General features: G+C 40.0%; 1 protein-coding gene across 1 annotated transcript; it reads right to left on the bottom strand.

The window, feature by feature from the left end:
- Positions 1-25,205: 25,205 nt before the first annotated feature.
- On the bottom strand, positions 25,206-38,011 carry SPIC (Spi-C transcription factor). Its single transcript, XM_049881591.1, has 6 exons — positions 37,955-38,011; positions 36,498-36,523; positions 35,801-35,894; positions 34,027-34,139; positions 30,654-30,762; positions 25,206-26,244 (listed from the first exon to the last, which is right to left on the bottom strand). Exons 2-6 carry the CDS (start codon positions 36,498-36,500, stop codon positions 25,817-25,819), a joined length of 747 nt encoding a protein of 248 aa, XP_049737548.1. The 5' UTR covers positions 36,501-36,523; positions 37,955-38,011; the 3' UTR covers positions 25,206-25,816.
- Between the last annotated feature and the right edge of the window lie 34,078 nt (positions 38,012-72,089).

Below are 72,089 nucleotides of genomic sequence, written 5' to 3'. Positions count from 1 at the left end.
CGCTAAATAAGAACCGGCTCTGACTTACCGACAAATTTAACTTACAGACAGACTTAGGAACTGATCTTGTTCATAACCCAGGGACTGCCTGTATACGTATTTTTAAATATATATGAGGAAAAATCAGTATACCAAATGTAAGTAGTCATTTCATTAATCTACACCATAGAAGTTTATATTTTCAAGTGCTTAAAAATTTATTTCTTTAATTTCTCACTGAGAAGATAAGGGATTGGGCTATATTTGGGGTCACTTTTAATTGGGGCGAACGTGGTTTTTCTATGAGGAAGATATATCATTTAACCCTCAGAACAGCCTTGCAAGAGAGACAGTAATACAGGCATTCTAAAATTAGGAGGTCCCTGGGTGATGCAAGCGGTTTGTGATCGTTGCTAACCTAAGTGTTGGCAGCATGAACGTACCCAGTGATGCTGCAGAAGAAAGGCCTGGAGATTTGCTTCTGAAAAGGTAATAGCCTGGAAAACCCTATCGAGAAATTCTACTCTGTCATACGGGGTCTCTATAAGTAACAATCAACTTGAGGGCAATGTTTTTTGTTTTTTTAAAACAACCAATAAATTATGTCTCAGGGGATTTAAGTCACATGTCCAAGAGTGAAAATTCAAACTTGGGTTTTTCCTCATCAGAATGCCTAGTGTACATTCTCAGAGGAAACCTAGCACTCTTCAACCATGCACGTTTTTAAAATATGCAACACCTCCATGTTTTTTATGTCAGTAACATTTTCTATGCCATAAGCCTCATTGAAACATTCTTTCATCTCTTGTGACTTCCTTTCCCCTACAAATTACTTCCTATGTAATCACATTAACCTCATCAAAACCCTAAGCCAACTTAAAAAGAAAATTTACTTAAATGTTCCCTCTATTATTCCAATCAAAACGAGTCTTTGTACTCTACTGAAGTCAAATGAGCTGAATAAGTTATTCAGTATGGAGGTAATAAGATAGCAAAAATATTTTTTTATGAGTTTGATTGACATATCCCCTCTGCCACTCAGGGGACATGGTAGGACATTCTTGCTCTACAAAAATGTTTTTACACCATCATGCAATCATGTAGTCCCTATGTATAAATGCTTCTAAAAATATCCATAATAAATGTTGGGTTGTTTTTGCCTCTGGAAAAAAAAAATTATAAAGGAAAACCTAAAAGAAATACTAATTTCCTATGACCAAATACACAGCACTGATGGTTTTCCATGTATACTAACACGCCTTACACGTTTTAAACTACAGCAATAGAATACCTTCTTTCAAATGGTCTAAGAAACACTTAGGTCTCTTGTGTTGATTGCCTAATCTCCTTGTGTTAGATTAGGTTGATCTCATAGGGATTTTAATGCAAGTGCCACAGGGAATTAATAAATCATGCTATTGTCTTTAGAGGAAATGCAAAGTCAGTTAATACTTAGCTTACAGAAAAAAAAGGTAGATAAACAAAAGAATCAATGTGAAATATACACACAATTTATGCCTCCGAATACTTTCCAAAAGACTATAAAGCAGCTGACAACAAATATAATAAAAGGATATTTGATTAAAAAAAAAAAAAAAAACAGAAACCAATAGGCAAAAGAGGGGTAATTGCATTAGAAACTATGAGTGTGAGTGTTTAAATAAATGAAAAATGTATTTTTGTAATAATGGTAGTGGTAAATAATGAGATTGATTATTACTGAATATCTGTTGTGTGAAATTATGAGTTTCCTAGCAATCAGAGCAATAAGGAAGGAATTAGATGCAGGGAGCTGCTTCTCAAACTTTCTCCCTAAAGTGCCACTAATGTTCAAGTAGAATGATTCCTGGGGTAAATAGACTAAAATAATCCACCAAAAGTAACAAATTATTTTATGATTTAACCTAATAATAATTCATGAAAGTATTGCATTCTACTCATTAATATGTTGAAATTTTTTTGATGGAAAAAAATTATTTTTATTGACCTTAATCTGTGGGCAAAGTGTTCTCCAGAATGATGTACCATGCTAATCCTGTGGTTTAATACCATGTTTCCACAACGTGATGCATTTCCTCTTTAATTATGCCACTAAATTTAATTATACCATGAAAGTCTTAACCATGGATTCAATTTCTGATAGATTATAGGAATATACAGATTTTCTATTTGTGTGCTTGTATGTCAGTTTGGTGAATTGTGTTTTTCAAGAAATTAGTCCATTTCATTTCATTTTCAAATTTATTGGCTTAAAATTACTCATAACATCCTTACCATGTTTTCAACTTCTGTAGGATCTGTAGTGACACCCCTTTTTTACTTCTGAAATTGATAATTTTTACCTGATCTCTTTTTTTCTTGATCAGTCTTACTAGAAATTTGTCAGTTTCATTGGTATTTCCAATCAAGTCTTTTTTTTAATAATTTTTATTGTGCATTAAGTGAAAGTTTACAAATCAAGTCAGTCTGTCACATGTAAGCTTATATACACCTTACTACATACTCCCATTTACTCTCCCCCTAACGAGTCAGCCAGCTCCCTTCTTCCAGTCTCTCCTTTCGTGACCGTTTTGCCAGTTTCTAACCCTCTCTACCCTCCCGTCTCCCCTCCAGACAGGAGATGCCAGTACAGTCTCAAGTATCCACCTGATACAAGTAGCTCACTCTTCATCAGCATCTCTCTCCAGCCCATTGTCTAGTCCCTTCCATGTCTGATAAGTAGTCTTCGGGAATGGTTCCTGTCCTGGGCCAACAGAAGATTTGGGGACCATGACCGACAGGATTCTTCTAGTCTCAGTCAGACTATTAAGTCTGGTCTTTTGATGGGAATTTGGGGTCTGCATCCCACTGTTCTCCTGCTCCCTCAGGAGTTCTTTGCTGTGTTCCCTGTCAGGGCAGTCATCAGTTGTGGCCGGGCACCATCTAGTTCTTCTGGTCCCAGGATGATGTAAGTCTCTAGTTCATGTGGCCCTTTCTGTCTCGGGCTCATAGTTATCGTGTGACCTTGGTGTTCTTCATTCTCCTTTAATCCAGATGGGTTGAGATCAAGTGATGCATCTTAGATGGCCGCTTGTTAGCATTAAAGACCCCAGACGCCACACTTCTAAGTGGGATGCAGAATGTTATCATAATAGAGTTTATTATGCCAATTGACTTAGAAGTCCCCTTAAACCATAGTCCCCAAACCCCCGCCCTTGCTCCGCTGACCTTCGAAGCATTCAGTTTATCCCAGAAACTTCTTTGCTTTTGGTCCAGTCCAGTTGAGCTGACCTTCCCTGTATTGAGTATTGTCCTTCCCTTCACCTAAAGTAGTTCTTATCTACTAACTAATCAGTAAATAACCCTCTCCCACCCTCCCTCCTTCTCCCCTCTAAATCTAGTAGCCACAAAAGAATGCGTGGCTATTTCGCAAGAACTTATAATAGTGGTCTTATACAGTATTTGTCCTTTTGCATCTGACTAATTTCACTCAGCATAATGCCTTCCAGGCTCCTCCATGTTACGAAATGTTTCACAGATTCGTCACTGTTCTTTATCGATGCGTAGTATTCCATTGTGTGAATCTACCATAATTTATTTAACCATTCGTCTATTGATGGACACCTTGGTTGCTTCCAACTTTTTGCTATTGTAAACAGTGCTGCAATAAACATGGGTGTGCATGTATCTGTTCTTGTAAAGGCTCTTATTTCTCTAGGGTATATTCCAAGGAGTGAGATTTCTGGGTTGTATGGTAGTTCTATTTCTAACTGTTTAAGAAAACGCCAGACAGATTTCCACAGCGGTTGTACCATTTTACATTCCCACCAGCAGTGTATAAGAGTTCCAATCTCTCCACAGCCTCTCCAACATTTATTATTTTGTGTTTTTTGGATTAATGCCAGCCTTGTTGGAGTGAGATGGAATCTCATCCTAGTTTTAATTTGCATTTCTCTAATGGCTAATGATCCAGAGCATTTTCTCATGTGTCTGTTAGCTGCCTGAATATCTTCTTTAGTGAAGTCCGTGTTCATATCCTCTGCCCACTTTTTGATTGGGTTGTTTGTCTTTTTGTGGTTGAGTTTTGACAGAATCATATAGATTTTAGAGATCAGGCGCTGGTCAGAGACATCACAGCTGAAAATTTTTTCCCAATCTGTAGGTGGTCTTTTTACTCTTTTGGTGAAGTCTTTAGATGAGCATAGGTGTTTGATTTTTAGGAGCTCCCAGTTATCGGGTTTCTCTTCGTCATTTTTAGTAATGTTTTGTATTCTGTTTATGCCTTGTATTAGGGCTCCTAACATTGTCCCTATTTTTTCTTCCACGGTCTTTATCGTTTTAGTCTTTATGTTTAGGTCTTTGATCCACTTGGAGTTAGTTTTTGTGCATGGTGTGAGGTATGGGTCCTGTTTCATTTTTTTGCAAATGGATATCCAGGTATGCCAGCACCATTTGTTAAAAAGACTATCTTTTCCCCAATTAACTGACACTGGGCCTTTGTCAAATATCAGCTGCTCATATGTGGATGGATTTAGGTCTCAGTTCTCAATTCTATTCCGTTGGTCTATGTGCCTGTTGTTGTACCAATACCAGGATGTTTTGACTACTGTGGCTGTATAATGTGTTCTAAAATCAGGTAGAGTGAGGCCTCCCACTTTCTTCTTCTTTTTCAATAATGCTTTACTTCTCCGGGGCTTCTTTCCCTTCCATATGAAGTTGGAGATTTGTTTCTCCATCACTTTAAAAAATCTCGTTGGAATTTGGATAGGAAGTGCATTGTACATGTAGATCGCTTTTGGTAGAATAGACATTTTTACTACGTTAAGTCTTCCTATCCATGAGCAAGGTATGTTTTCCACTTAAGTAGGTCCCTTTTAGTTTCTTGCACTAGTACTTTGTAGTTTTCTTTGTATAGGTCTTTTACATCTTTGTTAAGATTTATTCCTAAGTATTTTATCTTCTTGGGGGCTACTGTGAATGGTATTGATTTGGTGATTTCCTCTTCGATGTTCTTTTGTTGATGTAGAGGAATCCAAGTGATTTTTGTATGTTTATCTTGTAACCTGAGACTCTGCCGAACTCTTCTCTTAGTTTCAGTAATTTTCTGGAGAATTCCTTAGGGTTTTCTGTGTATAAGATCATGTCGTCTGCAAATAAAGATAATTTTAATTCTTCCTTGCGGATCCGGATGCCCTTTATTTCTTTGTCTAGCCTAATTGCTCTGGCTAGGACCTCTAGCACAATGTTGAATAAGAGCGGTGATAAAGGGCATCCTTGTCTGGTTCCCGTTCTCAAGGGAAATGCTTTCAGGCTCTCTCCATTTAGAATGATGTTGGCTGTGTATAAAAGATGCCCTTTAATATGTTGAGGAATTTTCCTTCAATTCCTATTTTGCTGAGAGTTTTTATCATGAATCGGTGTTGGACTTTGTCGAATGCCTTTTCTGCATCAATTAATAAGATCATGTGGTTTTCGTTTTTTGTTTTATTTATATGGTGGATCACATTAATGATTTTTCTAATATTAAACCAACCTTGCATACCTGGTATAAATCCCACTTGGTCGTGGTGGATTATTTTTTTGATATATTGTTGAATTCTATTGGCTAGAATTTTATTGAGGATTTTTGCGTCTATGTTCATGAGGGATATAGGTCTGTAATTTTCTTTTTTTGTGGTGTCTTTATCTGGTTTTGGTATCAGGGATATGGTGGCTTCATAGAATGAGTTAGGTAGTATTCCATCATTTTCTATGCTTTGAAATACCTTTAGTAGTAGTGGTGCTAACTCTTCTCTGAAAGTTTGGTAGAACTCTGCAGTGAAGCCATCCAGGCCAGGGCTTTTTTTTGTTGGGAGTTTTTTGATTACCTTATCAGTCTCTTTTTTTTGTTGTTATGGGTCTATTTAGTTGTTAGTTTAGGTAGGTCGTGTTTTTCTCGGAATTCATCCATTTCTTCTAGTTTTGCAAATTTGTTAGAGTACAATTTTTCGTAATAATCTGATATTATTTAAAACAAACTTTAACAGAATGGAAAAATGAGATAGACACCTCCACAATTATAGTAGTTGGTTTAATTTCAGTTGGTTCTGTTCTGATATGGCCCATCTCATGTCTTATTTGGGTTATTTGTTTCCTTTCCTGTATTTCTTTAGTCAGTCTGGTCAATGGTTTATCAATTCTGTTAATTTTTTCAAAGAACCGGCTTTTGACTTTGTTAATTCTTCCAATTGTTTTTCTGTTCTCTATTTCATTTAGTTCAGCTCTAATTTTTATTTGTTTTCTTCTGGTGCCTGATGGATTCTTTTGTTGCTCGCTTTCTATTTGTTCAAGTTGTAGGGACAGTTCTCCTATTTTGGCTCTTTCTTCTTTTTGTATGTGTGCATTTATCGATAGAAATTGACCTCTGAGCACTGCTTTTGCTGTGTCCCAGAGGTTTTGATAGGAAGTGTTTTCATTCTCGTTGCATTCTATGAATTTCTTTATTCCCTCCTTGATGTCTTCTATAACCCAGTCTTTTTTGAGCAGGGTATTGTTCAGTTTCCAAGTATTTGATTTCTTTTCCGTGATTTTTCTGTTATTGATTTCCACTTTTATGGCCTTCTGGTCTGAGAAGATGCTTTGTAATATTTCGATGTTTTGGATTCTGCAAAGGTTTGTTTTATGTCCTAAAATGTGGTCTATTCTAGAGAATGTTCCATGTGCACTAGAAAAAAAAGTATACTTTGCAGCTGTTGGGTGGAGTGTTCTGTATAGGTCTGTGAGGTCAAGTTGGTTGATTGTAGCAGTTAGGTCTTCCGTGTCTCTATTGAGCTTCTTACTGGAACTCCTGTCTTCCGAAAGTGGTGTGTTGAAGTCTCCTACTATAATTGTGGAGGTGTCTATCTCACTTTTCAGTTCCGATAAAGTTTGTTTTATGTATCTTGCAGCCCTGTCATTGGATGCATAAATATTTAATATGGTTATGTCTTCCTGATCAATTGTCCCTTTAATCATTATGTAGTGTCCTTCTTTATCCTTTGTGGTGGATTTAACTTTGAAGTCTATTTTGTCAGAAATTAATATTGCTACTCCTGCTCTTTTTTGGTTGTGGTTTACTTGATATATTTTTTTCCATCCTTTGAGTTTTAGTTTCTTTGTGTCTCTAAGTCTAAGGTGTGTCTCTACGTCTAAGGTGTGTCTCTTGTAGGCAGCATATAGACGGATCATGTTTCTTTACCAGTCTGAGACTCTCTGTCTCTTTATTGGTGCATTTAGTCCATTTACATTCAGTGTAATTACAGATAAGAATTGTGTTTAGTGCTGTCATTTTGATGCCTTTTTGTGTGTGTTGTTGACAATTTCATTTTTCCACTTACTTTTTTTGTGCTGAGACGTTTTTCTTTGTAAATTGTCTGTTCCACATTTTCATAGTAGTCAAATTTATGTTTGCTGAGTTGCTATGTTTTTCTTGGTTTTTATTTTGAGTTATGGAATTGTTAGACCTCTTTGTGGTTACCTTAATATTTACCCCTATTTTTCTAAGTAAAAACCTAACTTGTATCGTCCTATATCGCCTTGTTTTCCTCTCCATATGGCAGTTCTATGCCTCCTGTATGTAGTCCCTCTTTTTGATTATTGTGATCTTTTACATAATGACTTCAATGATTCCCTGTTTTGAGCATTTTTTTCTTTTTAAAATAAATCTTAATTTGTTTTTGTGATTTCCTTATTTGAGTTGATATCAGGATGTTCTGTTCTGTGACCTCGTGTTGTGTTGTTATCTGATGTTATTGATTTTCTGACCAAACAATTTCCTTTAGTATTTCTTGTAGCTTTGGTTTGGTTTTTGCAAATTCTCTACGCTTGTGTTTATCTGTAAATGTTTTAATTTCGCCTTCATATTTGAGAGAGAGTTTTGCTGGATAAATGATCCTTGGCTGGCAGTTTTTCTCCTTTAGTGCTCTATATATGTCATCCCATTGCCTTCTTGACTGCATGGTTTCTGCTGAGTAGTCTGAACTTATTCTTATTGATTCTCCCTTGTAGGAGGCCTTTCTTTTAACCCTGGCTGCTTTTAAAATTTTCTCTTTATCTTTGGTTTTGGCAAGTTTGATGATACTATGTCTTGGTGATTTTCTTTTTGGATCATCAATCTTATATGGGGTTCGATGAGCATCTTGGATAGATATCCTTTCATCTTTCATGATGTCAGGGAAGTTTTCTGCCAACAGATCTTCAACTATTCTCTCTGTATTTTCTGTTATCCCTCTCTGTTCTGGAACACCAATCACACGCAAGTTATTCTTCTTGATAGAGCTCCACATAATTCTTAGGGTTTCTTTATTTTTTTAAATTCTTTTATCTGATTTTTCTTCAACTATATTGGTGTCAATTGCCTTATCCTCCATCTCCCCCACTCTGCATTCCAGTTCCTCGATTCTGCTCCTCTGACTTCCTACTGAGTTGTCTAATTCTGTAATTTTACTGTTAATCTTTTGGATTTCTGAATGCTGTCTCTCTATGGATTCTCGTAGCTTATTAATTTTTCCACTATGTTCTTGAATAATCTTTTTGATTTCTTCAACTGCTTGATCAGTGTGTTCCTTGGCTTTTTCTGTAGATTGCCTTATTTCATTTCTGAGGTCATCCCTGATGTCTTGAAGCATTCTGTAAATTAGTTTTTTATATCCTGCATCTGGCAATTCCAGGATTGTATCTTCATTTGGGAAAGATTTTGATTCTTTAATTTGGGGAGTTGTAGAAGGAATCATGGTCTGCTTCTTCATGTGGTTGATATCGACTTCTGTCTCCAAGCCATCTATAAGATATTGTAATGGTTTATTTTATATTTGCTCACTGAGACTTATCTTGTTTTGTTTTCTTTCGATGTATGTAGATGGGCTACTAGATTGCGCTGTCTTGATTGTTGTAGCCTTTGAATCACTTATGTCCTCTTACCAGCTGGTTTGGGCTGTTACCAGAAATATAAGCCTAAGAGTCCATTCACTATTCTTGAGTAGAATCTGATTTTGGGTCACCAAGTGTGTGGGGTAGACTGTCACCTATTCACTTAGAGGAGTAGTGGTGATAGTTGTGTGCACCAGATTCTAGTAGCAGCAGGGGGTCACATTCCAGAGGGGGCAGGATGCTGACAGGCTTCCCCCAAGTGCCAGTGAGGTAGGAGTGTCTCTATTCCTAAAGCACTTTGGTGGGTGGGCTCTGCAGCTGTAACTTAGGCACCCAATGCATGTACCTCTACAGATTGGTAGATGTCACTATCCTCAGACTCCTATGGCAGGAGGCTAGGTGGTCTGGGTGGAGCTTCAGCCCTCAGTTCCCCGTTGTGGGTCAGTGAGGGCTCTGTTTAATAGGTAGAGATATCAGACCTGGGAAACTTGTATTTCCAGTAATTCGCTAAAACAATTACAGTCAGATCACTATCAGAATTGCCTTTGCCTTATAATAGCCACCTTGTTCCCTGTAGGGATGAAAGCCCAAGACTGTGGATCTCATATGCTTGGCTGGAGCTAGTTCTGTATTTTTAGTCCACTTTTGGGAAGTCAGGGAAAGATTCTTGGTCCCTGGGTTTTTTGTAGCTGCTTCTCTCAAGCCAGGAGAATGGATTAGGAAAAGACAAAACAAACAATCAAAGAAAAAAAAAAACCGCAGAGCACTTCACTCTCTGACCCAGGAAATTCCAATGTTAATGAAGCGGCCTGGGAAGGGAGGGGAGGGATCAGATAGATAGGAGAGAGTAGCACCCCGGAATATAGACAAAGTTACTTATCTTGCTTGGGATGACTGTTTCATCTGAGATTCCTGAGGGGTGCGTCGACTGTGTGCGCTGGCTGGGTAGAGATTGCCCCCGAGGGTCAGGCCCTCATCCTGTGTTTGCACTGTTTCAGAAGCCGTGGTTAGTTCCTCCACTCCCAGTCCAAAGCCCAGCACCAAGGTTCCCTGACTGGGACGCAGCACTCCCGGCTCCAAAACCAGTCACTGCCTCCTGGTGACTTCTCCTCCTGTCAGCCGCATTGCTGCACTGCCTGCGTGCACTGGCTGAGCTTCCCCCAGGTCACTTCTGGGGGCTAGGGCTGCATCCCGTGTTTGGGCCATCTCAGTAGGCCGTGCTCAGCTCCCCTGCACCCAGTCCAAAGCCCGGTGCCAAAGTTTTCTCACTGGGATGCTGGCTCCAGGCTCCAAAAACAGTCGCTGCCTCCCCGTGGTTGTTCGTTCTCTCATTAGCCCCGTCAGTGTGCAGCCTGCCTGTGCTGGCTGAGTCTCTGTGGAGGTTACCCCAGGGGGCTAGGGTTTAGGGCTGTGTCCTGTGCCTGCCCCGCCTCAGCAAGCTGCAATTGGCCCCACCACTTGGCACCAGGGAACCGCCAGGGCTCAAGGCTGTGGGGTGGGTTGCAGGCTCCAGAAGTGATCGCTGGTTCAGGGCGCAGCTTTTCGCTCACCTGTCACTCAGGTCAACTCTTTAGATTTTTGTTTGATGGTCAGGGTTCGTAGATTTTCATGTATGTGACCGATTCACTTGTTTTTCCGAGTCTTTGTTGCAAGAGGGATCCAAGGTAGCATCTGCCTAGTCAGCCATCTTGGCCCCCTCCTCAGAATCAAGTTTTTGATTGGTTAAATTTTTGTTTTAATTTTGTTTTATATTTCTTTGATTTTAACTTAATTATTTCCTTTTTTTGGCTTTCTTTGGGTTTAATTTACTGTTGTTTTCCAACTTCTTGAGGTAGACAAATAGATTATTGATTTTCAGCGTTTCTTCTTTTAGTCTAAATGTGCTTTTGACGTATAAATTTTCCTCTAAGCACAGCTTTAATTATATACCTCAAATTTTGCTATTCATATTTTCATTCAGTTAAAACCTTTCCCTGTAATTTTTTTCTTTGACATATGTGTTATGGATGAGTGTATTTCTAAATATCCATTCATGTGTGTATTTTTAAGTTATGTCTTTGCCATTAATTTTTGGCTTAATTCAGCTGTGGTCAGAAAACATATTTTATGTGATTTTAATACTTGGAAATTGTTGTCTCCTGCCAATAAACTCTCTGAGTTTTAGTTTATCATAAAACATCCTTATTTCATCTTTAAAGAAATATTTTCCCTGGGCATAGAATGCTTCATTGGCAGTTATTTTTGTCACTTTAAAGTTGTCATTGCATTTTCTTCTAGTTTCTGTTTCTGTTGAAAAGTCTGTCCAACAGAATGTTGAACTCTTTTCTCTGAATTTTCTTTTTTTCCAAGATCTTACTTACTTAAGTCCTAGATGTCTTGACCTATAAACTCTAATATTTTCCTCCTAAGACCCATGAGATTCCCAGCTTCTTTGAGTCATCATTTTCTGTTTAGATTCCTGATTTCATATCAGTTACAGACAAATTCCTGGAAAGAGATAGCAGTGCTGGGCTCACTGCAATGCATTCCCCAGAATCTACCAGAGGTCCTGGTAAATACTTCAGGCTGTTAGTTGGGAAGTCTTAAAGGGCTATACCTTGGGAGATAGTGTAGTAAAACCTGCAAAAGCGGGAAGTTGTTTAAGGCAGAAACCTGTCAGAGAAGGAAAACTCAAATATTTTCCACGAAAATGAGCAACAGAAAAGCGATAAGACTGCGTCCTGTTAAAGGCGGAAAACTTGCAAGACCCAGAAAAACTAGGCAGTCCCACTGAGTTCTGGCTGTCACAGGTTTCACTGTATAACAAGGAGATAGACCATACCTTACCAAGACTGAAACCCAGTCCTAAATTAGCTCAGTTCCTGACTTGGATTAAGGTAATCTCCTCCTAATCTAGATAAATCCTTTCTGGAGGAAATAATATCATCCAGAGTCTCTATGATTTTTCATATGAAATGTCTGGCATTAAATAAGAAATTACCAGATATACCAAGAAACAGGACCAAGAGAAAAAATAGACAATAGAAACAGACCTACAAATGATCTAGTTTAAAATAACTGAATTTTATCATGGATTTTACATAGATAATTAGATAACGAACATTGTAAAGTTCTTGGAGAAGGTTGAGAGATTATTTGCAGATGTGGTATAAAAACATAAAATGAAGGGGGGAAGGAGGGAGGGAGAAGGGTAGGGAGGGAGAAGGGCTTTCACTAATTGGATAGTAGATAAGAATTATTTTAGGTGAAGGGAAAGACAACACAATACAGGCAAGGTCAGCACAACTAGACTAAATTAAGTGCAAAGAAGGTTCCTGAATAAACTGAATGCTTCAAAGGCCAGTGTAGCAGAGGTGAGGGTTTGGGGACCATGGTTTCAGGGGACATCTAAGTCAATTGGCATAATAAAACCTATTATGAAAATATTCTGCATCCCACTTTGGAGAGTGGCTTCTGGGGTCTTAAACGCTAACAAGTGGCCATCTAAGATGCATCAATGAGTCTCAACCCACCTGGAGCAAAGGAGAATGAAGAACACCAAAGACACAAGGTAATTATGAGCCCAAGAGACAGAAAGGACCACATAAAGCAGAGACTACATCAGCCTGAGACCAGAAGAACTAGACGGTGCTTGGCTTCAACCGATGACTGCCCTGACACGGAACACAACAGTGAACCCCTGAGGGAGCAGGAGAGCAGTGGGATGCAGACCCCAAATTCTCGTAAAAAGGCCAGACTTAATGGTCTGACTGAGACTAGAAGGACCCTGGAGGTCATGGTCCCCAGACCTTCTGTTAGCCCAAGACAGGAACCATTCTTGAAGCCAACTCTTCAGACAGGGATTTGACTGGACTATGAGATTTTTATGAGATAGAAAACGATACTGGTGAAGAGTGAGATTTTTGGATCAAGTAGACACATGAGACTATGTTGGCATCTCCTATCTGGAGGGGAGATGAGAGGGCAGAAGGGGTCAGAAGCTCGCTGAATGGACACATTAGCCGGGAGAACAATTAGGAGTACCTTAACAAGGTTTTGTATAAGAGACTGACTTGATTTGTAAACTTTCACTTAAAGCACAATAAAAATTAGAAAAAAAAATAAAATACAGTGAAAATCTCCCTCACTAAACTCTCATTTCAGCTGCCAAAAGTACCTTTATTAAGTTTCTTAAGTATAATTGCAGAAATTTCTATACATTTGATGATGTATGTAAATGTTCATGTAATGTGATTCGCTCATATTTTTACTCAAATTCTTTTTTTGCTCATTAATATATCTTGGAAATCATTTCATACCAACATTGTTTTTAACTGCTAGATAGCATTCCATTGCATAGATACACTATAAATTTTTTATTGATTTCTCATTGATAGATATATTTTATAGCAATTAAAGTTTCATGCTCCAAAGTCAAACTGTTTTTATTAGTTGCCATTGAGTTGATTTCAGCCCATGGCGACCTCATGTGTTATAGAACTGCTGTGGCGGTGCAGTGGTCAAGCGCTCGGCAGTGGTTAACCAGAAGATCGGTGGTTCAAACCACCAGCCACTCTGTAGGAGAAAGATGTAGCTGTCTGCTTCCATAAAGATTACAGCCTAGGAAACCCTATGGGGCAGTTCTATTCTGTCCTATAGGGTTGTTATGAGTTGGAGTCAACTCAGTGGCAATGGGTTTGGGTTTTGGGGTTTTTTAAATCTTAATGGAAGCATATCACTAAGGCTTTTCTTTTGCAGCACTGCTGGGTGAGTTCAAACCGCTAACCTTTAGGTTAGCAGTTGAGTGTAAACCATTTTAAGTCAAACTACCTGGGTTTAAATTCTAGATTTGCTGCTATTTAGTTATGTAACATGTCCACATATTTTAAACTCTCTCAGCCTCAACTTTCTCTTCTTTAAAATGTGTATTATTATGCCTATCTCAAAAGATTGTTGTGAGATGAAATAAGAAAACTGCTTAGCACAGTGCCTGCCACGTAGTAAGAATTCAATAAATATTTGCCATTATCCACTCTATTTTTTGGTCTTACCAACAATTGTGTCAATGAACAATCATTTACATTTATTTTTTAATACCTTTTTTTAATTGTGCTTTAGGTGAAGGTTTACAGAGCAAATTAGTTCCTCACTAAGCAATTGACACACATATTGTTTTGTGACACTGGTTGCCAACCCTCCCATGACATGTCAACACTCTCCTCTTCTCCACCTTAGGTTCCCCATTACCAGCTTTCCTGTCCCCTCCTGCCTTATAGTCCTTGCCCCTGGACTGGTGTGCCCCTTTACTCTCCTTTTTTTTAATGAACCTATCTAATCTTTGGCTGAAGGGTGAACCTCAGGAGTGACTTCAGTACTGAGTTAAAAGGGTGTCCGGGGGCCATACTCTCAGGATTTCTCCAGTCTCTGTCAGGCCAGTAAGTCTGGTCTTTTTTGTGAGTTAGAATTTTGTTCTACATCTTTTCTCCAGCTCTGTCCAGGACCATGTATTGTGATCCCTGTCAGAGCAGTTGGTGGTGGTAGCCGGGCACCATCTAGTTGTGCTGGGCTCAACCTGGTGGAAGCTGTGGCAGTTGTGGTTCATTAGTCCTTAGAACTAATCTTTCCCTTGTGTCTTTGTTTTTCTTTATTCTCCCTTGCTTCACATGGTGTGGGACCAGTAATCTTAGATGGCTGCCTACAAGCTTTTTTGGTGTGTGTGTACTTTAGATGAGGGATTACAGTGCAAATTAGTTTCTCCTTAATAATATCTTTATTTTTTAATGTGTATAACCATAGGACGTAGTGGTTAAGTGCTATGGCTGCTAACCAAAGGGTTGGCAGTTCGAAACCACCAGGTGCTCCTTGGAAACTCTATGGGGCAGTTCTACTCTGTCCTATAGAGTCACTATGAGTCGGAATTGACTCGACAGCAGTGAGTTTCAGAGTTTAGTAAGCCATAGGATAAATTCTTGGTTGAGAATTTTCTAAATCAAAAGACGTAAAGAGCTTTCAAAGCAAACAGGACATATTAGTGAAGAAACAAAAATCACCAGACATTTGAAAAAGGCCATAAACACAAAAGAGAGGGAAAAGAAAATTGGAAAAAAATAAAGATGATAGGAGGCTTGTAAAGAAAGGATATATACTGATAATGGAAGAAAACTTAAAGATTTATATCCACATGATTGACAGTATATTTTATATATATATAATATGTAGGTATATGTATATAAAATATTAATTTTTTAAATCATTTATTGCTCTATATATCTATACAATATATTTTCAATCATGTGGATTTAAAACTTTGATTAATATTGCCATGTTTTCCTCTAAAGGTTGCATTAATGTACACTCCCACCAACAGTGATAAGGAATAAGTGGCTCTTTTAATAGCACTGAATAAACATTGCAAAGGCTTTTCTGAAAATGATAATGTTCTGAAGATCTAGCATTGACCCAGTTAGAGAACTTATAGGAATACATACCTCATAGCCCTTATGTATTGGCTCTTTGGGTGGTGCAAACGGCTAAGCACTTGGCTACTAGCCTAAAGGCTGACGGCTCAAACCTACCCAGAGGCACCTCAGAAGCCAGGCCTGGCAATCTACTTCCGAAAGGTCACAGACTTGAAAACTCCATGGAGCAATTCTACTCTGCACATATGAGGTCACCATGTGTCAGAATCAACTCGAGAGCTAACAACAACAGCCCCGTATCAGCAGGCAATGTGGCGTAGTAGAAAGAATTAGATGGACCTGAGTTTTAATTGATTCCAGAACACTCATTAGCTAGATGACTTTAGAAAAGATACTTAAATTCTTCCAGCTTTAGTTTCTCCATCTACAAAATGGGGTTACCCACCCTGACTGTGTGGAGTCTGCCTGAGAGAGAGAAAGAGAGTTAGCAAACATACTAAACCAGTTAGGGTCAAATCAACTTGTCTGATGGTAACCCAATGTGTGTCAGAGTAGAACTGTGCTACACAGGGTTTTCAATGGCTGATAATGTGGAAGTAGATTGCCAGGTCTCTCTTCTGAGGCACTTCTGCATAGACTTGAACCTCCAATATTTTGGTTAGTAGATGAGCACTTCAAACATTTACACCACCCAGGGACTCATTAGAACTCCAGTAAGCTCTAACTGCCTTGTTCCTAATTGATACAACTGAGTGTTATAAATAAACTTAACTTTTGTGGTTGGAGAAGCTGATGCTGGGAGAATTTACGTGTCTTTTCAATTAATGGCTTGAGTTGCCCTACGTACACCCCGCCCCCTTCCCAAGGAGATTTTGAGGCAAGAATGTGAATATAAGTAGTTTATTTGGGAGGCCATCCCAGGAAGCACAATTAGGACAGTAGGAAAGTAAGACAGGAAGGAAAGAAAACAGATTGAAGGCAAGTTATCTGGCAGGTTACTGGGACTCAGTCCTGCTGGGGAACTCTGGGAGAGAGTATAGAGCATGCCTCAGCTATCCTAATTTAGGAATGAAGAAACAGAGAAATGTATCTACCAACTCCATCTGACACTGACTGAGAGCTGCTCCGAGGGGCATCTCAATCCCCAGCACTTCCAACACACCCCTCAAATACTCAGAGTGAGTTTTGACAACTAGAAAATGCCCTTGGGCAAAAAGTTAGCATAAGGTACATTTTGTAATTGGAACTGGAGTTAAATTTCGTCAATTATCTTATTGTAAGCTCCTCAAACTTAATTCCAGTGAAATTAAACCATGAAACTGGAAAATTACAATAGCTTCCTGAAAGGAAGAAAACAGATATGAATAAAGTTTTCATACTGTGGAAATTAGAAACTGTAGACTTTAATTTCTTAGATTAGCTACAGTTATAGAAATAGAAATTAAAGTTTGACTTGATATTTGAATAACTCAAACACTGTGTCGAAATTGCCTTCTCAGAAAGATAAGGATAAGTTGTTTCGGGACTATTTAAATTCCTGTGACCACAGAAGTACTAGGAACAAAGAGCATTTTTGGAGATTAGCCAGGTGAGGGGCAAAAGGTTTTTTTAAAATGAAGCTATACATGCTCTGATCCTTGTTATCATGGTTAAAAATAATAATGAAATTTGTCATTCTTTTGGCTGCCCAGTATCTGAACCTCTGTATGTTTGGGGGAATTCTCGACCTTAAGAGTCTTGGTATGAAGCAGACACAGTCTCCCATTATAAGAGTTGAAAATTTCAAATAATCACTTTTCTAGCTTTCTTTGTAGCCTAACACAAGCACGTGAGCTAAACTTAGACAATCAGAAGCTGCCTTCCCAAAATTTGAATGGTGAGCTAGCAATGTGCAGAAGCCATGATAGTAAAGACTCCTGTTTGAATATAGTGGCAGTTGCAGCAAAATAGTTTCTGGGGGAAGCAGTGATGTTGTACTAGCTCTGTTCAGTAACAGGTGAGGGGACAAACTGAGGCCTCGAGTGACTGGTAACAACAGTGATGTCCACACTCAGTCAGATCTTTGGTGTCATCTGGGGCTTTGTGTCTGGCTGCGCATTCTCCAGCATTCTCAGGAATCCTGTAAGACATCTAATACCTTTTAGCAAGTTCCTTTTCTAATTAAATTAGTCACAGCTGATTTCAATTATCTACAATCAAGAAAGTTTGCTGCTTCAAAATTTGGTACCAGGAAGTGGGGTGCTGCAGAAGCAAAAGCTAAAAATATGGAATTGGCAATCCCAGATCACTAAACTCATGTTAGTAAGCTTCTATAGTGCTGTGCAATGCTAAGAAAATACATCTTTATAATGTCCATCTTAGATATGACCACTGGAAAAAACCAACAGAAAAATTATCACAGAAGGTAGAACCAAGAACCATGAAGACATGATAAAGGACATTCCTCAAAGAGAGCGAAAATAGGGCCTTTCTGATTGGCTAACCAAACAACTTACTCCTCTTCCTAGCTGGATCCTCACCATTCTTGTGCAATAACATGGTATGTGTAATGGGATAAGTGAGTAGGGTTTGTTTTCTGCTCTTGCCTTTTCTAAATCAGATGTTATATTGTAGTCCATTGCTGAACCATGAAGAGTAAATACAGTCATGAATTAGAGGAGAATATTGAAAACACTCAGCAATCCTGGCTTAGTAACCTACATCTTGGATGTAGTAATGCCTTGGTGAGACTTAGGGTTGCCTCCTTGTTATGGATTGAATTGTGTCCTCCAAAAAGATATGCTGAAGTTCTAAACCCTGGACCTATGAATGTGACCTTATTTGGAAATGGAGTTTCTCTTTTATCAGTTAAATTAAACAAGGTCATGCCAGAGTAGCATTGGCCTAGTCCTAATCTCTTATGAGTGGTATCTCATAAGAGGGGAAGACACATGTGAAGATACATCTTCAAGTCAAGGAACACCAAGAAACTCCTGGGGCTGCCAGAAGCTGAAAGAGATAAGGAAGAATTTTCTTCTACAGCTGACAGAGAGAGCGCATAGCAATGCCAATGCCCTGAATTCAGATTTCTAGCCTCCAGAACTGTGAGAAAACAAATTTCTGTTCTTCAAAGCCACTCACTTTGTGGTATTTTGTAATGGAAACTAAGACACTCCTTTAAGGGAGTGTGTGAATAATTTCCAGAAAGGCATGAACATTTTTTTTAAGTGTCTATACAGATATTTGGCTGCAAAAAAACGTCTTTAAAGTGTTCAAAAGCAAAGATTTCACCTTGACGGCTAAGGTGCACCTGACCATGGTATTTTCAGTCACCTTGTATATATGCAAAAGCTGGACAATGAATAAGGAAGACCAAAGAAGAATTGAAAAAAAGAAGAAGATCCTGAACTAGAAGGATTGACGAACTGGCTGTAACAATGGATTTAAACATAACAAGGATTGTGAGAATGGCCCAGGACCAAGCAGTGTTTCGTTCCACTGTACATAAGGTTGGTATCAGTCAGAACCAACTCAACAGCACCTAACAACAACATGTGGTGGAAGATCACATTTACAAGTTTTGGAGTCAAAGTGATATCTCTTGGAACACTATGTTTCTTATCATTAACTGTTAATAAAAATAGGAAGATCAGTTAGGATATCTTGGACTTCAAGTGCCAGAGAGCCCTGACTCAAAGTGGTTAAAATGATTGGAAAATTCATTATCTCACTGATCACAAAGTTCGAAGAAGCAGTGGGCTACAATCATGATACATCATTGTTCTGGCTTCATTTTTTGGTAAGTCTTTTGTTTCCCCTTCTTGCCTTTGGCCTTATCCTCAGACAGGGAGTAAATGCCTGTAGAAGTTCCAGGCTATCTCTCAACACAGCAATGTCCAGGGACAGAAAGGGTATCTCTTCTAGTGTCTATTCTGTAGGCATGAGGAAGCCACCCAGAGTCCCCAGAACATCTCTTATCATGTCTCATTGACCAGAACTGGACCCTACGCACAACCCTAATCACTGAAAAGGGGAATGAGCAGCTGTCATTGGCTCAGACTTAATAGGATTTAACCACTGAGGGGATTACGTTCACTATTCCTTGAGTCACAGGCTAGAGAACAGGCACTTAAATAAAAGTGAAGTGTTACCTTAAAGGAGAAAAAGGGTAATGGATGTAGCAAAAATGTTTGCTACAGTCCACCCCTTTGACTGCCCAATATCTCTCTACCCCATTGCCACCAAGTTTTGGAGTCAGGGCTCTCTGGTACTTGAAGTCCAACAACAGCATTGCCATCGAGTCGATTGTGACTCATAGTGACCCTAGAGGACAAATTAGAACTGCCCAAAAGGGTTTCCAAGAAGTGGCTGGTGGGTTCAAACTGCTGACCTTTTGGTTAGCACCAAGCTCTTAACCACTGTGACACCAAGGTTCCAAATAGCTCTTATTGCTGTTGTTTTCAGATGCCGTCGAGTCACTTCCGACTCATAGTGACCCTATGCACAAAAGAACACTGCCTGGTCCTGTCCTGTCCTCAAAATTGTTGCTATGCTTGAGCCCATTGTTACAGCCACTGTGTCAATCCATCTCATTGACGGCCTTCCTCTTTTTTGCTGACCCTGTACCAAGCATGATTCCTTCTCCAGGGACTGATCCCTCCTGATAACATGTCCAAAGTATGCGAGACATAGTTTTGCCACCCTTGCTTCTAAGGAGCATTCTGGTTATACTTCTTCCAAGACAGATTGTTCATTCTTTTAGCAGTCCATGGTATATTTAATATTCTTTCTCAACACCACAATTCAAAGGCATCAATTCTTCTTTGGTCTTCCTTATTCATTGTCCAGCTTTTGCATGCATATGAGGTGATTGAAAATACCATGGTCAGGTGCACCTTAGTCCTCAAAGTGACATCTTTCCTTTTTTAACACTTTAGAGAGGTCTTTTGCAGCAGATCTGCCCAATGCAATGCGTGTTTGATTTCTTGAGTGCTGCTTCCATGGGCATTGATTTTGGATCCTCCACCACACAACTTGCTATAATTAAATTGCTTATGTAAGACATTGGTCCAACTGGACCAATAAACAACATCATGATAAACGGAGAAAATACTGAAGTTTTCAAGGATTTCGTTTTACTTGGAGGAGAATAGGTATTTATGGTGTTTGATAATGAAATGACACTATCCATGTGAGCATGTGAACATTCAGGGGCTATTTTATATTTATTAAATGCAGAGATTAAAGGAGAGATTTCAGCTTTATTACAAAATTGGAACAGTCCTTCAAAAATCAGGAGCCAAAAAACAAAGAAAAAGTATAAGCTTCTGGTACATAAAGCAACACGGATAAACTTCATAGATATTCTATGGAGGGAAATAAAACCAGACACAAAAGAGTTCATACCACGATGATTCCATTTATATGATGTTCAAGAACAGGCAAAATGATAGTAATGATAGAAGTCAAAATAACAGCTATCCCTGGGAATGAATATAAACTGAGAGGAGGCATTAGGGAACATTATGCATTGCTGGAATGCTCTATAAAGGAGCCCTCGTGGCACAGCAGTTAAGCACTTGGCTGCTAACCAAAAGGTTGGCAGTTGGAAACCACCAGCGGCTCCACAGAAGAAAGATGTGGCAGTCTTCTTCTGCAAAGATTTATAGCCTTGAAAACCCTATGGGGAAGCTCTCTTTGTCCTATAGGGTTGCAGTGGGTGGTGGTGGAGGTGATAGGTGGAATGCTCTGTATCTTGATCCAGATGGTGGTTATATGGCTGTACACATCATACCACACAGTTAAGATTAGTGCACTAGACACACCTTACTGTATATGTGTATGGTACAACTAAAAAAAAAAAAACCCAGAAGCTGAATCTAAACAATGCTGTTGTCCACCACGTGCCAACCAACAGAAATTTTAGAACAATTTCAAACTAGATATATCTCTGAACACCTAAGATTATGGACTTGAATATTGGAAAATCAGAGGAAATTGAATCCTTTTGGTTAACAGCCGTAGCACTTAACCACTACACCACCAGGGTTTCCATATTATTGGCACATAACAGTGTCCAATAATTGTGAGCCACTGTAATCAGTAAGCAAATGGCTGGAAAATGAACTCACCTGTCTGCCTTCTTCCTCATGGGCCAGCTTCATCCCTCTTATAGCTCATCTGTGTTGGTTCTGGCAGAAGAAGATGACAGGACCCAGAATAGAGAGGGGAATGGTGAGAGAAGGCAACAGAGAAGACTAGAAGAACCAAGCTGACCTTACCAGAAAGGAAGGACATGGCACCCAACCACAAGAAAAGCAAATCCTCTGAGTGGAGCAGTAAGATGCAGGTGAGCATGTAAGTATAGGAATTCTGGAAACAACAATCATTGAAAGGGTCCTCTTCTCTTTTATCTGTTTTATATGCCAAAAATATGGTGACTTTATAGGCATGCCACATTTATTGCAACGCTAAACTTCAAATTTGTGTTGATTTTTTGCTTTGGGAAATACCACCATTTTATGTGGAGTCACTTTAAAAAAAAAAAGGCGGGGGCTGTAAAGGAAGGGAGCCAAGTTCTATCATTTCAAGTGAAGGGTGCTGATGGAAATGCCTGCTAATTTCAGGACAAGCCACCAGAGGTCACATTTAAAAGGGAAGCCAGGAAGCATCTGAAAAGTAACGGGAGTTGTTCGTTTCCAAAAACTGATCCTGGGTCCTTTAAAAGAGGCTTTCATTTGCTCTCATAAGATTTTCAGGTTAGCACTTTTTTTGTTTATCAATTATGTCACATAAGCTATTGTTGTTGTTAGGTGCCATTTGTTCTCACTCATAGTGACCCTATGTACGACAGAACGAAACACTGCCCAGTCGTGTGCCATCTTCACGAATTGTTTGAGCCTGTTGTTGCAGCCATTATGTCTATCCATCTCATGAGGGTCTTCGTCTTTTCTCTGACCCCCTACTTTACCAAGCATGATGTCTTCTGCAGGGACTGGCAACATGCCTAAAGTATATGAGATGAAGTCTAGACATCCTCACTTCTAATGAGCATTCTTGCTGTACTTCTTCCAGACAGATTTGTATTAAGACAATATAATAACATAATAAAAAAGGAGAACGGGAAAAAAATCCCTCATAATCTCAACATCCCAACCCGTTACTTATTTTGCTGTGAAATAATTTACTCAACTATCAACAAATTTCTCATCAGTAAACTGTTAAGTTCTTGTTAAATATTAATGGAATTTATAAATATATATTGATAGAATTGAAGCTTTATGGCATAAGAAGCCATGTCTGTTTAACTTAATACTGGATACCCAGAGCGTGATATATTCCATTCAACACCCCGTAACCCATTGCCATTGAGTTGATTCCGACTCATAGCGACCCTATAAGACAGAACAGAGCTACCCCATGGAGTTTCCAAGGCTGTAAATCTTTATGGAGGCAGACTGCCATGTCTTTCTCCCACAGAGCAGCTGGCGGGTTTGAACCACTGACCTTTCAGTTAGCAGCAGAGCGCTTAACCACTGTGCCCCCAGGGCTCCTTTTCCACCCAACACAGGGGCAGTGGAAGGAAGAAAGGATGTATTTAAGCTGCTTTTCAGTTTTTTGTCTATTATAGTTAATTTTGCCTTCCACTTGATGCATTGACTTTCCCTGAATTTGGTAAAGAAATATGCCTTTGAGCAGAGATGCCCCACAGAATATTTCCTACATAGAATGGCTGGGATGAGGAAAAGAAAAATGTTCTAAGCACTTAGGCCGTATGAAGAAGGAGTCCCTGAGTGGTAAAAAAAACAGTTACTGTGCTTGGCTGCTAACCGAAAGGTTGGAGGTTCAAGTTCACCCAGAGGCACCTCGAAAGAAAGACCAGGTGATCTACTTCCAAAAAATCAGCCATTGAAAACGCTATGGAGCACAGTTCTACTCTGACACACATGGGGTCACTATGAGTCAGAATCAACTTGAGGGCAACTGGCTTATGAAGGGGAAGGCCCGAAGAGAGAAAAAAAAAAAAAAGGATGAACCAACCCGAAGGACCCAGAGAAGGATCCAGGGTCCAGAGAAGTATCCTGTGATTTAGAGGACACGCTGGCAGGAAGTACCTAGAAGGAAAGGTTTAATTCTTAATGCCCGGACCAAGAGACCAAAGTTGCCCTTGGGACACAAGTAACTGGATGAAATTTGCTTCTCAGAAATTCCATGGCTGTATTAGGGTTTAATAGAACTCTTCAGCTAGATGAAAGTGACAAGATGGAGGGTGAGATACTGTATACCAGGGACAAGGGGCCATGAAGAAAGGCTGGTATCAGGGAAGAGTGACCCCATTTGAAATGAAATATTTCTCATGGTGTATGGAGAGGGTTTTAGTCTCTGAACAGCTGGTAAGAGTACTTCTTTACAAAGGACCTCCTTGTGGAAAATGGGCTTTGGTCAGCTCACTTCGGGTAGAAGGCAAAGCCCAAGTTTCTGCCTGAGAAGAAGCAACTCTGTAACAGTAGAAAGAGAGCTGGAGCTGAGTGAAGGCTCTTGGGTAATTGTCAAGTGGACCCTCCCCTGACTCAAGCTGGCGCTGGGTATAGGAGGAACTATGGGGAAAACTAAAATGCGGATGAAATTTTAAGTTTACGGCTGAATGATCTGTGTGGTAAACTCTCTTCACAATTTTCGTCTGAAATATTTGATAAAACTTATCTTACTCATTAATGCTTTATAAAGAATATTTTCTTTGTGCGGATGGGCATGAATGCTGACTCCTGCTTTGTGGTTAGGGTGGATTGAAAACCGGACTACACTTGGAGATGGCTATTATCAAGTTACTCTCTATTTAGTCAGCGTCTACTACTATTTTTTTTAAAGGGTCTTTGGCAAAAGGCATCAGGACACAAATGAAAAAAACGCAGACTCAAGACGCTGCTGGCCCCAGACAGCTAAGGTGGCTCAACCTTCATCTTGGCTCCCCTGCTCCCAGGAAATAAGGTTTCCTTCCCAGAGTCCCTGGTGGAATGTGGAGAGTAAGCCATTAGCTTTCAAGCCAGACCACCTAATTCCTGGTTCCTCTTTGGGTTTTTAATTGCTAGACTTGTCTTTTTCAAAGAGCCCTGGTGGCACAATTGTTACACGCTCAGCTGCTAACCAAATTTTGGCTACTCAAACCCGCAGTTCGAAATCAATTCAATGGCACATAACAACAATAGTGTTTTCCAAGGAGTCCCTGGATGGTGCAAATGGTTAATGGACTTGGCTGCTAACTGAAAGGTTAGAGGTTTGAGTCCACCCACAGGATCCTTGGAAGAAATATTTGAAGATCTAGTTTCAAAAAATCAGCCATTGAAAACTATGCGGAGCGCAGTTCTACTGACACACTATAGAGTTGTCTTGAGTCAGAGTCAACTTGATGGCAACCGGGGTGGGGGGAGCCTTTATCAAAGTCTCCTCCCCACCTCTTAACTATTTCACTTTAACACATGAGGTCACCATGAGTTGGAATCGGCATCAGGTTTGGTTTTTGGTTTCAACTGTTCCAGCCAGAGTAGGTAAAGGGAAGAAGAAACCTTGTTCCAAGACTGAGCCAGAAAGAAAACGAGGCAACAGCACCTCCTTGTGGTAAATAGCAAGAAATGTTAGCGCTGGAGCTGCTCAAGGGAAGAGTGAACTGCAAAGATGATTTCACAGAGATGTCAGGTTTTGAGTTTTATCACGAAGCATTTTCCTTAGACTATCACTTCTTTGGAAACCCTGGTGGCGTAGTGGTTAAGAGTTGGACTGCTTACCAAAAGGTCGGCAGTTTGAATCCCCCAGGTGCTCCTTGGAAACCCTCTGGAGCAGTTCTGTGTCCTACAGTGTCACTGAGTGGGAATCGACTCGTCGGCAACGCGTTTTTCCGTTATCACTTCTTTAGCCCCCTACAGACTTTGAGTGGAAGTGCAGAGAAAATAGGGTTCAGGATATCCAAAGAAGTTTGTATTTATTTATTTTAATGTGCTCATTACTTGTTTTAATTGCCTTAATTATATTATATTTTTAATAGTAAAAAAATATATAGCAAAACATTTGCCAATTCAGCATTTTTTACATCTGCAATTAAGTGACACTGATGATGTTCATGAGCAGGCATCACAACTATCTTCCCTGGAAGTTGTTAAAGCCATGAACATAGGCTGGCATGAAAACTGTATCATGAATGATGCAAATGTGTACATAATACGCAATCATTTTTTGTTTTGTTATTAAAGCTATCAGATAGAGAAATTTTTAACCTGAGTGAATGACAGAAAAATGTTAAAATCAATCTATAAATCAAATCATCTCTATTGGCATTGTTAATCTAAAAGAAAGTAGTTGCATAGAGAATAGTCATAGCAAGGACGGATAGTCTATACTTCCAAATGGGAGGTGCTCATTTTAAAGTTGTTCACTGGCAGAATTTTCCACCAATGTTTGTATAGATTGTACGCTATTTTAGAAAAGATAGCAACAAGTTAACTGATTTTTTTTTTTTTCTTTTCGGTGTTTGCTTTAAGAGAAAAATCCTGAAGCTAGTGGAGGTTTCTGATGCCAGGAAGCCATTAAATGTGAAGGTGTATTTAGCAATCTGGGTGATTTAGCTCATGGTAATTGGCATACATAGGATTATAACTTGCATTCCAGTTATTGAGACTGAGATATTCTTGATCAGGCTGGATGTACTGTGAGTAGAAGATCTCTTTCCCCAAGAAATACGATGGAGAAAGTCTTTGGAGAATGGCCTCACTGAACTGGTAAGTTAGCTTTCTCCGGATTTTGGTGATTTCTCCAGTTCTTCCATAATTCCTCAGCGCTCTGGCCATTTTCTGGTAAGTCATGGTCTTCCGGTTGCCTTTTCTTTTTCCCCAAAGTTCTGCAAGTCTTTCTTTGTTTTTTGATACAAACTGAAAGATGCCTTTGGTTTTATCTACCCACTGAATACAAGATGCCATCTCGGGGTTACAAAGAGATTCATGAAGGTATTCAAACAGTCGGAGTTTCTTCCTGCCTAAAATGGAGGAAAGCAATGTCAAACTCCATCTTGGTTGAACAGAGCACATCCTCAGGGTTGTTGAGTAACTACAGAATTAAAAGCTGCATTGGGACTAGCTTTCCCTCCTACTCACCCTCTTAGGAATGCATTTATGGCATCATTTTCCGGGACTTAAATGTCAAGAGTCTACTTGGCCAAATGAAGTTTCGACTGGACCTTTACTTGTTGGGGAAGATGTCAAAAATTTTATATTGTCCTTAATTGGAAAGGAGTCCCTGGGTGGTGCAAACAGTTAATGCTTTTAGCTACTAACCAACAGTTTGGAAAGGTTGAAGGTTTGAGTCCACCCAGAGACACCTTGGAAGAAAGGCCTGGTGATCTTATTCAAATGAGCCAAGTCAAATGAGGTAAAGAATGTGAATGCATTTTGTAGATGCAAAACAGCATGCAAATATAAGGTAATTAGTGGAATTAATAATGACTTAGGCAAAAAAAAAAAAAAAAAAAGGCTAACTCTTTGACTGCATCATAATTACTTGAAAAACAAAGAATAGAAAAAATTGGAGTAGAAAATGCCAAAAAGATTTTCATGCCATTTTCACATGACTTTTATGAGCATTGAAAATTGGCATTGTGGTATTTTTCATTGCCATGAAATGAAATGGTATTATCAGAGTTTTTATCTCTTTAGGAGCACCGTACAGCCCTTTAGATTTCAAAATAACTAGACAGGAAACACAGGATTTCATTGTGGTGTGTTTTGTTTGGTTTGTTGATTGGATTTCTTTAGCCTAAAAGACAGCCCATTTTGTGACTTCCGAACTGGCCTGTAAACATGATGCCCCATCAGATCTGTCAGTAGCTAAAAAATCCACAGCCAAACTCCACCTTCCCATTGAGAAAGTAGGATAGTGGATTCTCAAATGACTGCTTTAAACAGTCTCTGGGGAGCAATACGCTTGCATCAGTCATCCTTCATCCCAAACCCTCAAAGGATTTTTGCCTTTTATTATCTTGAGTTTATGACTTGAGAAATGTGAGGGACTTACCAAAATATACAAGAACTAAAGTCACAGCCTTAAACAAAACCCTTCTGCCTCACATCCGGTGGGCAAGTCAATCTTAAGGGATCGCCATCTTTTCAAATTTGTTTTTAATTTGTAAAAAGCACTTAAATTTTTGTGTTTTTTAAAAATAAAAATATTACAAGCTCATGGTAAGGCATTCAAATGGAGACAGAAGGTAAAAGTCCCAGTCTATCCTACATATTTCTGGGAAAATATTTCTTATTTTTTACATACACAAACATACATGTTTATCCTTTAAATATTACAAAAATGGAATCATGTGCTTTTTAAGTAAATAACATGTTAGATAAATAAAAGCAATATACAGATTAGACATGCTGTTAGTTGCCATCGAGTCGATTCCAACTCAATGGCATCACACGTGTTACAAAGTAGAAATGCTCCATAGGGTTTCCTTGGCCATAATCTTAACAGAAGCAGATCACCAGGCCTTTCCACCCGTGGTACCACTGGGTGGGTTAGAACTGCCAGCCTTTAAGTTAGCAGTTGAGCACAAACTGTGCTACCTAGGGACCTTGAGATTAGATATAGCTAGAATACTGAACTGTTGACACAGTTACTTCTGGGGACTTGCATGGGAAGAAGAAAGGTACACTTTGATTTATTCTCTACATACTGTTATTGCCTGACTTACACCCCCCCAAAATATGTGTTATAAATCCTAACCTCTAATGAACAAATCTGTCTTGGAAGAAGTACAACCAGAATGCTCCTTAGAAGCAAGGGTGGTGAGACTTTGTGTCATATACTTTGGACTGATCAGTCCCCGGAGAAAGACATCATGCTTGGTAAAGTAGAGGGTCAAAGATAAAGGGGAAGACCCTCAATGAGATGGATTAACACAGTGGCTGCAACAATGGGCTCATGAGGGTGGCACAGGGCCCGGCAATGTTTCATCTTGCTGTAAGTAGGGTCGCTATGAGTCAGAGCCAACTTGACAGTACCTAACAACAAGAACATGCCCATGGTATACTGAAAACACGATGGACTGCCAGAAGAACGAACAAGTCTGTCTTGGAAGAAGTACAGCCAGAGTACTCCCTGGAAGCAAGGATGGTGAGACTTCATGTCACATACTTTGGATATGTTATCAAGAGGGACTAACCCCTGAAGGACATTATACTTGTTAAAGGTAGAAGGTGATCAAAAAAGAGGAAGACCCTGTAAAAGCCTGTGAGGAGCCATCAGAGATAATCCATAGTTCACCCCTTCAGGAGCAAGGGAGAATGAAGAAAACTAAAGATACAAGGGAAAGATTAGTCCAAAGGACTAATGGACCACAACTACCATGGCCTCCACCGGACTGAGTCCAGCACAACTAGATGGTGCCCAACTACCATCACTGACTGCTCTGACAGGGATCACAACAGAGGGTCCCAGACAGAGCTGGAGAAAAATGTAGAACAAAATTCTAACTCACAAAAAAAATCAGACTTACTGGCCTGACAGAGACTTCAGAAACCCTGAGAGTATGGCCTCCAGTAATAAGTCACTCCTGAGGTTCACCCTTCAGCCAAAGATTAGACATGCCCATAAAACTAAATGAGACTAAAGGGGCACACCAGCCCAGGGGCAAGGACTACAAGACAGAATGGGACAAGAAAGCTGGTAATAGGGAACCCAAGATCGAGGAGGGAGAATGTTGACATGTTGTGGGGTTGTTAACCAATATCATAAAACAATATATGTACTATTTAATGAGAAGCTAATTTGTTCCGTAAACCTTTATCTAAAGTACAATAAAATAAAGAAAGAAAAAGAGGAAGACCCTCGACAAGATGGATTGACATAACTGCTGCATCAATGGGCTCAAACATGGCAATGATTGTGAGGATGGTGCAGAACCAGGCAGCGTTTCCTTCTGTTTTACACAGGGTCACTATGAGTCGGAACCGACTCGATGGCACCTAACAACAACAACGTTTTTCTGCCAATAATGAATGCCCAGAATATTTTGAAATTTTGTCCTGTTTCAAATGCATTCCTATTTCAGGTGGAAAGCTAAGATCTAAAAACATAAAATGCTGGTTGCTGTGTTCCCTCATGGCATAGGGCCACACACAAAACATCAGTGGGAAAGATACAGACTTCACACCCTGGAGTTTGTTTGAAGAAAAACAGATGATAAACTAAACAGCTAGACAGAAGGGGAAAGTGTTATTCCCCATACGTTACTACCATAGTTCAGTATTCAATAGCAAAGTACAGGGATATATTTATTTAATCTCTGTGATTTTATACATTTTTTTCCTGGCTGGGTTAGATTATTGCATATTCAGAATTTTATGATTCTAGAATACAGTGTACTGTTTTATATAGGAATAAAAAGTTATCCTTAAAAATGTTCATGTAAAATCATTTTAAATATTTTACAATACAAAGTATCACTTTGAAAATTGCATTGTAAACTTGAGATCTGTCTTGGGTACATCTTATATACCCTTATACACCAGCAAATACGGTGAGTTCGTTTTGTACTATCCCAACATTGCAAGGAACATCCTAATACACACATGTATATACACACATATACATACATAAATACACTCACACCCTAATGGCATTTTGAGAAATTATCTAGAGTGCCAGGCTATGAACTTAACGTTTTACATGTGTTTTCTCATTTTCTTTACAGCTATCTTACAATGTAGGTGGCAATTATATCTGTTATTTGAATGAGAAAACTGTGGTAGAGGGGTTAATTGATTTGCCCACCTTGCACAGTTAATCCAGAGCCCACTGGCTTATACAGTCTCTAAGAATCCAAAGGAATGAACTTTTAAAATAGTGATAGATAATGCCCAATTGACATTTGTACCAGTTTACACTCCCTCCAACAGTGCATAGCTGTGTACAGCCCACGTCTTCACCAATAGAGGGTATAACTGAGCTTTAACACTTTTGCCAGTATGATAAATGAGACCATTGTCTTAAATTTAGAATGTCATGGTTTCAAATTTATGAAATATTAAATTATGAAACTATTTTTGCAAAAAAAAACAAAACAAAAACAGGATTTCTATCCTTAGGCCCCCATAATCAGAAAAGCATTGTAAAATGGAAAAGCTCCCCTCTAAACCTAAAATATAGACACAGTATTCTTGAATACAGATTTATTTGAACTAAACGATAATTTGCAGCTTCCTAAAATCTCCGGGAAGCAGCAGGAAGGTTCACTGAGGGTGAATGGCTTACAGTGGTATAAAGTGGCTCAGTCAGCCAGAGTTAAATTATTCTCAAATGTGACAACATTCTCTAATACGATCCCAAACTCAGATAAGAAATCGCTGTAAAGCTGGTACTTCTGCCTATCCAAGGCGTGAGGGATCCACATACCTTTTCCTCCCTTTTGCTGGAGAACAGCAGGTTGTACTAGCTGGCTTTCAGCGATATTCTGCAGAGATTGATGAATATTTCCTTCAAAATAGTAGTCCGCAGCACTGTTCTGTATAAATAAGGCAGCAGAATGTTAAGTGGGACTTTCTCTGTGGTCCCCAATCGGCTGAAAGCAAAAAGAGTGCTAAGCATACTGATATTATAAAAGGTGCTACCCCCAACTGCAGCCAGATAGCTCCCCAGGGCAAAACAGGCTGCAAAGATCAACCCGCTTCCTCTCCCCTCTCCCAAGTCTATACAATGAGAGGAACGAGGGTCCCAGGGCCCTCCCACAGAATCAGAGGTGTTCTGTGTCCTCTCCCTGTGAGAAGAGAGGGGCTTGCTTCACATTTACCCCCTAAAAAAGCTCAGTAAGAGAGAAGACTCCAAAAGAATCATTACTAGAGATTGAGATGCCAAGCAAGAAGGAAAGCCAGGCTTACCCATCTGGGCAGGAGGATATAAGAGGAGAAAGATGACTGCTAAGGGAGGGCAGAGCTGATAGAAAGGACAGAAGGACACTGCCTGTGTTCCATGTGGCAAGGATATGTAGGTCCCTGTGGGTTGATTGGAGCCCTGGTGGCACAGTGGTTAAGAGCTTGGCTGCTAACCAAAAGGCTGGCAGTTTGAATTCACCAGTGGCTTCCAGGAAACCCTACTTTGTGTTATAGGGTCACTATGAGTTGCAATTGACTCAAAGGCAGCAGATTTGGTTGGTTGCCTTTTTTTTTTTTTTTTGGTGAATTGATTGGAACCCTGTTGCGCAGTGGTTAAGAGTTTGGCTGTTAACCGAAAGGTGGGCAGTTCAAATCCACCAGCCGCTCCTTGAAAACCCTGTGGGGCAGTTCTATTCTGTCTTATAGGGTTGCTATGAGTTGGAATCGACTTGATGGCAATGGGTTTTTTTTTTTTTTTATTGGTGGGTTGGTTGGAAGCCCTGGTGGCACAGTGGTTAAAGCACTCAGTTCAAACTCATCAGCAGCTCTGTGGGAAAAAAGACCTGGTGATCTGCTCCCGTAAAGATTACACAATAGGAAGCCCTATGAGGCAGTTCTGCTCTATCCTGTAGGGTTGCTATGAGTCGGAATAGACTCATAGCAATGGGTTTGGTTTTTTGGTGGGTTGATTAGACACTGTGGAGGATGCTGGGCTTGAACCATCTTACCACAAGCCCTCATCAGAGGGCTGCCCAGCAGGCAAAGAGTCTTCAACCACAAGAGTCTCTGCAGTGCGTGCTGGGGGGTAGGAGTTAAAGTGCAGGTAGGGCTGCCAGATTTAGCAAATAAAAATATTGGGCGTCCTAGGTTTTACCTGGCAATCCTAAGTGAATGTGGAAGAGGCTAAACTGGAACCAAAACTGTCCCTTCAGAGAAATGTCTTGTGGAGAGGTCCTGAGAGAGCGCTATTTACATGTCTATCTCACACCAGAAACCTGTTGCTTTCAAGACAATTCTCACTCATGGTGGCGACCCCATGTTGCACAGTAGAACTGCTCCATAGGGGTTTTTTTGGCTGTAATCTTTACAGGGGCCCAGGGTGGCACAAATGGTTTGCACTCAACTACTAACTGAAAGGTTGGCAATTCAAACCCACCCACCAGTGCTGTAGAAGTTCTGGTGATCTGCTTTCGTAATGATTACAGCCAAGAAAACCCTACAGAACTCAGTTCTCTGTAACACATGGGGTTGCCATGAGTCAGAATCAATTTGGAGGAAATGAGTTTGTTTTTTTGTTTTTTTAATCTTTACAGAGGCATATTGCTAGGCCTATCTTCCATGGCACCACTGGGTGGGTTCCAGCCACCAACCTTTAGATTAGTAGCCAAGTGCAAACCATTTGTGCCACCCAGGGACTTGCCTATCTCACAGAGGGCCATTAAAGACTGTCAAGGTACTCAGGGAACCTGATTCAAACAGAAGCTCCTTCAAAGAGGGGGTTAGGGGTAGGGCTAGGGCTAGAATTAGGGTAAGTGTTAGGTTTAGGGCTAGGCCTAGGGTTTGGGTAGGGTTAGGGTTAGGTCTAGCATTAGATTTAGGGGTAGAATTACAGCTAGAGGAAAGACTAGTTTTAGGGTTAGCATTTGGGTTAGGGCTAGGACTAGAGCTAGAGTTAGGGCTAAGGCTAGGGCTAGTCTATGGTTAGGGTTAGAGTTCAGGTGTTCAGGTTAGGTTAAGGGTGGAATAATTAGGGCTGTGACTAGAGCTAGGTTTAGGGCTAGGCTTAGGTTTAGGACTAGAGTTAAGACATGAGACATTTACCCTTTTCCCCTCACCCTTCATTCCTCCCCAGAGGAGCCAGATCCAGAATAGGGATATGTAGGATGAAGGGAAGAAGAGGGACCTACTTTAGGTCCCTTTTAACAGGTCAAGCCTGTGCCAGAGATGGCAAAGAGACTAGATTGAAGTTGGGTTTGAGACTGAAGTTTTAAACTGGAAAATTTAATAACCGAACATGAATAGCAAGTTATAGAATCTGCCCAAGATGTCATTAAGGGACAGAAAAGGGACATTTGACCTAGTATGGTTGAAGGTGACCACAGCATGATTGAAGAAAAATAAAATCATTTTATATTATACTCCACCACATTAATACTGCTTGACTAACTGGATAGATTAAGAAATGATGTGCAAGAAAAATAATGGAGAGATGGTGGGGACATTTCCCTTTGCAGAGGGCTTCTAAAATATAAATGAATTGACCCAATACATGTAGTGGAATAAGTCGAAACTGACCGGACTACACCTAACAACACCAATACATATAGCTAGCTCTGAGCTTGGGAAGGGATCAAAGGTAAAGTCAATGTGGGTTTGCTTGGATCTTTGCCCCATGGCTTTTAGGGGAGCCCTAACTTTTTATAGCTTTCTAGATGGACCGGACCCAGAAGTGCCTCAGAAGAAAGGTCTGGCAATCTACTTCCAAAAATTCAGCCATTGAAAACCCTATGAAGCAGTTCTACTCTGTCATATAAGGGGTCGCCATGAGTCAGAATCGATTCCTCTGCAACTGTTTGCTTGTTTGTTTCTGGGTGGACGAAGGAAAAGCAGTAACCTGGGAACCCAAATCCTGCTGCCTCTTTCTGGAGGTAATTGAAACCAGTCTGAGGCTGGATGGAGCCCAGTGCTGAAGGACAGTTTCCATCTTGACACCATGACTGACAATCATCTACCTTGACTATTGAGTTTACATTACCGTTGATGGCTGTTACTAAGCATTTTCAGCCAGTGCTGCCCTTAAGTGAGGTTTCAGCTATGGCACCCCACATGCAAGGCTGGTGCCAATGCGACATTCACTGTTTGTTACTCAGGGGTGGTCTCCTGGCAAATATACTCACGATTACGGTTCTCCAGTTATAGACAGGTTCCTCTGTAGGCAACATTCCGTAGCAATTGGGGTTTCCTCTGACATGAGGGCAATGGTTGATGAAAGCCAGGTAATTTTTGTAATCTAATTTAAAAACAGAGAAAGAAACTGAAATAGCCAAAGTGTATAGCATTTAGTTTATGTTGTTTTTGTTTACATAATTGTTCCCTCTTCCTCCTCCTCCTATGTTCCCTTACCACTTTGTACCTCTCTCATGGTGTATATCGCATTATGCTGCTGTTGGAATGCGTTGCCCTTATGTGCTCCTTGCAGATTGAGACCCCAAGATTTCTTTTATTGTGGTATCCCTGAAGCTAAAACAACCAAAAACCTTTTGCCGTCCAGTCAATTCCAACCCGTGGCAACCCCATGTGTGACAGAGTGGAACTGCTCCATAGAGTAGATCTCCAGGATTTTCTTCTGCAGCACTGCCGGGTAAGTTCTAACTGCCAATGTTTAGGTTAGGAGACAATCACAAACCATTTGCACCACACCCAGGGACCTATTCCTGCAATACCCTGTTTAAACTCAATAGGCAATATATTTGCATCTTGTCTAAGCTATATTCCTGTAGTCTATAAGATAATAGGTCTCTTGTTCACCAGATAGAATGTATCTATTGGTAAGATAAATTAGAACAATTGAGAAGCCTTTTCTGAAAAGTTGAAATAACATGTCTATAAATGGAGTCCTGGTGGTGCAGTGGTTAAGAGCTTGGCTGCTAACCAAAAGGTCGGCAGTTTGTAAAAACTTGTGAATGACCACCTAAGATACTCCACTGTTCTCACCCCATCTGGAGCAAGGGAGAAAGAAGAAAACCAAGACACATGGGAAAGATTAGTCCAAAGGACTATTGGACCACAACTACCACAGCCTCAACCAGACTGAGTCCAGCACAACTAAGATGGTGCCCGGCTACCACCACTGACTGCTCTGACAAGGATCACCATGGACAGTCCTGGATAGAGATGGAGAAAAATGTAAAAACAAAATTCTAACTCACACACACAAAAAAAGACCAGACTTACTGACCTGACAGAGACTGGAGAAACCCGGGGAGTATGGCCCCTGGACACCCTTTTAGCTCAGTAATGAAGTCACCCTGAGGTTCATCCTTCGGCCAAAGATTAGACAGGCCCATAAAACAAAACAAGACTAAAGGGGCACACCAGCCCAGGGGCAAGGACTAGAAGGGAGGAGGGAACAGGAAAGATGGCAATAGGAAACCCAAAGTTGAGAAGGGGAAAGTGTTGACGTGTCATGGGATTGGTAACCAATGTCACAAAACAGCATGTGTACTAATTGTTCAATGAGAAGCTAGTTTGTTCTGTAAACTTTCATCTAAAGTACAATAGTAATAATAATAAAATTGTCATTAAGGATCATCAGTTTGAATCCAACAGCCTCTCTGTCCTCTAGGGTTGCTATGAGTCGGAAGTGACGCGACGGCAGTGGGGTTTTTCCATTAAATGAATACATGCCAACCAGATAGTTATAACAGCAGTTGATTGTAAATCTTTGTATTTCTGTGTGGAATGTCATTCACTACACTCTGCATTTTTACATAGAGACTTTACTCTTAATTAGGCTGAGTAACCATGGATAATTTTTGCCTTGGTTAGAAATAATCCTGGATACCTTAGATAAAAATGGACTTCTCTGTTCCGGTGGCTATTCTTACATGCGTATGTGACCAACAAGCCATTTGACGTAGCAATGGAGAGGGAGGAATGGCTTATTTTTACCTGGGGAGTACTGAAGGTCGCCAGCTGAGTGTTGCCTCAATACTTCAAAGGCATCTTCAAATGCTTGACCCAGTTTGTCTTGTTCAATACAAGTCTGTTAGAAGGATGGCAGAACTCTGGAGTTATTAAATTATCAACTAATTTTCATAATATAAAATAGTATTTGGTCCATATGAGGATTTCTCAATTTTGTCGTTATTGACAAGTTGGGTCAGATTAGTCTTTCTTGTGCGACTGTCCTGTGCATTGTAGGGTGTTTAGCAGCATCCCTGGCCTCTACCCACTAGATGCCAGTAGCAGCTCCACAGTCATGACAATCAAAATGTCTCAGGCATCATCAAATGTCCCCTGGGGGCAAAATCGGCTCCAGTTGAGAACCACTCTCTGTAATTAAGTATTCAGAAAACAGTATTGATTCTATAATATAATAATATTTAACAGCCTTATAAGAGTTTTAGCAAGGGATTGTAGAAGAGGGGAGCTGGACTTGGAAATAGGGGTCAAGGAAATATCTTCCATTGAACAGAACATGTGAATTGTTACTTAAAAATGAAATGTGCTCTTAAATTTCAAAAGTATGTCTCTAAGACCTATAATTGAACTGTTTCCCAACCCATTTCATGCCCTTATTAGGATGACCCAGCTATTTTAACTTTAAAATGGAGGAAGAGTGAAGAGATTTTAAATGCCAGCTTACCATGCTTCATTAACAAATTGATGATTCTGAAAAAAAAAAGTGTAATATTTAAAAAGGAATTAAATACGATCTTTAATTTGCCACTGAATTAAAAGATCTTGCTTAAAAATATTTTCTGAAAATATGTCAACCAAAAACACTATAGGGATTTTCTTTGATGAGTATAAATTTTCTACAAAATTTCCTACAAATATTTCTTTTTGCTTTTCTCCTGTTTAAAAAAAAAAAAATTCAATGTTAAAGTAGCTAAAATAAAGTTAAGAGCTTTAATTTACATTAAATTTGATTGCCAAAATTGCTTACTTATAAGAGAATATGGAGATAGCTCAGAGTATATATCAAAACATTAAGTATTTCAAAATTCTTGAAGCATCATAATTCTTTCTACATTAGCATAACCCAGAGCCAAACCCATTGCTGTGGAGTTGAATTCCGACTCATAGCAACCCTATAGGACAGTGTAGTACCATCCCATAGAGTTTTCAAGGCTATAAATCTTCTCCTTTGGAGTGGCTGGTGGGTTCCAACCACCAAACTTTTGGTTATTAGGCGAGCACTTAACCACTGCTCCATCCCCAGGGCTCCTTGTTGTACTTTAGCATAGCTCTCCATTTATTATTTTTCAGTTTTTGGTTTTTTTTTTTAATAATTTTAGATGTCGTGGAGTTCTCTGAGGGGCTCTACTATTGCTTATCATTTCAAATATCATATCCAGCAACTCCTTTTACAAAAGTTCTTCACATTTATCCTCCAAACGGAAACCCTGGTGGCGTAGTGGTTAAGTGCTACGGCTGCTAACCAAAGGGTCGGCAGTTTGAATCCTCCAGGCCCTCCTTGGAAACTCTATGGGGCAGTTCTACTCCGTCCTATAGGGTCGCTATGAGTCGGAATCGACTCGACGGCACTGGGTCTGGGGATCCTCCAAATACAGTGAGTTTACTCTTTAACATTTAACACTGCACAATATAATGATGTAATAGAAACAAATGTGAACATTATAAATATTCATATCAATATAATAAATATGTCAAACATAAAAATTCTACCCTGCTCAGTTAAAAAGAGTAATATGAGAAGAAAATCTATAAAATTACTGCTTAGGTTATGGTCCCTAAAGAAGTGTCATCAGAAGTAAATAGTTTTAAAAGGCCATGTCAGTGTTTTTCAATTAATTGTGCCTCCATCCATGTGCATGAAGCAAATGTGTACTTTGAACAAAGTACTTAAAATGAAGCTGCTGGCCTTGACTAAAATACCCCAAGCTCACTACAACTACACCAAATCTTAAAAGTGGTAAACCCAGAGGGAAGAAAAAGCTTGAAAACATTATTGATGACTTCAATAATTTAATATTTCCTGTAACAGAACAAGCAATCAATGAGAAACACTTATTAAGCCAAAGGAGAAAATTAACAATTATTACAATGTGTTTTGAAAAACAGAAGCTGAACACTTACCAGGAAGAACGCTTCAACCCTTTAGGAAGATGCTTCATTAATATCAGACTTGTTAAAGACGGGATTGTTCAAGAACTCACTGGCAGAATGGCATTAAGTAGCTGTTTTTAAGGAAGTGCTACAAGAGGGGATTTTTTTTAAAAGATACAGTGCCTTCAAAATTTCTATTTCACGATACAGCCAGCAAATATGAGGAGCTATTATTTTGAAAGGGCACATAGTTTCTTGCATTCTATGGGTCAAAAGCAACGTAACAAGCCCTGTAAAACCCCTGCCCAGCATAGGTCGCAGCTCATCTAGCCTGTACACCCTCACTGGAAATCTCTGACCTATACAGCTCTTAAGGAGCCCTGGTGGCACAGTTGTTAAGTGCTTGGCTGCTACTGAGAGTTCAGTGGTTCAAGCCCACAAGCATGCTCCATGAGAGGATAGACCCAGCGATCTGCTCCTGTAAAGATTACAGCCTAGGAAGCCCTATAAGGCTGTTCTACTCTGTTACGTAGGGTCGCTATGAGTCGGAACTGACTCTGTAGCACACGAAACATACAACTCTCAGGGTCCTGGGTGGTGTAATCGGTTTGCTCTCCGCTACAAACCGAAAATTGGCAGTTTGAACGCACCCAGTGGTGCCACAGAAGAAAGGCCTGGCACTCTGCTTCTATAAAAACTAAACAAACCAGATCCTATCAAGTCAATTTTGACTCCTGGCATCCCCATGTGTTACAGAGTAGAACTGCTCCGTAAGGTTTTCTTGGCTGTAATCCTTATGGAAGCAGATCGCCAGGCCTTTCTTCCATGGTGCTGCTGGGTGGGTTTGAACCGCCAGCCTTTAGGTTAGCAGTGGAGTACAAACCATTTGCACCACCCAACCAAGAAAAGCCTGTGCAGCAGTTCTGTTCTGTAACACACAGGGTCACCATGAGTCAGAATCTTTTTTGCCTGGACTATTAACAGCCCTCATTCTGACCTCCCCAAATCTGTTCTTTCCTCCTAAAGCACTTTACTCAATGTAGTTCACTGATCATCTTACTTAAGTGATCTCAAGGCTTAGAGCCCTTGCCCTGGCATTCGAGGCTCTTTGTTCATGTCAGAGAAAGGAAGTGGGTCCATGCTACTGTCTTCCCTCTATACTGGATTCAGCAAAGGCTCTAAAATGGTTTAAAAAAAAAAAAAAAAAAACCTTTGTCATGGAGTGGATTCCAACTCATGGTGGCCCCATGTGTTACAGAGTAGAACTGCTCCATAGGATTTTCTTGGCTGTAATCTTTATGGTAACAGATTGCCAGGCCTTGCTTCTGCAGTGCTGCTGGGTGGGTTTGAACCGCCAACCATTAGGTTAGCAGTGGAGTGCAAACCGTTTGCACCACCCAGCACATAGTGTCAGCAAGAGTCAGAATCTACTTGAGGGCAACAGGATTGGTTTGGTTTATACAACTCTCATCCAGCCTTTATTTCTAGAACTTCTCCCCCAGTTCTGGACCCTACATTGCCTTTCTTGCCTAGACTATTAGCAGCCTTCATCCTGACCTCCCCAAATTTTTTCTTTCCTCCTAAAGCACTGTACTCAATGTAGTTCACTGATCCCCTCACTTAGATATCTCAAAGGCTTAGAGCCCTTGCCCTGGCATTCGAGGCTCTTCATTCATGTCCTGCCTTGGCCACTCATGTCAGAGAAGGGAAGTGGGTCCATGCTACTGTCTTCCCTCTATACTGGATTCAGCAGAGGCTCTAAAATGTTTTTTTTTTTTTTTAAAAAAAAGAAAACCTGGGCCGTGGAGTGGGTTCTGACTCATGGTGACCCTATGTGTTACAGAGTAGAACTGCTCCGTAGGGTTTTCTTGGCTGTAATCTTTGCCAGGTCTTTCTTCTGTGGTGCTGCTGGGTAGGTTTGAACCTCCAACCTTTCAGTTAGAAGTTGAGTGCAAACCCTTTGTGCCACCTGGGAACACAAAATGGTTAGCAGAGGCTTATGGGTGGTGATCTGGTTGAATGTGCCCTGAAGCTACAGCATTTGCAGAGCAAACCCAGTTCTCCAGTTGAGCATGAGAACCCTTAACCTTACTTGGGATGGCTTTTGGTGGCTTTGATGGAAATTTGGGGGAGAGGCCTCAAGCTTCCCACCAAGCTACCTCCTGGCACTGCTCCAGTAAACTCCTGACTTGCACCAGCCTTGACACTGCTTCCTCCATTTATAATGCCTCTTTCCCATTACACCCACCTGCCCATTCACCCACTCCATCTTACCTGTCCATCAGAGTCCCGCCTAGCATCCACATGTGCAGGTAGAAGTAATCTTCCCCTCTCTGAAACGCACATCTGCATCTCCTTTACCTAATTTGTAACGCGCCATTTTAATAGTTGTCCCGTTTGGCCAGGGGGAAAACCGCCCAAGAATTTTTTGTAAATCTTGTGGGTGGGGAGAGTGAGGTGGGGGCGCTATTTAAAAACTGCCTGTGATTTTCCTGTTTTGCATTCTTGGAAAGTTAGCTTATCTTTGATACCGGACTATTGTTCTAAACCAACTACTTTTTTTTAAATCTAATTTGTTATGCAAATGTAAGTGCACAGCCCACTTCTGAAATGTAGATGTTATAACAAGTATAAAACCACAATTGCTAATGGCGATTGGCTTTTCATCTGTACCAGCCCTTTACACCCATCACATGCTGCCTATTTCCTTTGTTTCAACCAACCAAGTATGTATCACTGGGCACTTCACTCTGCTGGGCACTGTTCTTCTACACCCAGGAGCTACAGCACTAAACAAGTTCTATTATAAACAAACGGATAAGCAAACTAGAGAATTATCAGGAAACAAAACAAACAAACAAAAAAACCCATTGCCTTCAAATCAATTCTGACTCATAGTGATCCTATAGGACAAAGGAGAACTGCCCCACAGGGTTTCCAAGGAGTGGCTAGTGGATTCAAACTGCCGACCTTTTGGTTAGCAGCTGAGCTCTTAACCACTGCACCACCAGGACTCCCCTAGATAGTGGTAAGTATTGAGAAAACAATAAAAGAGGGAAAGGTGATAGAGTGCGTGTGATGGTGGTGAATGGCTAGGAAAAATCTCTGAAGAGGGGACCAACCTGTGAGCTGAAACCAAAGGCTGAGGAGTGAGCAAAAGAAAAGCAGAGATGCAAAGACCCAGGAGAAGGGTAAGGAAATAGATGGCGATGATGATTGAACAACATTGTGAATGTAATTAATGCTACCGAATCCTATTTAAAAATGGTTAGAATGACAAATTTTATGTTATACATATTTTATCATAATTAAAAAAAGATCCAAATCTCTGGCAGAGGAAATTGCTCGTGTAAAGAAACTGGGCTGGAAATGAGTTTCCCTTTATTCAAAGCACAGAAAGAAAGCCAGTGGGGCTGGGGCAAAAAAAGCCTGGGAGACAGAGAGGCAAAATTGGACATACAACCCAAGCATCAAACCTAAAAGAATCAAAACACATAGATGAAAGTGGTTACTTGTATAGCAGCATTTCACAGATGAGGAATCTAAAACTGAGGTTCAAAGATATGCTGTGATTTTCTAAGTTCCAACTGCTAGTGAGAGGTGGGCTGGATGGGATCCAGGCCTGGGTCTATCTGCCTTCCATGCTGTCCACCACCGTGCTGGGGTCCTCTGTCTGTACTATAGGTTCCTTCAGGGCAGGTTCTCAGTCCCCAAGGCAGGCTCTACAGCACCCAGTAAGTGCTTGTCACATAGTACAGGCTAGATAAACATTTGAAATGAATGAAAAAGAACAAAACACAAGTGACTTTCTAAACCAGCATTGTCTCTAGAATTTTCTTCTACAGGATGTTAATAAACAGATCCTGAAAAAGTATTTAGTGGAAGCCAGGGTTGCTGCTTTTGTTTGTGAAGTGCCTTTATTAGCTTTGTTGGTGAAACCAAAGAGTAAGTTAAATAAGTTTTGATATAACCCTCTATCAGAGATGAGAACAAAGAAAACCAGCCTTGGGAGCCTTTGCAGGGCTAAGGTGTGAAGATGCTTTAGGCAACTTGAAAGGTAGAGGCAATAGCTCTTTTAGGATTTTTAGAGGTCATGGCTTCTCCTTTCTTGATAATCTGAAGAAAGCCGGTAGTTCTCTCCCCTAGAAAAAGCCATTAGCACATGTTTCAGGCAAACCCTTCTGTTAAGGCCCATGGACCCAGGTTTAGGAGCCCTGGCTACATTTTCACACACACACACACACACACACACACACACACACACACACCATCTTTTTTTGGAGGGGCGGGGACACCACCGTTTCGCTCAACTCCAGAAGCGTGCTGAGTAACAGGCTAAGGGCTAAAGGCAGAAAGGATCCCTGATTGACAGCTTCCCTTTTGCAGAAGTTCATTGTCCTCAGTGGCAACTAAGATTATTTTAAGAAATCTTAAGCAACAATGTGCCAGTCTCAAAATCATATGGTGCCAAGCTTCAGGTGAGAGATTGCATTTTTTTTTTTTTCTGAGAATAGGGAACTGCAGAACCCTGGAAAAGAGATTCCAAGTCTAGCTCTTACCATTCCTTGCAATTTCCATTTAAATAACTCCATTGTTTGAGGGATTGAAGAACTGGATAGTAATATTGGTTAAGTCTCTGGAAACCTAAGTAACAAATAAGAGAATTGTTAGGAAACTGGGGAGAAGGTGCTAAAAAATTTCCTATGTTAGAGTAAAAAAAAAAAAAATTTTTTTTTTGTTAGAGTAGAACTCATAAAATCATAAATGACAAGACATAGTTAACCCTTACCTTCATTTTATTTGCAGTTTACTTGCAATAGATTATTTTTTGAAGTTCATTGAGGCCTGTTTTGTGCACTTCATAGGGTCTAAACTTGATGAATGTTCCATTTGCACTTGAAAGAATGTATATTTTGCAGTTATTGTATGTAGTGTCTTATAAACATCAACTAGGTCTAGCTGATAATTGTTCAAATTTTCCACATTGTTACTGCTTTTTTTTGGCCTGCTTGTTCTATCAATTACTGAGAAAGGGATATTAAAACCTTCAGCTATAATTGTGGATTTGTCTGTTCTTCCCTTTTTTGCTTCATGTATTTTGAAGCTCTGTTATTAGATGCATTCTCATTTAGAATTGTTATGTGTTCCTTATGAATTAAGCCTTTTATCATTATAAAATTTCTGTCTGGTAATCCTCCATGTGTTGAGGACTACTTTGATATTAACCCTACCAACTTTCTTATCATTAGTGTTTGCATGACATATATTTTTACTCTCAACCTGTCTAATTTGTCTGTGTCTTTAGATTTAAAGTATGTCTCCTGAAGTAGCATATAATTCGATATTGCCTTTTTATCCAATTTGAAAATATCTCCCTTTTTAGCATTTAGCCCAATTTAGTAATTACTGATATGATTGGATTAAGTCTCCCACCTTGCTATTTGTTTTCTATTTGTCCCATTTATTTTTGTTCCTTTGTTCTTCCTTTCCTGACTTCTCTTGGATTAAATTAGTGTTTTTATTATTCTACTTTATCCCCTCTGTTAGCTTTTTATAATGTGATCTGATATATATTTCTGTACTTTTTTTAGTGAACTCTCCAGGGATCGCAATATACGTCCTTAATTTATCAGAGTCTACCACTTCGCGTATAATGTAAGAACCTGATTATAGTATAATTCTATTTATATCCCCTCCCATCCTTTGTACTATTCCTGATATAGATTTACTTCCACATATGTTATCACGATAGATTAGGTAAACCTCAGGATAATGCTGTGAGGTGGTACTGTTATCCCTAAATTCAAATTGTGGGTCCACACCTCCTAGTTGTGTAAAAGTAACCTCTTAGTTTCTTCTTCTGTAAAATGTAAATATAATTTTACTTACCACATAGGGTAACTGTGAAATTTATCTGAGTAAATCCATCTTATGTGGTTGGGATGGTCCTAAACCAAAAAAAAAAAAAAAAACCAAACCCAGTTCCGTCGAGTCAATTCCGACTCATAGCGACCCTATAGGACAGAGTAGAACTGCCCCATAGAGTTTCCAAGGAGTGCCTGGTGGATTCGAACTGCCGACCCTTTGGTTAGCAGCTGTAGCACTTAACCACTACGCCACCAGTGTTTCCTGGCCACGGTTCTGGCATGTAATAAATGCTCAACAAGTGTTTTCTCCTGCTTTATAATTATCCCTGTTTTACAGATGAGGAAACAGAGGCTCAGAGAAGCTAAGTACCTACCCAAGGTCACACAGCTAGTGAGTGATAGAGGTGAAGGTTTTCAAACCAGTTCTACCTGACTCCATCCAGAGGCTCTCCACCCTTCAACCTGACTTTGCTTCCTTATCTATGGAGCAAGAATGTGATAATGGCCTTATGCCATAGGATTCTCTATAGGCTTGATAGTGAATGAGAAGAGTAGTAAGGTACTATGATGGTTGTTATTGTCATCAAAACGGCTCCTATTTCACCAGTTCTGGGGCCTACTATCTACCTGGTAACTAAGTGGCGGAGCCAGGACTCAAACCCAGGTCTTCTCTTGCCATGTCTGGAGCCTCTTCCCAATAACCAGGTTGTCCACATATTCTCCATAGGCTCTATGCATTTGCTTTAATAGCTCCTACCAATGCAGACACCCTGGTGGCGCAGTGGTTCAGCGCTCAGCTGCTAACCAAAAGGTCAGTGGTTGGAATCCACAGCAACTCCACAGATGACAGATGTGGCGGTCTGCTTCCATAAAGATTTTCGTAAAGATATGGAAACCCTATGGGGCAATTCTACTATGTCCTGTAGGGTTGCCATGAGTCATAATTGACTCAACAGCACACAGAACGACCAGTGTTTGTACCATCAGGGGAGTCGTCACTGACACAAGGACTAGTAGAAAACCACCCAGCTCTGTAGAAAAGGGTGAGACAATAGAACTACTCTCATCTCCCCATGGAGGCACCAAATGGATGATGATTTATTAGTCTTTGGGTTCTGAACCATGACTAATCCTGTGCAAGGACACAGCTAAGTTCTAAGGACCTACTGGTATACCTGACTGCATTGTAGGCAGGAATTTTTTTTTTTTTTTACCAGTTGCCGTGAAGTTGACTCTGACTCATGGTGAGTCCACGTGTGTCAGAGTAGAACTGTGTTCTACACGGTTTTTAATGGCTGATTTTTTGGAAATAGATCAGCAGGCCTTTCTTCCAATATGCCTCTGGTAGGCTCAAACTGCCAACCTTTCAGTTAAAAGAGTTAACCATTTGCATCACCCAGGGACTCTCTACACAGGGAGAGGGGAGATAGACCACAGATAAATTCTTTTTATTCTGGACCTGAAGAGTAAGCACGTTTCTCCACTTCAGCCCTTCTGGCTTCAGAAGCTTCTAAATCTAAACCGTTCCTTAGCCTGGCAAAGGGAAGGAGGGAATCACTCTTCCCTCCTTCTCTTAATGGACCCAAAAACCCTACTTTCATTTTGGAAATCACTGAGAGGAAACCCTGGTGCATAGTGGTTAAGTGCTACAGCTGCTAACCAGTCAGCAGTTTGAATCCACCAGGTGCTCCTTCGAAATTCTATGGGGCAGTTCTATTCTGCCCTATAGGACTTGACTCGACAATAACGGGTCTGTTGTTTGTTTTACTTCACTAAGAAGACAGGCTAACAATTGATTCAGCTTCATCTCTAGGTCCTTTCAGTTAGGAATAGTTTGTTCCAGCAGTTTGTGAATGACAGCTGTCAATGTTTTAATGGAACCTACTAGCAGGGCAATAATGCAGCATCTAATTCTTCCAGAAGTTAGCTGGATAACTGTAAGGTAAGGATGGGTCTTCTGAGCTCAAAAAGTTTGGAGAACTGGCACATTACTGAGATCCCAAATTATAGCTATGAGCATATAACCAGCTGTAAGTTTCTGGCACCAGTTGGCACTCAATATGAAATACATGGTCTCTTTACATTCAACATCTATCATCTAACTGCAGTTAACAATGAAAAAAAAATCTATAAAGTGCCTTTGGTAAGCTTCGAAAAGAGAGAAACCTTTCAAAGAGCTTCTTCAAGGAATTTTCGGTACTGCTTTGCTCCAGATTTTCACTTTGATAAATTTTATAACTTTCAAAATAATCGTGGTAACCACCACTGTCATAATCACAGAACCTTATGTTTTTGTAGGACTGGGTCATTTTCAGCATCATCTTTGCTGTATTACTTTGACAACTCCAGAGGGGAATAGACCACTTCTTGAGTGTCTATACTCCAGCATCAGACCTCAATGAAGGATGAACAAATAAATGAGTACACTGTATCATTTAACTCTCCAATAGCCGTATCAGGCCAGCAGGGCAAGTCTTAACCCCATTTTGCTGGTGAGAAAATTGACAGAGAGGTCAGAGGACACAGAGTGAGATAGTGTTAGATTTAGGGGTTAGAATCCCCTCGTCCTCAATTCAGCTTTTCAGATATGATCTCTAGGACATGTTGACAGATAACAGCACTGGCTTTCAAAGTTGTATCTTTCAGAAAACACAAACGCTAAAGGGAGGACTGGCTTAGTTTTCATTTTACTTTTATAAAGAAAAAAACTTTTTTTATGCAAAAAAATCATTCTTACAATGGTTTTTACACATTGATTATTCAAATTTTTGTTAGTTTATTTTTTAAGATTTATTTGGAAAGTATGTTGTTATTGTTAGGTGCCATTGAGTCGGTTCCGACTCACAGCAACCCTATGGATAGCAGAAGGAAACACTGCCCGGTCCTGTGCCATCCTCACAATTGTCGTTATGCTTCAGCCCATTGTTGCAGCCACTGGATCAATCCATCTTGTTGAGGGTCTTCCTCTTTTTCCCTGACCCTCTACTTTACCAAGCATGATGTCCTTCTCCAGGAACTGATCCCTTCTGATAACATGTCCAAAACACGTGAGACAAAGTCTCGCCAAGCTTGCTTCTAAGGAGCATTCTGGTTGTACTTTTCTAAGACAGATTTGTTCGTTCTTTTGGCAGTCCATGCTGTATTCAATATTCTTCGCCAACAGTACAATTCAAAGGTGTCAATTCTTCTTTGGTCTTCCTTATTCAGAGTCCAGCTTTCACATGCGTATGAGGCTATTGAAGACATCATGGCCTGTTCAGGCTCACCTTAGTCTTCAAGGTGACATCTTTGCTTTTCAACACTTAAGAGGTCTTTTGCAGCAGATTTCCCCAATGCAATGCGTCTTTTGATTTCTAGACTCCTGTTTTCACAGGTATTGATTGTGGATCCAAGTAAAATGAAATCCTTAACAACTTCAATCTTTTCTCCATTTATCATGATATTGCTTATTGGTCCAGTTGCGAGGATTTTTGTTTTGTTTTCTTTTTTTTTATGTTGAGGCGTAATCCATACTGAAGGCTGTAGTCCTTGATCTTCATCAGTGCTTCAAGTCCTCTTCACTTTCAACAAGCAAGGTTGTGTCATCTGCATAACGCAGGTTGTTAATGAGTCTTCCTCCAATCCTGATGCCCCATTCTTCTTCATATAGTCCAGCTTCTCGTGTTATTTGTTCAGCATACAGATTAAATAGGTATGGTGAAAGAATTGAACCCTGATGCACACCTTTCCCGACTTTAAACCAATCAGTATCCTCTTGTTCTGTCCGAACAACTGCCTCTTGATCTATGTAAAGGTTCCTCACGAGCACAAATAAGTATTCTGGAATTCCCATTCTTCAAAATGTTATCCATAATTCGTTATGATCCACACAGTTGAATGCCTTTGCATAGTCAATAAAACACAGGTAAACATCCTTTTGGTATTCTGTGCTTTCAGCCAGGATCCATCTGACATCAGCAATGATATCCCTTGTTTCACTTTCTGTTCTGAATAAAGCTTAAATTTCTGGCAGTTTCCTGTCAATGTACTGCTGCAACTGCTTTTGAATGATCTTCAGCAAAATTTTACTTCTGTGTGATATTAATGATATTGTTTGATAATTTCCAAATTCTGTTGAATCACCTTTCTTTGGGAATAGGCATAAATATGGATCTCTTCCAGTAGGTTGGCCAGGTAGCTGTCTTCCAAATTCCTTGGCATAGATGAGTGAGCACTTCTAGTGCTGAATCTGTTTGTTGAAACATCTCAATTGGTATTCCATCAATTCCTGGAGCCTTGTTTTTTCTCCAGTGCCTTCAGTGTGCTTGGACTTTTTCCTTCAGTACCATCAGTTCCTGATCATATGCTACCTCCTAAAATGGTCGAATGTCGACCAATTCTTTTTGGTATAGTGACTCTGTGTATTTCTTCCATCTTCTCTTGATGTGTTTCCTTCATCATTTAATATTTTCCCTGCAGAATCTTTCAGTATTGCAACTCAAGGCTTGAAGTTTTTCTTCAATTCTTTCAGCTTGAGAAATGCCCAGCATGTCCTTCCCTTTTGATTTTCTATCTCCAGGTCTTTGAACATTTCATTACAATACTTTGTCTTCTCAAACTGCCCTTTGAAATCTTCTGTTCAGCTATTTTACTTCATTATTTCTTCCTTTCACTTTAGCTACTTGACATTTAAGAGCAAATTTCAGAGTCTCTTTTGACATCCATTTTGGTCTTTTCTTTCTTTCCTGTCTTTTTAATTACCTCTTCCTTTCTTCATGTATGATGTCCTTGATGTCACCCACAGCTCGCCTGGTCTTTGGTCATTAGCGTTCAACGTGTCAAATCTATTCTTGAGATGTTCTGTAAATTCAGGTGAGATATACTCAAAGTCGTACTTTGACTCTCATGGACTTGTTCAAATTTTCTTCAGTTTCAACTTGAACTTGCATATGAGCAATTGATGGTCTGTTTTGCAGTTGGTCCCCAGCCTTGTTCTGACTGATGATATTGAGCTTTTCCATCAACTCTTTCCACAGATGTAGTTGATTTGATTCCTGTGTATTCTATCTGGCGAAGTCCACGTGTATCATCGCCATTTATGTTGGTGAAAACAGGTATTTGCAAAGAAGCTGTTGGTCTTGCAAAATTCTATCATGCAGTCTCCACCATTGTTTCTATTACCAAGGCCATATTTTCCAACTACCAATCTTTCTTTTTTGTTTCCAGTTTTCACATGCCAATCATTGCCTGCCCACACAATAGGACAAAATGACAGATGCATGGGGGATTTGAAAGAATAGGAAAGAAAAAAAAAAAAAGCATATATTTCAAACTATCATCAGAGTCTAATACCCAGAATGGGTTCGCTGAGTTCAGTTTGAAGTGTTAATTAGTTTCCATGACGTTGTATACCACATAAGATGATTACCAATAAGATTGATCTAAGGATGCTCCACAGGAAGAACTTGGCTATTTCAGGGGTTAGGAAGTGTTACATTGAATCTCACTGATGAACTAGGAATATAATCAGCAGCTGCAGCGTGGACGATAAACTCTTCCTGACCTGATGTTGCATGACTTTCTGTTTGAAAACAAATTCATCAACTTTACCAGGAGGTGTTGCTTTGTTTTAATTTGAGATTAGGAAAAATTAAGAAGTCTTACAATACCAGTTAATGAGAGAAGATGTGGATCAGTTGGAGCTCTTATTATTGGTGAGAGTCTAGATTAGTAGAGCTGTCTAGGAAAATAGTCATAAGTAAACTTTAGCCTCACAAATACACTTTCAGGCATATACCCAAGACAAGCTCTTCTACATGAGCACCAAGAAACACAAACAACTTAGATTTATATATACATATATATATGTATGTATGTATGTGTGTTGTTAGTTACCATGGAGTTAATTCTGACTCATGGCGGCCCCATGTGTACAGAGTAGAACTGCTCTATAGAGTTTTCAAGGTTGTGACCTTTCCAAAGTAGAACGCCAGGACTGTCTTCTGAATCAACTCTGGGTGGGTTTGAACCACCAACCTTTAGGCTAGTAGTCAAGTGCTTAACCGTTTGCACCATACATTTATGTATATGGGCAAATATATCTATACATACAAATATATGTATATCTAGATAGATAGATATGCACATACATACACATTCTCACAGGGGAATAAATTGTTTTATATTCATGTGATAATATAGAAGAGTGAAAATTAATAAAATCCAGCCAAATGCAATGATACAAAAGAATCCTGAGCACATAGTGTTCAGTGAAAAAAGCAAGACCCAGAAGACTACTTACAACATAAGATTTTTACAGAGCTCAAAAGTAAGCAATATATTTTAATCATATGTATATGAATGGGAAGATGGGAAGGCAGTGAGATGACATAGGGAATAGAGCATAATTCATTAAAAATGTATTATTTATGAGACCTGGATGTGGGTTCATGGGCATTAATTTTATTAAAATGTTATATATATGCTTTTGTGTGTTTCAAATAACATACTAAAAATAATAAACATCAACAAAGGATAAAAGAGAGTCAACTAACAAAGCAAGTGAATTTTCAAAAAAGAAAATTCTAACAGGAACAATTTTGCTCTGAACAACAAAAGCTCTCTTAGTGCTATAAAATTACACCTTTCATTCTATTAAAACTCCTGCTTGATTTAAATATAATTTGTGCAAATTTATGACAGAAATAAGTTATGAAAGTTTGGAGTATTGATTTCTCCCCCTGCTCCCCAGTCTCCATCCAATTCCAAGTGATATTTCACATCTGAGGGCCTATACTCAAACGAGAATGTTTTTGTCATCCAATAACACTGTACTTAATATAAGGATTCTTTAGATTTGTGTTTTTTGGCATGCCGCAATGGAAAAATATAAATGACGCACCTACAGATGTCAAACATACTTGGTAAGACCTCTATGCTGTACTTTATTTTGTTTAAAGAGAAGCCAAAGAGTTTAGTTAATTTTCTTCTGCATGCATGGTGTCAATTTTCAAAGTTTCAGTGAAAATCAGCTACCAGTTGCCTGAACCAGTTGCCCAACCCTAACTCATGGAGACCCCGTGTGCATCAGGGTAGAACTCTGCTCCATGGGGTTTTCAATGGCTGATTTTTCAGAAGTAAATCACCAGTCCTCTAAGAGTACTTGAACCTCCAACCTTTCAGTTAGCAGCCAGTGTCTTAGCTGTTGACACCACCCAGGGACGCCTTGCATGGCAAAGAGAAAGTTTGTGGTAATGAATGCTAATGTTCCCGTCTGTAAGGACTGCCAGCAGTTGAAGTATAGAACGGGGATCTCTCAGGAACTTGGAAAAGGAAAAGATAAGATCTTCTGGATTAGATTCAGCAGGCAAGGAGAACAAAACAGATTTGCAAAGACTCCTGAAAGACACTGGCCTGAAGGAACATCCAAAAAGAAAGTCATTCAGAAGGGAGGGCTGGTAATCTGGAACTGGAGAAGATGATTTTTCCTGAACTGTGTAAGAACCATCCAGCAGGAGGAGGTCATCCCTTTCTGAGCAGAATCACCATTATTGTGGAGATGGTTGCAGGATGCGTAGCTAATGGATTTCATATTGCAGGAATCCCTGAGGAGATCACCCTGATTGTGAAATGCAGAGCCAGATTAATGGCCAGGCGGGCAGTGTACGAGAGCAGCAATCTACAAAGATCTCTAAAATATTACCACAAATGTAGGGAGATGGGGGAACATCAGCATTCTTTTTCAAAGACAGTATTACATGTAGTTGGAAAAAAATATTTGATAAGTCTCTGTATGGGTGTAGAGTGAAACTCTTGAGGGACATGCTTCTATATCCAGGAAGGCCTGTGAGCTACCTTCTTTTATTCGTTCAACAAACATCCATTGGGCACAACACAGATGCTATACTAGACGTTTGGGATACATCAATCCCCACAGGATTTCAAAGGCTGAAATCTTTACAGAAGTAGACTGCCACATCTTTCTCCCGTGGAGTGGTTGGTGGGTTTGAACTGCCAACCTTATGGTTAGCGACAAAGCACCTTAACCACTACTCCATCAGGGCACCTTAGACAAAGCACAGATCCGTGCATTTGTGGCATTACATCTTTGCAGGGGGATACAGACAAGAAGCATGGGCATGACAAGTAAGTAAATTATATAGCAGAGTAGAAGGTGATGAGTAGTTTTACAGACAAAAAAAAAAAAAGTCAAAAGCTGAGCAGGGTAAGAGGAATCAGCAGTAGAGGGGATCCTCATTTTATATAGGGGGATCAGGCCATGCCATATTATGAAAGTGGCATCTTGGTAAAGAGTCAAAGGAGGTGAGGGAGTGAACTGCATGGATTTATGTGGGAAATAATCCAGACCGAGGCAGCAGCAGTGAGATGGCAGGTCAGGAGTTGAAAGGGAGCACAGGTGAGGTGGGCTTCTTAGGAGGCAGCGTCCAGTTAATTGCAAAATTTTATGGTTGCTTTGGGAAACCCTGGTGGTGTAGTGGTTAAGGGCTACGGCTGCTAACCAAAAGGTCAGCAGTTCAAATCCAACAGATGCTGTTTAGAAATTCTATGGGGCAGTTCTACCCTGCCCTATAAGGTCACTATGAGTCGGAATCAACTTGACGGCAATGGGTTTGGTTTTGGGTTTTGGGGAACTGAAGAAAGTGATCTTTATTTCATCCTCTCTGTAGGCAGAACTCACTTCTAAATACTTTAAAGTTGATATTTAAAGGATGTCATCTGAGAGCGCACCAGATTAGGAACCTGCTCAGAATGTTCATTTGTTCCATATCTGCTGATGTCACCAAACATTCAGTGTGACTTGCTCTGATTCCAGAATGAGACATAGCTTCCCTTCCAAAGTCAGAGCATAATGCACTGGCTACACGGATCACAAGTACTTCAGTTCCTGTGACCATGAAGGCACATCGTAAATCACTACCTGGATTTAGATTATGATTCAGCTTCCCTTGAAGGCAGGAAGAGACAGCAGTGCATGTGAGAGCATGTGTAGCAGGTGGAGATCAGAAACCAACATTCTGAATTTCACATTATGCTGTTTCAGCTATGCCCAGTGCCTTGTGGGGTGCCTGTCTTCTACCTAAAGGATCCTCTCCATGCCACTTTGGTCAAACCAACAATTTGACATTAATTTCACACTCTCTTTTTTTTTTTTTAGTCTGCGTAACTGGTCAATTTGTTGATTTCTACACGAATGCCTCAGTGACATCATTACTTTAGTTTCATAATGTCCTGGAATTTGATAGGGTAGATCCCCTTTTATTCTGCTTCACTCTTGGCACTTTGAGAATTTGAGCATCAACTCCCCAAGTTTCGTGAACAAACCCTTTGGTTTGGGGTTGATAGCTATGATATTGTCTTTCTACAGATGAACACAGGCTAACATTTCATCTATTTAACATTCTTTCATGCTTTTCAGTAACATTTTATAACTTTTGGCACAGAGATGTTGCAAATCCTTTGTTGGAGCGATAAAAAAGTACTTCATAGTTTTGTCGCTATTGTAGTGTGTGTATGTTTTGATTATTCTTTCTAGCTGTTTGCCACTGGTATATAGAAATATAACTGGTCTTCAGTAATGGCACAACAAATTAATTTCAACCACCTTTTCCACTGAAGACAACTAAAAATGCTACAGAAAAAAAAAATCTACTTGAAGGTTTCAGAGAACTAACAAAGAAAGAATTCTTCCACCATGATCCAGGAGAAGAAGGAAATCCAAAGATGAGTCTTCTTGGGAGCATTTGCAGACTCTGGAAAAGGTGGCTAAGAGCCTGAGCAGGGCTTTTGACAGTCTCACAGCAATAGAGAGACAAAAGTTCCAGAGCCTGCCAAGGGTTAAAAACTGAACCAGGTGTCATGGCGTCAATTCCAACTCGTGGCCACCTCAGGGATGTCGGAATAGAACTGTTCTTCATAGGGTTTTCCATGACAGATTTTTTGGAAGTAGACCCCCAGGCTTTTCTTTCAAGATGCCTCCAGGTGGACTTGAACCACTTACCTAGTCTGGAGTTTTAACCTTTGTTCCACCCAACTGCCAAGTGTTGGGAGTGCTAAATTCCCCAGAGCTAAATTCTCCCTTTCTCACATTGGGTTGGGAGCTTAAGGGCCTTTACTCTGGCATTGAGACTGAATGGGTAGACCTGCCCCGTCAGGGTCAAAAACCAGATTTGTATCTATTATCCCTTTAATTGGATTAAGACTCTCCCTGTTGCCAGTACCTTTAGGCACTCTCAAGCAGAAGATAACATCTTAGCCTCAAATTACTTCTACTATGTTTCAAATACAATGTCCACAGTACATTAAAAAACAACCAATTGAAATTGAAGCTATTTCTGTAGGTCATCTTTCAGTCAAATGATAGATTGGCTTATAAAATAAACAACACCATCCATGAGCAATGTGCGCCTGTAAATAAGTAACTATATAAGACCAAAGGGTCAACAGTTACCCAAAAGCAATGAGAAAATGAGAGAAAGGGAAGCTAGATCAATGGAAACGGAACAAACAGAATGGAAATAAATGAGAATGCTGACACATTGCAAAAATTGTAACCAATAGCTCGGAAAATTCGTATAAAAATTACAAACGGGGAACCTAATTTGCTGTGTAAACTTTCAACTATAACACCATAAAATATTTAAGAAGGCAGGGAGGGGCGAATTGTATTAGTTTCCTTGGACTGCCATAACAAATTTCCACAAATTGGGTGGTTCATAAGAACAGAAATTTATTGTTTCACAGTTCTGGAAACTAGTAGTCAGTAGGGCTATGCTCTTTTGAAAAACTAAAATAACCAGACAAAAAAGGCAATCAGACCGCTTGAATGAAAACAGCAGTAACTACAGACAATACAAACAGGTTTACGAGGACTCCTGATACTAAGGTTGTCAGCCACAGACATTAAAATAAATATGTTTATAGTGTTCAAAGGCACCAATTTTCTTCAGTCTTCCTTACTCATTCTCTGACTTTCACATGCATATGAGGCAATTGAAAACACTGTGGCTTGGGTTGGGCACACCGTAGTCTTCCAAGTGACAGGAATAAGGAAGAATGAAGAAGAATTGATGCCTTTGAATTACGGTGTTGGTGAAGGATATCAAATATGCCCTGGACTTCCAGAAGAACGAACACATCTATCTTCGAAGAACAGCCAGAATGCTCCTTAGAATTGAGGATGGGGAGACTTGTTCACGTACTTTGGACACGTTATCAGGAGGGACCAGTCCCTGGAGAAGGACATCATGCTTGGTAAAGTAGTCGGAAGAGAGGAAGACCCTCAATGACATGGATTGACACAGTGGGCTGCAACAATGTGCTCAAACATAGTAACGATTGTGAGAATGGTGCAGTACTGGGCAGTATTTCATTCTGTTGTTCTAGGGTCGGTATGAGTTGGAGCCCACTCTGGCACCTAATAACATCAACAATAGTGTTCAAAGAGGAAAGCACAAAACTGAGAATTTCAGAAGAGACCTTTAAGTGAGAACAAGCAGTAACTACACACAATAGAAATGATATAAAACCAAAAACCAAACCAAACCCATTGTCATCAAGTCCATTCAGACCCATAGCGATGATACCATCAAGACCCTTGATGTTAGGATGGTCAATCAAGACTTTGAAATAACCGTATTTATAGTCCCCCATGTGTCTGTCAGTTTGTCCTACCATGGAGGCTTGCGTGTTGCTGTGATGCTGGAAGATATACTGCCGGTATTCAAATACCAGCAGGGCCGCCCATGGTGGACAGGTTTCAAGCGAGCTTCCAGACTAAGACAGACCAGGAAGAAGGACCTGGCGGTCTACTTCTGAAAACAATTAGCCAGTGAAAACCTTATAAATAGCACCCAAACACTGTCTGATATAGTGCCGGAAGATGCGCCCCCCAAGGTTGGAAGGCACTCAAAGTACAACTGGGGAAGAGCTGCCTCCTCAAGTGGAGTCAATCTTAATGATGTGGGTGGAGTCGAGCTTTTGGGACCTTCATTTGCTGATGTGGCACAACTCAAAATGGGAAGAAACAGCTACAAACATCCATTAATAATCGGAAACTGAAAATTGGAAATCATCAAAAATGAAATGGAACACATAAGCATCGATATCCTGGGCATTAATGAGCTGAAATGGACTGGTATTGGCCATTTTGAATCAGATAATCATATGATCTACTATGCCAGAATGACAACTTCAAGAGGAAAGGCATTGCATTCATCGTTGAAAAGAACATTTTAAGATCTATCCTGAAGTACAATGCTGTCAGTGGTAGGATAATACCCATACTTCTACAAGGACGACCAATTAATATGACCATTATTCAAATTTATGCACCAACCACTAAGCCCAAAGATGAAGAAACTGAAGATTTTTTTACCAACTTCTGAAGATTGAAATTGATCAAACATGCAATCAGGATGCATTGATAATTACTGGTGATTGGAATATGAGAGTTGGAAACAAGGATCAGAAGTTGGAAAATATGGCTTTGGTGATAGAAATGATGGCAGAGTAGGCATGACAGAATATTGCAAGACCAACAACTTCTTCATTGCAGATACCTTTTCTCAACAACATAAACAGTGACTATACACATGCACTTCACCAGATGGAATACATAGGAATCAAATCAACTACATCTGTGGAAATAGTTGATGGAAAAGCTCAATATCATCAAGGCCAGGTGCCGACTGCAGAACAGGCCATCAATTGCTCATATACAAGTTCAAGTGGAAGCTGCAGAAAATTAGAACAAGTCCACGAGAGCCAAAGTACAGCCTTGAGTATATCCCATATGAATTTAGAGACCATCTCAAGAATAGATTTGATGCATTGAACACTAATGACCAAAGACCAGGTGAGTTGTGGAATGACATCAAGAACATCGTACATGAAGAAAGCAAGAGGTCATTAAAAAGACAAAAAAGAAAGAAAAGACCAAAATGGATGTCAGAAGAGACTCTGAAACTTGCTCTTGAATATCGAGTAGCTAAAGCAAATGGAAGAAATAATGAAATAAAAGAGCTAAACAGGAGATTTCAAAGGCAGTTAGAGAAAACAAGGTAAAGTGTTATGATGACATGCGCAAAGACCTGGATTTAGAAAACTAAAAGGGAAGACCACACTCGGCATTTCTCAAGCTGAAAGAACTGAAGGAAAAAATTCAAGCCTCCAGCTGCAATATTGAAGAATTCTGCAGAGAAAACATTAAATGACACAGGAAGCATCAAAAGAAGATGGAAAGAATACACAGAGTCACTATGCCATAAAGAATTGGTCAAAGTTCAACCATTTCAGGAGGCAGCATATAATCAGGAACCGATGATACTGAAGAAAGTGGTCTAAGCTGCACTGAAGGCATTGTCGAAAAGCAGGGCTCCAGGAACTGAAGGAATACCAATTGAGATGTTTCAACAAATGGATGCAGCACTGGAAGTACTCACTCATCTATGCCAAGAAATTTGGAAGACAGCTACCTGGCTAACCAACTGGAAGAGATCCATATTTCAGACTATTCTAAAGAAAGGTGATACAATAGAATGTAGAAATTATCGAACAATATCATTAATATCACATAGAAGTAAAATTTTGCTTAAGATAAGTCAAAAGCAGTTGCAGCAGTACATTGACAGGGAACTGTCAGAAATTCAAGCTAGATTCACAAGAGTATGTGGAACTAGGGATATCATTGTTGATATCAGATGGATCCTGGCTGAAAGCAGAGAATACCAGAAAGATGTTTACCTGTGTTATTGGCTATGCAAAGGTATTCAACTGTGTATCATAACAAATTATGGATAACATTTTGAAGAATGGGAATTCCAGAACACTTAATTGTGCTCATGAGGAACCTGTACATAGATCAAGAGGCAGTCTTTGGAACAGAACAAGGGGCTACTGTGTGGTTTAAAGTCAGGAAAGGTGTGTGTCAGGGTTGTATCCTTTCACCATATCTATTTAATCTGTATGCTGAGCAAAGAATCCAAGAAGCTGGACTGTATGAAGAAGAATGGGGCATCAGGATCGGAGTAAGACTCGCTAACAACCTGTGTTATGCAGATGACACAACCTTGCTTGCTGAAAGTGAAGAGGACTTAAAACACTGATGAAGATCAAAGACCACAGCCTTCAACAACAAAAAAAATCCTCACAACTGGACCAATAAGCAACATCATGACAAATGGAGAAAAGGTTGAAGTTGTCTAGGATTTTATTTTACTTGGATCCACAATCAACACCCATGGAAGCATCAGTCAAGAAATCAAACGATGCATTGCATTGTGCAAATCTGCTACAAAAAAAAATTCTTTAAAGTGTTAAGAAGCAGAGATGTCACCTTAAAGACTAAGGTGTGCCTGACCCAAGCCATGGTGTTTTCAATTGCCTCACATGCACAAGAAAACTGGGCAATGAATAAGGAAGACTGAAGAAGAACTGATGCCTTTAAATTATGGTGTTGGCAAAGAATATTGAACATATCATGGACTGCCAAAAAAACAAACAAATCTGCCTTAGAAGAAGTACAACCAGAACGCTCATTAGAAGCAAAGAAGGCTAGACTACATCTCACATACTTGGGACTTGTTATCAGGAGGAATCAGTCACTGGAGGAGGACATCATGCTTGGTAAAATAGAGGGTCAGCGAAAAAGAGGAAGACCCTCAAAGAGATGGAGTGACAGCGGCTGCAACAATGAGTTCAAACACAACAATGATTGTGAGGATGGCACGGGACTGGGCAATGTTTCGTTCTTTTGTTCATAGGGTTGCTATGAGTCAGAATCAACTGGACAGCACTTAACAACATATTTTTAGTGAGTGCAGCAGTAGTCAAGAAATCAAACGAAGCATTGCATTGGGCAGATTTGCTACAAAAGACCTCTTTCAAGTGTTGAAAAGCAAAGATATCACTTTGAGGACTAGGGTGTGCCTGACCCAAGTCATGATATTTCAACGGTCTCATATGCATGCAAACGAAAGTTGGACTATGAATAATGAAGACCGAAGAATTGATGTCTTTGAATTATGGTGTTGGCGAAGAATATCAAACATACTATGGACTGCCAGAAGAACAAATAAGTCTGTCTTGGAGGAAGTACAGCCAGCATGCTCCTTAGAAGTGAGGATGGGTCAACTTCGTTTCACATACTTTGGACATGTTATCAGGAGGGACCAGTCCCTGGAGAAGGATATTATGCTTGGTAAAGTAGAGGGTCATCAAAAGAGAGGAAAATCCTCACCAAGATGAATTGACACTATGGCTTCAACAATGGTCTCAAACACGGCAATGATTGTGCTGGACCGGGCAGTGTTTAGTTCTGTTGTACATAGGGTCACTATGAGTCAGAATGGACCCCATAACCCTTAACAACAAAATAACAACATAGTGTTCAAAGAGGTGAAATACAATATTGAGAATTTCTGCAGAGACCTAGAAACGATTTTTTTTTTAATGATGGTGTGGGAGGCATAGTAAACCCAGTGCTGTCGAGTCGATTCCGACTCATAGCGACCCTATAGAACAGAGTAGAACTGCACCATAGAGTTTCCAAGGAGTGCCTGGGGGACTCAAACTGCCAACCTTTTGGTTAGCAGCTGTAGCATAGTAGATTTGAAAAAAAAAAATGTAGAAATTCTGGAACTAAAAAATGCAATAACAAATAATGACTCAATAATCTATTCTTCTCTGTTTTATATTTTTAAAAAAACTATTTTATTGATCTTCTGATGCTGACTGTTGTTTGTTTTATTCTGCTCATTCTCACATTTGTTCCATTTTCATTTTCTAATTTGTTTTTTGGATACATATCGTTAATTCCAGCCTTTTTTTCTGTTTTTACTAATATAGCATTTAAAGCTATATATTTCCTCCAAAGCACCATTTTTGCTGCATTCCACCAGTTTTGATATGGAGTGTTTTCATTACATTAATTCTAATGATTTATTAACTTTCCATTAAGATTTTGGCTTTGATCCAGCAGTTATCTGTAAGTATATTTTTATTTCTAAATATAGTATATCATCAGGTTTTAATATATTTTTGCTATTAATTTTTAACTAATAGTGACTAGAAAGCTCATAGTGATTATACCAAACCAGGCTTGTTGCCATTGGTCGATTCCAACTCATAGCGACCCTATAGGACAGAGTAGAACTGCCCCATAGCGTTTCTAAAGAACCGCTGGTGGATTCGAACTGCTGACCTTTTGGTTAGCCGCTGAGCTCTTAACTACTGGGCTACCAGGGCTCCATAGTGATTATAAACCAAAAAAAAAAAAAAAAAAAAAAAACCCAAACCTGTTGCCCTCAAGTCAATTCTGACTCATAGCGACCCTATAAGATAGAGTAGAATTGCCCCATTTGTTTTCCAAGGTGCGCCTGGTGGATTTGAACTGCCGACCTTTTGGTTAGCAGCCATAGCTCTTAACCACTATGCCATCAGGGTTTCATAGTGATTATAGCAGCGGTCAAAATGTTTCTTATAAAGCACCAAATAGTAAATATTTTAGGTTTTGTGGACCATATATAATCTCTGTTACATATTCTCCTTGTGTGTTTTTTACAATTTTTTTTTTTTTTTAAATGGAAAAACTGTTCTTAGGTCTCAGGCTGTAGATAATCAGGCTATGGAACAGATTTGGCCTATTGGCCATAATTTGCCAACCCCTAGTTAAAATCACTTGCAACTTAGAGAACCTACACATGACCACTTTTTGTGTGCTTGAGGATTGTTGGGTGCAGAATTCTATAAATGTCTATTAGGTAAAGTTTATTAACTGTGTTGTTAAAACCTTTATCTTTGCTAATTTTTTGTGTACTTGAACTATGAATAATTGAGAGAGGTGTATTAAAATCTCCCACTATGATGGAATCTTCTTCTGATTTTCCCTATGTTGTCAGGTGCCACGGAGTGGTCTCTGACCCATAGCAACCCTACATATAACAGAACAAAATATTGCCCAGGCCTGTGCCATCATCACAATTGTGGGTAAGTTTGAGCCCATTGTTACATCCACTGTGTCAGTTCATCTTGTTGAGGGTCTTCCTTTTTGTTACTGACCCTCTACTTTACCAAGCATGATGTCCTTCTCTAGGGATTGGTCCCTCTTGATAACATGTTCTTCTGTGCTTTTAAGGAATATTCTTAGACTTGTTCGTTCGTTCTTCTGGCGGTCCATTATATAGTCAATATAGTTATACCAATTTTTGCTCTATTTAAGAGTATTTTATTAGGTACACCCATACCCATTAAACTCATTGCCCTCGAGTCAATTTCAACTCATAGCAACCCTATAGGACAGACCCCATAGAATTTCCAAGGAGCACCTGGTAGATTTGAACTGCCGACCTTTTGGTTAGCAGTCATACCACTTACCCACTACACCACCAGGGTTTCCACTAGGTACACACATGTTTAAAATCGTCGTATTTTCCTAATGCGTTAAAACTTGGTGCCATTATGCATAGTATCATATGATATCCCTAATGATACTTTTTTCGTCTTGAAGGTCTACTTTGTTATTACTGTAACTCCATCAATGTCATTTTGGCTATTATTGGACTGGTACTTTAAAATTTGAAAGCCGTGGAAAAACAAGTCATTGAGGAAAAGAGGGATTATTCAATAAATGGAGCTGGAAAAAGTGATGATTCTAATGGAAAAAATGAAATTAGTTCCTTGCCTTACACCAAATATAAGAATCACATTCAGATGGATTAAGAACTTAAATATAAAAACAAAACATTTTAACTTATAGCAGAAAGTATAGTAAATAATCTTAAAACCTCAGGATAGGAATGAATTTCTTTAAGGAAGACACAAATACTTATTCAAATAAAAATTCATGCTTATTACCCACACAGAGGTGTCTCGAAAGACAGGCTTGGAGATCTGCTTCCAAAAGGTCACAGACTTGAAAACCCTATGGAGCACAGTTCTACTGTGACACATATATGGTCCCCATGAATAGAAATTGACTCAAGGGCAACTAACCACAACGTTAATACAAAGAACTTCTGTATCAGTCAGTCCTAACAGGAAATAGAAGGCAAACTCAAATTAAGATGATTCAAAGATAGTTTATTTACAAAGGGTTTAATTACATAAATATGGGCAATGTGTTGGAGAAACCATAAAATGTAATGCAAGAAGCCTGGGGCTAGCAGTGAAAGAGCTATCATCATCTCAGGCCCAAAGAACAATCCAGAGGGAGGGAGGAGATTCCTCTAGAATGTTTCTCCTTTTGAAGGGACACAGCGCCTCAAGGCAACTTCAAGGGGGAAGAGCCAGGAAGATAAAAACCATGACCTCTCCCTGTTCCCTCCCTCTAGTTTCCTGCTGGGGCTCCTCTTATTAGACAAACCCAACTAGAAAACAGGGAGTATGGAGCCCATCCATGAGGTCCATACAGGTACAGGTCAGCCTCTTGGGGCAGAAAGCAGGCGAAGGTGGATCTAGAGGGGCAAACACAACTTCTATTAATTAAAACTTACTTTGTTGTTTTTACTATTGTTGTTGTGTGCCATCTAGTCGATTCCGACTTACAGAACAGAGTAGAACTCCCCCTTACTTTAAAGAAATTGAAAAGACAAGCAACTAGGAGAAGACAACCAAATGGGACTCAGACATTTATGGTAAAAACCCAACCCAGTGCCGTGGAGTCGATTCCAACTCATAGCAACCCTATAGGACAGAGTAGAACTGCCACTGCCTTGTAGAGTCTCCAAGGAGCAGCTGGCGGGTTCAAACTGCCGACCCTTTGGTTAGCAGCCATAGCACTTAACTACTACACCACCAGGGTTTCCACATTTATGGTAGAAATGTAAATTGGTATAATTACTTTGGAGCACAGTTTGGTATTATTTGGTGAATCTGAACATTGACAAATGTTCACATACTGATCTTAGGCATATACTCAAGACAAATCCTTGCTAGTGTCTATCAGGAAACATGTGCAAGAATGTGTGAAACAACATTGTCCATTATAGCAAAAAGCAGGAGATAAACTCAAATGCCCACTGACAGAATAATGGGTCATTATGATGTATTTATGTAATGGAATATTACACAGCAGTGAAAATACCAACAACAATATGGATTAATCTCAGTAACACAATATTGAGTAAAAATCAAGTCTCAGAAGGTTACAAATAGCATGTTATACATCCAGGAATTTATTCTGCAGATACTCTCACACAAATGTACAAAGTTATATGAATACAAATATTCATTTTAGCAAATCATTGGAAACAAACCGAATGTTGACCAACAGGGAATTATGCAACAGACCATGGTCATTTAAAATTGGCCAAACCCCATGCAATGGCAGGTAGCCATTAAAATGAAGCATTTTATTTATATCAGTAAGGAACTCTAATATATGTTATGAAATAAAAATGCAAAATGCTATGAAGTGTGTGTAAGATCATTTGATTTATATTTAACAGGATATATTAAAAATTATGCCAGAATGTGCCTTAGAAGCAAGGACGGCAAGACTCCGTCTCACATACTTTGGGCATGTTATCAGAAGGGACCAGTCCCTGGAGAAGGACATCGTGCTTGGTAAAGTACAGCATCAACAAAAAAGAGAAAGACCCTCAATGAGATGGATTGACTTAGTGGCTACAAAAATGGGCTCAAGCATAACAATGACTATGAGGATGGTACAGGACCAGGCAGTGTTTCATTCTGTTGTATACAGGGTCGCTATGAGTCAGAACCAACTTGACTGCACCTAACAACAACAACAACATTAAAAAATTATATGTCTTATATGTAATAATTAAATTATTATGTTGGCTCAGCTGCCAACAAAAAGGTTGGCAGTTCAAACCCATGCAGCGGCTCCACGGAGAAAAGACCTGACGATCTGCTTCTGTAAAGATTTCAGCCTAGAAAACCTTATGGGACAGTTCTACTCTGTCACATGGGATCGACTTGATGACACTCAACAACAACAACATATATGCATAGCACAGCTTGAAGGACATATATAAAATTGCTGAAAATGTGCATCTGGGGAAGACTGGGGACTGAGTACTAGGACTGGGGACTAACTTTTCCTGTATACTTTTTGGTACGCTGAAATATTTTTTATCATATGCATTACCGAGTTTAAAAATATAAAATCTTTTAAAAATATATAGGCTAGTATCTTATCACTTAAAGCGTGATAAATACGTACTTTCTTTCTTGATCCAGAAGAAAAATTTCACAACCAGGAATAAACAGTACTGAGGAAGACTATTTCATTCAGATATAACCACCAGTTGTGGGGTCAGTTCTGACTCATGGCAACCCCACGTGTGTCAGAGCAGAACTGTGTTCCATGTGATTTTCAGTGGCTGATTTTTTGGACATAGATCACAAGGTCTTTCATCGAAGGCACCTCTGGGTGGGCTTGAACTACCAACCTTTGGTTAAGTGTTGTTCTAGTAAAGTTCCCAGATTTTGATATTAAAAACAAATAAAATTTATTGAAGGAATGAAGCAAGGGAAAGCATGCATTCGATTTGGCTGAAAGGGTGTGCTCTGTCTTACAGCCAAAACAAAGATATTTGACAAGTCCAGTGAGTACAGATAACAATTTCACATCAAAGCAATGGCAGGAAAGGAGGTGAGATTTACAAGGGTGGCAATTAACTATAAAACTTTTTTTTACATGGTTTCTAGTCTAACGCATATCTCTCATTTTTGATACAATTTGACTAAGGCAATATTTCTAAAAGGAAAAGTATAAACAATTGCTTCATCAAAGTTTAGTGATATGGAAGTTTAGTGATATATTTGCAGCTGGGCAAATTTAATTGGAATCTTTGAATACAGAACTGACCATTAGTTAACCCAGAACCCAGTTAGTTTACCCAGAACCCAGTGCCGTGGAGTCGATTCTGACTCATAGAGACCCTATAGGACAGAGTAGAACTGCCCCATAGGGTTTCCAAGGAGTGCCTGGTGGATTTGAACTGCCAAGCCTTTGGTTAGCAGCCGTAGCACTTAACCACTGTGCCACCAGGGTTTCCACCATTAGTTAAGAAAGTGTAAATAAACTCTGCTTATTTAGCAGCACAGTGGTTAAGCGCTACAGCTGCTAACCAAAAAAAAAAAAAGGTTGGCAGTTCGAATCCACCGGGTGCTCCTTGGAAACTCTATAGGGCAGTTCTACCCTGTCCTATAGGGGGTTGCTATGAGTTGGAATCTACCTGATGGCAATGGGTTTTTTTTTTTTTTTTTTGGTTATTTAGCTGAGAGAAAAAGAGATAGTGCCTAGGTGCTTGCTGGGGAACCTCTTTAAGGTAGTTAAAACAACATGTTTATCAATAGGCTCTAATTTATTTTAACAACTCAGTGAATCTTTTTCTAAGGTCAGATGAGAGAACACTCTTAACATAACAAGCGTGACTGACCTTTGTTTTTCAAATGGCAACTTTAACAGAAGCTAAAATCTTATCAATTTCAGAATGGAGTGCTTAATTTTAGATCTGAAATTCCCCGCAATCAGACCTACTAGTACCTCAAAATTTAAGAGCTTCTCACACAGGGTTGAGTGCATGTTAGCCATTTGCACCACCCAGGGACTCCTGACACATAAAACCCAAACCAAAAACCAGTTGCCATTGAGTCAATTTCAACTCAGGGAGATCCCATGTGTTGCAGAGTGGAACTGCACTTCATAAGGTTTTCGTGGTTGTGACCTTTCGGGACAACACCACTAACCTTTTGGGTAGTAGTCAGGTGAACATTTTTGCACTACCCCCCCCCTCGCAAAAATGCCACACAGAGTTTCCAAGGCTGTAATCCTTTGGAAGCAGACTGCCACATCTTTCTCCCTTGGAGCAGCTGGTGGGTTCAAATTGCTGACCTTTCAGTTAGCAGCCACGTGCTTAATCACTGTGCCACTAGGACTCCTTCCTTCAAAATATACTGGGAAGAAAGTTAAAATTCAAGCTATAAACAGGGAGAATATATTTGCAAAACATATTTCTGATAAAGGACCTGTATCCAAAATATGTAAAAATCTCTAAAATTCAACAATAAGACAAAAACCCAAGTTTTAAAAAGGGGTAAATTATTTGGACACTTTACAAAAGAAAATACATGAATGACAAATAAACACATAAAAAGATGCTCAGCATCATTTGACACTAGGGAAATGCAAATTAAAATCACAATTGAACTGAGCTTCTGTTAAGAGTGGTGGAAACATTTGGAAATAAGTATTAGCAAAGGTTGAACAGCATGAACGTAATTACGACACTGAATTGTACATGCAAAGAATGTTGAAATGGCAAATATTTTGTCACATATATATTTACCACAACAATAATAATAATAAAAACCACAATGAGATACCTCTATAAAAACTTTAGAAGAGCTGTAATATTAAATGTTAACCAGGTCAAGTGTTAGCAAAGATGTGAAGCAATATTTGCTCCTGGGAGTGTAAAATAGTACACCTACTTTGGAAAACAGTTTTGTCAGTTTCCTGTAAAGTTGAACATGCACCTATCATACGACCCAGCCATTCCACTCCTAGGTATTTACCTATGAGAAACTAAAACATATGTCCACACAAAGACTTGTATGAAAATGATCATAGCAGCTTTATTCATAATAGACAAAAACTGGAAACAACCTAAATTTCCATCAACTCATGAGGCTGTAAACAAATGTGGTATTCCATACAATGAATTTTACTCAGCAAAAAAAGGAACAAGTTATTGATACACACCCATTCAACATGGATGAGTCTCAAAAACATTATTCTATGTGAAAGAAGCCAGGCACAAAAGACAATATACTGTAAGACTCAATTTACATGAAATTCCAGAACAGACAAGACTATAAGTGTCAGAAAAGAGACCTGTCCTTGCCTAGGGTCAGGGGTGTGTAGAAAGGACTGGCTGGAAAGGAGCGCTAGGGAACTTTTTTGAGATATCGGAAATCGTGATTGTGGTAGTGGTTATATACCTGTATACCAAAAACAAACAAACAGATTGCTGTCACATTGATTCTGACTCATAGCAACCCTACAGGACAGAGTGGAATTGCCCACAGAGTTTCTAAGGAGCATCTAATGGATTTGAACTGCTGACCTTTTGGTTAGCAGCTGTAGCTCTTAACTACTATACCACCGGGCTTTCCACATAACTGCATTGTTTCATTTCCCTTGTCAAGACTCATAACGTTGTACACTTAAAATTGGTGAATTTTATTATATGAAAATTATACCTCATTAATGCTGATGTTTTTAAAAAGCAGCAATATTCAGAAGATACAATGAACAACTTTATATCCATAATTAAAATTTTAGATGAAATGGAAAAATTCCTTGAAAAATACATGTGTAGTGAAGAATTTACCCTCTCCCAAAGACAGGTCTAGCCTTTGTTCTCGGAATCTTGATCTATAAGCCCTTGGAAGGTCATGCCTGATAGAAGTGCCTGTGTTGGGCTGAGGGCCTTAGGTGACGCTGGACAGTCTAGCAATGTGATTTATAGTAGGGGCTTTGGGTCACATGGTATCAGCTTGATATCCTCAGGGGCCTGAAACTGAGATTACCCATGTGGCAGTCGACTATGCCTATATGATGGAGACCCAGTAAAGACTGGACACCAAGGTTTGGGCGAGCTTCCATGGTTGGCAATACTCCGTACTTATTGTCACACATCATTGATTCCACGGGAAGAGGACAACTGGAATCTCCATGTTTGGTACCCTCCTGGGCTCTGCCTTATGACAGATTTTAATCTGTATCCTTTACTGGTACTAAAACGTTGTTGTTAGGTGCCATTGAGTTGGTTCTGACTCATAGCAATCCTGTGTACAACAGAAACACTGCCCAATCTTGTACCATCCTCACAGTGGTTGCTATGTTTGAGCTCATTGTTGCATCCATGATGTCAATCCATCTCACTGAGAGTCTTCAGTGACCACCTACTTTACCAAGCATGATGTCCTTCTCCAGGAACAGGTCCCTCCTGATAACATGTCCAAAATACGTGAGACAAACTCTCACCATTGTCCCTTCTAAGGAGCATTCTGGCTATACTTCTTCCAAGACAGATAGGTTCATTCTTCTGGCAGTCCATGGTATATACATTATTCTTTGCCAAAACCACAATTCAAAGGCATCAGTTCTTTGGTTTTCCTTATTCATTATCCACCTTTTGCATATATATGAGGCATTTGAAAATACCATGACTTGGATCAGGTACATCTTAGTCCTCAAAGTGACATGTTTTCTTTTTAACACTTCCAAGAGGTCTTTGCAGATTTGCCCAATGCAATACCTAGTTTGATTTCTTGACTGTTGCTTTCACAGGCATCGATTGTGGATCCAAGTAAAATGAAATTCTTGACAACTTCAATCTTTTCTCCATTTATCATTGTCTTAGTCATCTAGTGCTGCTATAACAGAAATACAAGTGGATGGTTTAAAAAAGAGAAATTTATTTCCTCACAGTAAAGTAGGCTAAAAGTCCAAATTCAGGGCAAAGCTTTCTCTCTCTGTTGGCCTTCTCATCAATCTTCCCCCAGACTAGGAGCTTCTCCGTGCAGGGACCCCAGGTCTGAAGGATGTGCTCTGCTCCCAGCACTGCTTTCTTGGTGGCATGAGGTCCCTCCTTTCTGTTCGCTTCCCTTTCCTTTTTATCTCTTGAGAGATAAAAGGTGGTGCAGGCCACACTCCAGGGAAACTCCCTTTACATTGGATCAGGGATGTGACTTGGGGAAGAGTGTTTCAATCCCACCCTAATCCTCTTTAACATAAAATTACAATTACAAAATTGAGGACAACCACACAACACTGGGAATCATGGACTAACCAAGTTGACACATAGGGCAAGCCATGACAATCCCGATATTGCTTATTGGTCCCGTTGTGAGGATTTTTGTTTTCTTTATGTTAAGGTGTAATTTATACTGAAGGCTGTAGTCTTTGACCTTCACCAGGCAACCAATTGTAAGGGAAGTTTCTTCAGGGGTGTGGCCTGCATACTATATAAAACCAAAAAAAACCAAACCCAGTGCTGTCAAGTCGATTCTGACTCATAGCGACCCTATAGGACAGAGTAGAACTGCCCTATAGAGTTTCCAAGGAGTGCCTGGCGGATTCGAACTGCTGACCCTCTGATTAGCAGCCATAGCATTTAACCATTACGCCACCAGGGTTTCCCCATTATATATATATATATATACCTTCTTTTGCTCATTCTGGGTCCTGCATCTGGCTTATCATCATCTGACCTCCAGTTCTTGGGACTTGAGCCAGCAGCCTGCTGTCTTACCTGTCGATCTTCAATTCATCAGCCCCTGCAGCTACATGAGTCAGGAGAAGCCTCCAGTCTGATGCCTGACCCATGGATTTGGGACTTGCCAGCCTCTACAACCACATGAGACATTTCCTTGAGCTAAATCTCTCTTTGTGTGTGTGTGTGTGTATGTGTGTATGCATCATTAGTTTTGCTTCTTTAGAGAACCCAGCCTAAGACATTTGGTGCCTGGAGTGGTTCTAAAGAAACAAAATTGGGGAGGATTAGTTTTCTAAATTATTTCTCAAGTCTGGTTAGTCTTAAAGATGTTGATGACTCTGCTTCCAGGACTAAAGAGGGCACTGCTAATCCATGGCGTTTGGTGGCAATAGAAATACACAAAACATCACCACCAATAGATCAAGTAATGATGAAGCTCTGGGTGATCATGTTTGATACTTTTCTACGATTTTGGGAGAATGTGAAGTATAAGGAAGCTTGTTGGTTGGTCTTATTTTTGCTAGACAAAGCAGTGAAAGAAAGAGATGAGCTCAGGGCTTCAGAGTCACAGCTCAAGCGCCACATAAACGACCTCAAAGATGCCACTTGTGCCCTGAGTAACCAAGCTGATGTTACTGAAAACCAAAGTCAGTCTTATCATAAGAGTAGCTGAATTACAATGCCAATTGAATTCCCAACTTCAAATGGTGTTGGAAGTTAAAGTGAGGGCATTGATTGGGAAGAAATGGGATCCTGAAACTTGGAATAGGGACAAATGTGCAGATAATCAGAAAGGTGGGGTCACTGAGCCCCTAAATTCTGTTGAATCACCCCTGCCAACAGAACCATCCTTCTCACTCCCATCTGAAGAGAGTACTCCATCTTCATATGCTAAGCCACCCTCCCCAGTGAAACCATTAGCCCCTCCCCCTCATCTGCTGAGATTAACCCAGTTGTGTCTGAAGAACCTTTGTCTGAGATATTGCCTTGAGCAGCATCTGAGTCATCAGTTGGGGAGGCACCTGGGTCATTGCCTGGGGTATTGCCTGAAGCAGATGCCCTACAAGACAATGCTGAGTGTCCTCAAAATGCATCCCCACTACCCATTTTGGCTTCTAGACCTATAACTAGACTTAAGTCCCAGCAAGCCCCAAAAGGTGAAGTACAAAGTGTGACCCAGGAGCGGGTACGCTACACTTCACAAGAACTGCTTGACTTTCCTAATATGTACAAACAGAAGCCTTGGGAATATGTTTGGGAGTGGCTTTTAAGGGTGTGGGTTAATGGTGCAAGGAATATAAGGTTTGGTCAGTCTGAGTTTATTGATATAGGCTCACTAAGCCCAGAAATTTCATTCAATGTTTCAGCTCGAGAGGTTAGGAAAGGATCTAATGGTTTATTCGACTGGTTCACTGAAGCATGGATTAAGTGGTGGCCTACACTAAATCAAGTTCAAGTGTCTGACCTGCCTTGGTATACTGTAGAAGAAGGGAAATCGGCATGTTAGAGTGGATTTATCAAGTTAGACCCACAGATCCATGCACGGAGTGCCCAGATGACACACCTTTTACCACAATGGTGGGGAACTAATTTGTGAAGGTAGTCCTAGAATCCCTGAAGACAGCTGTGCTTGCGATTTTATATAAGTGAGATTTAACAGTGGAAACTACCATAACTGGATTAAGACACCTAACTACAATAGGTTGACTGTACCCCATGGTGGTAGTGGCCAAGTGATGGCACTCAATCAATAAAATAAGGTGGATGTGGTTACCATAACGGACAGCAGGGTCAAAGCAGTAATCAGAATAGTCTGACTCATACGGACTTATGGCGTTGGCTAATTAGTCACGGTGGCCCTAGGAGTGAGATAGGAAATCTACTAAATATTTTCTTGATCTGTACAAGTGGAAGAATTCTAGGTCAAGTGAACAGCAGTCTAACTTGAATTGCCAGCACAGAGAGTCACAGCCCCTCAATCAATTCCCAGACTTGAGCCAGACCCACAACTCCTTAAATGAAGGTGAGGCCAGGTCCACTTGATGAAGGACCCCACTACACTGCCAAAAATGTATACTGTTAGTCTTTCTCCCAGCCTTCCCTAAAGGGGTCTAGGGCCTTTTAGGAGAGTGACTGCTCACTGGGGAAAAGAAAATAATCAGAATTTTGAGGGTTACTGGATACTGGAAACCTTGGTAGCATAGTGGTTAAGAGCTACAGCTGCTAACCAAAAGGTTGGCAGTTTCAATCCACCAGTCACTTCTTGGAAACTCTATGGAGCAGTTCTACTCTGTCCTATAGGGTCGCTATGAGTCAGAATCAACTCGACAGCAATGGGTTTGGTTTGGTTACTGGATACTGGTTCTGAATTTACACTAATTCTGGGAGACATAAAATGTCATTGTGGCTCACCAGTCAGAGTGGAGGGGTATGGAAGTCAGGTTATTAACGGAGTCTTAGCTCAGATTTCTCTCACAGTGGCTCTGGTGAGTCCCCAAACCCATCCTATAGTGATTTCCCCAGTTCCAGAATGCATAAATGGAATAGATACACTGAGCAACTGGTAGAACCCCCACTTTGGATCCCTGACAAGTGGAATAAAGGCTCTTAAGGTAGGAAAATCCAAGTGGAAGCCATTACTACTGTCCCTACTTAGGAAAGTAGTAAACTAAAAGCAATACTCTGTTCCTGAAGGGAATGCAGAGATTACTGCCACCTTCAACGACTTGAAGGATGCAGGGGTGGTGATTCCCACCACATCTCCATTCAACTCGCCTATTTTGCCTGTGCATAAAACAGACGAATCTTGGAGAATGAGGGTGGATTACTGTAAACTTAATCAGGTGATGACTCCAATTGCAGCTGCTGTACCAGATGTGGTTTCATTGCTTGTACCTGATATACATCTGTTGATCTGACCAATGCCTTTTCCTCAATTCCTGTTTCAAAGGAACACCAGAAGCAGTTTTCATTCAGCAGGCAAAGATAGCAATACACCATCACCGTCCTGTCTTGAGTATATCAACTTTCCATCCCTATGTCATAATT

This window comes from Elephas maximus, chromosome 4 (genome assembly GCF_024166365.1).
Source record: "Elephas maximus indicus isolate mEleMax1 chromosome 4, mEleMax1 primary haplotype, whole genome shotgun sequence".
Lineage (NCBI taxonomy): Eukaryota > Metazoa > Chordata > Mammalia > Proboscidea > Elephantidae > Elephas > Elephas maximus.
Note: the sequence above shows the minus strand (reverse complement) of the source record. Positions and strands in the feature narration are given on the sequence as shown.

Excerpts from the sequence above, each read along its gene's own strand:
- SPIC (XM_049881591.1), bottom strand. Across the intron at positions 34,140-35,800 it reads CGACCTTCAGTACTCCCCAG|ATTACAAAAATTACCTGGCT; the intron begins GTAAAAATAAGC and ends TTTTTAAATTAG. Across the intron at positions 30,763-34,026 it reads ATAACTGGAGAACCGTAATC|AACAGTGCTGCGGACTACTA; the intron begins GTGAGTATATTT and ends TTATTTATACAG.